A 72089-nucleotide genomic window follows, 5' to 3' on the forward strand; every position below is an offset into this window, starting at 1 on the left:
CAGAGGTCCCAGCGAGCTCTCCCAGAGCAACCCTGGGCCAGGCTGAGGAATCCTGTCTTCCGGCGGAGGGCGGTAAGCGGTGTAGCTAATATCCAGGTTTTCTTTGGCATAGCATCGGAGAGGACACAAAGGGAGCGTGATCCGCTTTGTCTCCTTGTCCTAAAGCCTAGCTTGGCTTAAGAGATGATGCACAACTCTGGTGGGAGACCCTCAAATAAAACCCTAATTTCTCAAGCAAAAAAAAAATTGTCCTACTTACTACTCACTGTCACCTCCTTACTTTTCCAGTCTTTAGGGTCATTTGCACTTGCTTTCTCCACCCACTCAGCTCCTCTCGTTCCTTCAAAACCATCTCAAGGGGCTTCTCCTCCATGAAACCTTCCTTTCACTTTGAAGTTTGATACAATTCACACACCATACTATTTACCATTTAGTGTACTTAAACCATTGAATTTAAGTAAAGTTCAGGTTTACTGTATACTCAGAGTTGTGCAACCATCCATCACCAAAATCACTTTTTGAACATTTTCTTTTTTTTTAATAAAGGGAAAGCAGTTTTTTTTTTTTAAGTTTATTTATTTATTTTGAAAGAGGCAGAGACAGCAGGAGTAGGGGAGGAGCAAAGAGAGAGGGAGAGAGAGAGAATCCCAAGCAAGCTTTGCACTGTCAGTGCGGAGCCTGAGGTGGGGCTCAACCTCACAAACCATGAGATCATGACCTGAGCCAAGGTCAAGAGTTGGATGACTGACTGACTGACCTGGGTGGTGCCCCTTCATTCTTTTTTAATGCTGAATAATATTCCATTGTGTGGGATATGCCGTATCTTATTTATCCACTCAACAGTGATGGATATTGAGTTATTTGCACTTCTTGGCTATTGTGGATAATGGTGCTATGGATATTCTTGCAGAAGTTTTTGTGTGGGCATATGTTTTTATTTCATTTCATCCCTTGGCTATATAGCTATAAGTGGAATTGATGGATGGTATGTTAATTCTATGTTTAGCCACTTGAGGAACTGCCAGCCTGTTTTCCACAGCAGCTGTGCTATTTCACATTCCTGCAAGTGGTGTATGAGGGTTCCAATTTCTCCACATCTTCATCAACACTTGCTATTTTCCATCTTTTGACTATAGCCACCCTGGTGGGCATGAAGTGGTATCTCATTGTGACTCAATTTGTATTTTCCTAATGACTAATGTTAAACATCTTTTCATGTGCTTACTGGCTGTTTGAGTATCTTCTTTGGCGGAATGTGTATCCAGAATTTCTATCCATTTTAAAATATGGTTACTTATCTTTTTATTGTTGAATTATAAACGTCTCTGTATATTCTAGGTACAAGTGCCTTCTCAAATATATGATTTGCAAATGTTTTCTCCCATTTTTCTGTAGGTTGTCCTTTCACCTTCTTGATGACGTCCTTTGAAGCACACAAGTTTTAAATTTTGATGATATCTCATTTATCTTTTTTTTCCTTTTGTTGCTTGTGCTTCTGGTGTCCTATCTAAGAAGCCATAGACTGATCCAAGGTTCTGAAGATTTAGTCATCTTTTCTTCTAAGAGTTTTATAGTTTTAGCTGTTATATTTAGGCTTAGATCTCTTTGAGTTAATTTTTGTATATGGTGGGAGGTAAGGGTTCAAGTTCGTTCTCTTGATGTAGATATCCAATTGTCTCAGCACCAGTTGTTGAAAAAATCATTTTGCCCTCATTTATGTCTCTGAGCCCTTGCCAAAAATGAAGAAATCAACTGACTGCTTGAAACCTTTTTGATCTTCCCAACTGAATAAGGACCCAGGCCGATGGGGTAGCTTCTAATTGGAACACTGCCAGTCCTGTGGCAGAGGGAAAATGGGACAGGATAAACTCTGGGATCGCTCTTAAAAGTTTTGCTCAGAAGTGACACATATCACTCCAATTCTCACTTTCTTGGCTAAAAAAAAGTCATAAGGTCAACCTGATGTCTTTGGAGGGAAGACAACTAGTCCTCCCATAGGATGGGGAACCTCAGGGAGGGAAAAGAGATTATTCTGGGGCACAGTAATACAATTTAATGCTTCCTCACCATCCCGGGTATGACCCGATATCTTGTCTTTTTGGTTTTCTTCTGACCTGTCCATCACTCCTTAGATTTCTTTGCCTGTTGGTGTTTCCCAGTGTTGTGACCTTGACTCTCTTCTCTTCATACTCTATAGACTTCCTAGGGGAATCTCATCCATCCCTCCCATCTACTACCTGCCAACTCTCATAGTTACCTTTCCAGCTTCTGACCCATGTAGCCAACTGTCTAGTGAACATTTCCCATAGACCCTCCAAACTCAGCATGCCGAGACCTGAATTTATCGCTGGCTTCATGCCACCCCAGTCTGCGCCTCCTCCTGAGCCCCCAGTTTCGGAAACAGCACACCGTTCTCCCAGTTGCCCCAGCCAGAACCTTGGCACCTTCTTCATATTCAACCACCAACCTGTATTGAGTCCACTTCCCGAGCATCACTTGAATTTGTTCCTTTTGGTCCATTCTCAATGGGTCTGCCCTAGATTGCCATTATCTCTCATTCGGATGATTACCAATCCATTCTTCATGTTGCAGACATAATGATTTTTATAAAATGCAAATCCAGACTGGCCACTCTCCAGCCCCCAAATCCCTCACTGGCTCTCCACTGCTCTGGGGATAATGATTAATAACACTAAGGGGCCTTCTAAGAACTTTTATGATCTGGCTTCTGTTATTTCTCCAGCCTCACTTTTGTACAGTATCTGCCTGGCATGTTATTCATCTTGAGCCAGATTTGGTTCCCTAAACACACTGTGATCTCTTCATTCCAGGCTTTTGAGTGAGCGCTTCCCTGTGTCCGGATATTCTTCCTTCTCCTCAGGGTAACTCCTACTTGTTCCTAAAGCAGTGGGCTGGACACCACTTAGTCCTTCTCTTCACACTGGGTGAATACTAAGTGACTGCAAGATAGTTTAGTGAAGAGATCAAGAGGCGGGGCTCTGCAAACTCATGGCCCAGTTTTGAATCCTGGCTGTCAGCTGCCAGCTTTGAAATGGCATGCAAGGCCTAACTCCTCTGTGCCTCTGTTTCCTCAGGCATAAATTAGGGAATAATAAGAGTCCCTATTATGCAAGGCTGTGATGGGGATTAAATGAATAAATCTACAGCAAGTGTTTAGAATAGCGCCTGACACTGTTCCAAGGACGCAGCCAGTATTCGCCATTACTTTTATGTCTCTCCATGGGACCCCATAGTTACCCCTATAATTAAGCCTTTATCGGATGAATAGAATTTCCGATTTACTTATGTGACTACTTCACTGCATTATAAGAGCCTTATTTGTCAAATGACTAAATGAATGAATGAATGAACTGGTCTTCATGCAATGATCGCTTCTCCTCTCGTGTTATGAGGATAAATTCTGTCCTCCCTACTTGATATACAGTAAGCTTAATAAGGGCATGATCACAAAGATGGTCAACTCATCATAATCCTTCTCCCTCCAACCCAATACTGCTTAGCAATGTTGAATTAATAGCAGCTGAGTTAAATTCTCCTCCCTGGGAGACTTGAGCCTTTTTCCTGCTTTTTCACTTGCCATAACCTTTGGCCTACGTCTACATAACCCACTGTAACCTGAAATCCCAGGGAAAGACTTCCCTGTATCTGCTGCCCAATTGTAAGAGTAGGCTGGTTACCCGAGCAGGGGTTGAAGACGATAAAACACAAGTGAATGGTGAGGAGTTACATTTAGGTGGGGTGTCCTGTAATTATTGAAAATAATATTGAGCTGAGAGATTTTGTTCCTCACGATCTTGTAAAAGCTACTGAAATCCAAGGCCTTGTTATAACTTGCCTACACGCTGGGTGGGTAGGACAGCAGGCTGAAGCGAAAGGGGAATTAAGTAGGCTGTAGAGATACAAGCTTTAGTCCAGGGTGTTGACAAATATGTGTGACCCTGGAAGTCACTGCCTCTCTGGGACTTACTTAACCCACCAGTAAAGTGAAAGTATAAATGGCCTCCAGATTTGCCATAGATTCTGACATATCATGCATCATCCCTCCAGAATCAGCTCATTCTAGGAAGGAATTTCCTATGTTCCACTTGATCTCTGAAGAAACATAATAGAAATGGTGTAAAAGAAATCATACCAGCCCTTTAGTTCCATGGCCAGTGATAACTGATAATAATCGTAGAAATCACCTGGACAAACCAGGAATTTCCCACATCTTACAGGCCAGGCCTTAAGTGGGATGTGATGCTGGAGAACAGTCTTTTGAGTGGGACGGACCTGAATTCAAGTCCCAGCTTAGCCATGACATGAGTTATGGGGCCGTGGACCAGTGGGCCTGTTACTTAACTTCTTTACCCTGGGCTTCCTTGGCTGTAAAACACTGGGGCTCATGTCTATGTTGTAGAAGGAGGGTAAGGATTAAATGAGGCAGTTCACATATCACACCTGGTGTTTCAGCCTTGAATAAATGTTAGCTCATTTTCGCTGTTCCATTCAATCCTTCGCTTGTTAAAACTCACCTGTGCCTCCCTCCTACACTGTTGGGAATGTAAACTGGTACAGCCCCTCTAGAAAACAGTGTGGAGGTTCCTCAGGAAAATAACAATAGAACTCCCCTATGACCCAGCAATAGCACTGCTAGGAATTTACCCAAGGGATACAGAAATGCTGAGGCATAGGAGCACATGTACCCCAATGTTCATAGCAGCACTCTCCACAATAGCTAAAACGTGGAAAGAGCCTAAGTGTCCATCAACGGACAAATGGATCAAGAAGATGTGGTTTATCTATACGATGGAATACTACATGGCAANTTCATATGCAATTAAAAAAAAAAACTCACCTGTGCCTGTAAAACTATTCATTTGCTCTTTACCACAAGTTGGGATTTAGAGGAGGGATGTTGCTGTGGGTTAGACTAGCTCAGTAAGTTTTTGGTAGGGCAGTGTCTATTATCTAATGCAGTGGTATCTGGTCATTAAGGTGACGGTCAGCTCCAGGGCAACAGAAGGGCAAGGCTCAGGAGGGACACAAGGGGCTCGAAGACGCATTGGCCACACGGTACCTGAAAGGAACCCATGATTCAGCTGCTGCCGCAATCCAAGACCCTGGCCGTAGAGACCCCTCCCGCTGGGAGCTACACAATTACCAAGGAGTTCTGTGACAAAGTATGAAGGGATGTCTCTGACCACGTGGATATTTTGACATAGGGGCCACTGGGGCACTGACATAGAAACTTGGGCCATGGCAGCCCATCAGTGTTGGGTACCGTTGTATTTATGGTCGTGGCCAACTACATTTTCTCCAGCCTCCCAAAGCCTTCTCACCTTGGAGTGAGGTGTGAACACTCAACCATCAGCTCCTTCAGAGGAGGCCCAATGTTACCTGGCTGATTTGTGGCACAGCCGACCTGGAATCTGATCATGAGCACTCTTTTGGGGATCAGGTCTTTCATCAGATGGCTGTAAATTCTGAAACAGTGTTTTAAAGAATTCTGGCCAGAAATCAGAGAAATTTCTTTATTTAAGCTTGATTTAGTTAGCTGGTTATTTTGGTAGGGGAGTGAGTAAAAGATTCTCCAAGAGACAGGTATCAGTCAAATGGAAACAATATCAACAATAACACTACCATTTACTGAGCATCTAATGTGTGCTCAGTTGCAGAATAGCACGGTGGTGAAGAGCACTGAGCTCGATTCAGATAATTCAAATATCTGGATCTGAAATCTTGGCTTCACCACTTAACTAGCAGTGTGACTTTGGGCCTATTACTTGACCTGAGCTTCCGTCTCATTTCCAGGCTGGAGAGCAGTGCCCACTGATAGTGTTGCTGTGAAGACCGGAGTAATGAGAATGGTCCTGCAGAGTGGTAAGTGCTATCAAATCCTCACTGACCCACATGTAAAACCCGGAGCCATGTTCCACAGTCAACGTTAATGAAAGACTAGAGTGATCCAAGAAGGACACACCTCCTTCAGGAATAAGGATTTGGGTCACCTCATCAGAAAAGGTCCAGGCGTCCACACCTTCCCTATGGCCCATGAGCTTGAGGGGCAGCTGGCTCTTAGGTTGGAGCAAGTGGTTCAGGCCTAAGCTTATCTTACTGGCTCAGGGATGAGCAAGTGACCCACTTAGGGCCCATGAAACCAGATGGAGGCCTTTCCTAAGAGGGAGTTGGAAAGGAACGCTCCCTGTTTTCCCAAACGCGAACGGGGAAGCATATAGCCCTTGAAGTTGTTGCCAGGGTCTCAGAGCTATGAGGGGGAGCCAGCCTTAGGATAACACCAATACCACAAAAAGCAGAGAGAAGAGTTGGACAGAAATGGTCCTGAGCGATCCTGTTAACCTGCTGGATCGAACCAACCCTGAAGCCCACCACACCTCCAACTTTTCAGTTCTTTGAGCTAATGTATTGTTTGTTGTTCAAGGCACTCTGCGGTGGGTTACCTGTTACTCCAACATTCCTGTTACAATAGGGAAGGCTCTGCAAGGGACAGTCACAGGCTTCACCCGCAAGTTGCTCTTGCCACACATCCTCTTGGAGAACAAAGGGAGACGTAAAAATCCTAGGTCCAGGAAAATGTTGACGTGACACTTGTGAGCTCTCAATGGAAAAAGTCAGGGGACGAGGAGACTTGAGAGACAGAGGTAGCCAAACTTCCCTGCTTGTAACCCGTGGGCTGCAAGTGCACAGCCGTGTGCATAGCTCCTCAGTCCACTGACTCTCCCGCGCCACGACGCAGACCGCAGCTGAAGCTCTTACCTGGGCAGGACCCAGATGGGTGTGTATGGAAAGAGGATTCTTCTCCTCTCTTGCTGAGTCTCAAAGGTATTTGGGTCCCCCCAGATACACGTCCAACACGTACACTCAAAATCAAATATTTTTTGGGTATCTTCAAATTCAAGCAGTGGGGCAAAGCGACAAACGCCGCTCTGTTGAAAAGGATCACTTTATTCAACCACACATAATGTATATATACAAGTGAGCAAAATCAGGATGTTTTCCTCAGCCATCCTTTCCACATTTTGTGTAGTTTTAGTGAACTATAAATCACTGTTTTCTTCATGCCTAAAAGACAAAAAGAAGAGACGGTGAGAAAGTTGGGGCTGGTGACCAGATCCGCTGCGAGAGCTTCCAGGATATTCTCACCAGAGGCCTGCCTTTGGAGGGCAGCCGTGATGGGCTCATTGGTGGGGCTCAGGAGACCCTGGGAGCCAAAGATGATTAAAGATTACCACGGCCAAAACGAGGGGAAGAGGTTCTGATTTAGGCATTATGGCCACAGTGACGTGGATGCCGTAGGTACCTGAGCTAACGGGATAAGTGAATCCTTCAAGTTACGAGTTTATCATCAGCCTTTGACTTCAGTGGCTCATTTAAAAATGAGAAAGGAAAACAGAGACAAAACTCTGTATGTAACTGGACATCCTCAGCCCCCTCCTGACTTGCAGCGCCCGCATCGCAGCCACCCCCAGGTCCCGGCTGCTGCGTACGCCACCCCCTGCCCAGAACGATATTGGTTCCATCACTTTCGGCCTGCTCGCTCCCCATCCCCTTTCAGGTTCCTCCTGCAAAAGTGCCTTCCTGGACGCTGCTCCTCCCGGCCCCAGGGCACCCGTGCGGGCCACTGGCTCGTACAGCACCCACCAGGCGGTGCAGTGCTTGGCAGTTTCCTGAGCTGTCCCTCTGCCTAGGCTGGGAGCTCCTTATGGACAGGGAGTGTGTCTCCCTTGTCTCTGTATCCCCAGCATCTAGTACGGAGCCTGGCACACAGCAGGCCTTCGGTAAGCGCTTCTGAAGTGATGGGACGGATGCACCTCGTCCAGCTACCCGGCCGTCCGGCACCCCGGCTTCGTAATCACAAGTACCTGATGAAACCAGAGGAGAGGCTCTCTGGGGGCTAACGGGACAGCAGTCAAATGGGATAGGATAATGGGATGCTATTTGTCTGTCAGATCTAATAGGATCCAATTTGCAGATGGTATTATGGGCTCCACTTCCTTTGTGCTGAGGATGAGATCATTTAGTCTGTGTTTCAGGGTGTGGCCCAAAGATCCCAACAGCCTTTGGCACCACGAGTACAAACTGTGGTGTGTGTTCCAAGTCTGAAACGCACACCCCTGGCAGTGCACTTGAAGCCTGTGGATGAGGTGACAGGATTAACTCTGGGGACCCGGTATGGTCTCTTGAAAATACCTGGGCCTATTGCCCATAAGCTGTCTGGTCTGCTCAGAACCTTTGAAGAAGCTACTGCAGGCAGAGGCAGGTAAAAAGGGCAGCAAACCAGGAAAATTGTTAGCAAATACTTCTAGAAACTCTGGCCCAGCGTGTCTACTGACTCCTTGCAAACTGACACAGCCTCATCAAGAAACTCAGAGCTCCTTTCCCTGCCTCCACCTCTTCTAATTTTCTCCCTGGAGCAACCACTTTGGTGAACCTCACCCAGTTGAGCATTGAGACTGGAAACTTATTACGTAAGGTGCTTTTTTAATATTCCAGCCAGAACCAATCGAGACACTAAGCAGAACACAGGTGGAGCTTACAATAAGGTTCGACACAGCAACCCCAGGGCATTGAGTCACAGCTAGAGGAAGATGTATCGACCGTGATAAGTCCCAGTGCAGCTTCACAAACCTTACCTACAGACTCCTTGGAGTGTAACATTTAAGGTAAATACTGAAAGTACTTGAGCGTCACCTTGTAGCCGTGTTTTGTTGCTACTGCGCAGAAACCTTTCTCCACTGAAAACAGTCTCGCCCTTTGATGGCTCTGACAAAGCGAGTCTCAGAATGACTTGCAGGGAATCGTGTTAGAAAGAGCACTAGAATAGGAGTCATGAGACCTGAAATCTAGTTGCAGCTGGACCACAAACCTATAGTCTGTGACTCACTCTCTGCGCCTTGACTTTCCCATCTGCAGAAAGACTGGCTGGACTAGTTCAGGGCTCTCTCACAACGGCAGTCTGTAGGGAAGTGAGGAGGTAACTGCGGGGAGGGTTGCTGTGTGTGTGCGCACGTGCGCACTAATGTGCAGACGGTGCAGTTTTTGTCGGATTTTCAGAGGGACCCAGGATTTGCAGAAGGTTAAGAACCAACACATGGGAACAAAGGATCCTTTCAGCCTTAATATTCTGACTGCAATGCAGGTGGAAGACTAAAAGTGCATGCGGTTGGGAGTGGGCGACATGTCCTAAATGGGGCACAAAAGCTGCTCCCATTAAGGGCAACAGTGTAAACTGGACTGAGTAAAATTAGGAACATCTTTTCATCAAAAGGTACCATCAAGTAAAAGATCTGTAGACTGAAAACTATAGAAAACTTATGAAAGAAATTGGAAGAGACACAAAGAAATGGAAAAACATTCCATGCTCATGGATTGGAAGGACAAATATTGTTAACATGTCAATACTACTCAAAGCAATCTACACATTCAACGTAGTCCCTATCAAAACAACACCAGCATTCATCAGAGATGCTAGAACAATTAATTCTAAAATCTGTATGGAACCAGAAAAGTCCCTGAATAGCCAAAGTAATGTTAAAAAAGAAAACCAAAGCTGGAGGCACCACAAGTCCAGACTTAAAGCTGTATTACGAAGCTGTAATCATCAAGACAGTATGGTCCTGGCACAAAAAGACACACCTATGCGTGTCAATGGAACAGAAGAGAGAACCCAGAAATGGACCCATAAATGTGTGGCCAAGTCATCTTTGAAAAGCAGGCAAGAATACCCAATGGAAAAAAGACAAATGGTGTTGTCTTCAGCAAACGGTGTTGGGAAAACTGGACAGCGACATGCAGCAGAATGAACAAGGACCACTTTCTTACACCATACATGAAAATAAACCCAAAATGGATGAAAGACCTAAATGTAAGACAAGAAACAATCAAAACCCTAGAGGAGAAAACAGGCAACAAGCTCTTTGACTTTGGCCACAGCAGCTTCTAACTAGACATGACTCTGGCGGCAAGGGAAACACAAGCAAACGTGAACAAGTGGGACCTCATCAAAATAAAAAGCTTCTGCACAGCGAAGAGAACAATCGACAAACTAAAAGACAATTGACAGAATGGGAGAAGATATTTGCAAATGACATACTGGATAAAAGGTTAGTATCCAAAATCCATAAAGAACTTATCAGTCTCAATACCTCAAAAAAACAAATAATCTGGTGAAGAAATGGGCAAAAGACATGAACAGACACTTTTCCAAAGAAGTCATTCAGATGGCTAACAGACACATGAAAGAAACAGTGCTCAACATCACCCATCATCAGGGAAATACAAATCAAAACCACAATGAAATACCACCTCACACCTGTCAGAATGGCTAAAATTAACAGCTCAACAAACCGCAGATGTTGGTCAGGATGTGGAGAAAGGGGATACTTTTGCACTGCTGATGTGAATGCAAACTGGTGCAGCCACTCTGGAAAACAGAGGGTTGTCAAAAAAATTAAAAATAGAGTTACCCTGTGGTCCAGTAATTGCACTAGTAGGTATTTATCCAAAGGATACTTGAATGTCAATTCGAAGGGGTACATGTACCCCAATGTTTATAGCAACACTATTAATAATAGCCAAAGTATGGAAAGACCCCAAATATTCATCGACTGATGAATGGATAAAGAAGATGTGGTATATATATACACCAGAATATTACTCAGCAATCAAAAAGAATGAAATTACCATATGCAACACTGTGGATGGAACTAGAGTGTATTAGGCTAAGCGACCTAAGTCGGAGAAAGATAAATATCATGTGATTTCACTCATGTGGAATTTAAGAAACAAAACAGAGGGGAAGGAAAAATAAGATAAAAAGAGTGAGAGAGGCAAACCATAAGAAACTCCTCAATACAGAGAACAAACTGAGGGTTGCTGGAGGTGTGTAGGGGGGCGCTAAATGGAAGATGGGCATTAAGGAGGGCACTTGTTGGGATGAGCATTGGGTGTTATATGTAAGTGATGAATTATTAAATTCTACTTCTGAATTATTACACTATATGTTAACTAACTTGGATTTAAATAAAAAATTTTTAAAAAGACACCATCAAGAGAGTGAAGTGACAGCCACCCAACTGGGAGAATTTTGCATTACACATATCAGACAAAAGACTTGTATCCAGACTTTATAGAGAATTCACTAAGAAAAGGTAGACAATTCAGGGACACCTGGGTGGCTCAGTTGGTTAAGCGTCTGACTTCAGCTCAAGTCATGATCTCGTGGCTCATGAGTTTGAGCCCTGCACCGGGTTCTGTGCTGACGGCTCAGAGCCTGGAGCCTGCTTCGGATTCTGTGTCTCCCTCTCTCTTTCTGCCCGTCCCCTGCTTGTACTCTGTCTCTCTCTCTCTCCCAAAAATAAATAAACATTAAAAAAATTTTTTAAAGAAAAAGTAGACAATTCAGTAGAAAAATAAGCGAAAGACTAGATTAGGCACTTACAAAAGAGGATATCCAAATAAATATGAACTAACACCCAACTTCATTAGTCATCAGAAAAATGGAAATTAAAGCTCCAATATGATACCACTACTCACCTATCAGCATACCTAAAATGAAAAAGACATAGAATATCAAGTAAGGAGGAGCTACTCCAGGGGCTCAGTTAGTGGGAGTGTAATTTGGACAACTGTGTGGCGGGATTACCAACGGTGAACATTCATATACTTTATGACCTTGTAATTCCACCGCCGAGCACGCACCTAAGAGAAATGCACACGTTCACCCACCACAAGACAGATACAGGAGCATTCACAGCAGCACCATCTGTAATGGCCCCAAACTGGAACCAACCCAAGAAACCATTAACATAGAGTGGGTAAACTGGGGTATAATCATACAATGGACTCGTTGCAGTGAGAATCAATGAACTATTGCTGCTCTCGACGCCATGTTGACATAATGAGGAGTGAAAGACACAGGAGACCACATATTTACTTAAAGTTCAAAATGGGCACAACAGAAGCATGGCACTGGAAGTCAGACAGTAGTTAGTCCTGGAGGAATAGGGACTTTGATGGGCCCACCATCCGGGGGATGGTTCTGTTCTATGTCTTCATTCGGGTCTAGGTTCATGAGTGTCCACTTTGTGAAAACTCACCCAACTTCTGATGCATACATTTTTCTGTATATATGGAGATTTTTTTTTTTTTTTTTGCTACTACCGGAAAACCCAGAATCTTTTATAATAAATCAAATAATGGTCACTGAAATACACTGAGCCAGTATTTATGGAGTATCTACATAATACTAGACACTGAGCTGGCTGTTGGGGATACTGGTATGAACAACACTTAGGGCTTCTGCTCTCTTTCCACAGAAAAGGGTGGTGATATAGGAAGTCTGCCTTTAGAATGTGTCCTGAGGGAGGACAGCCTGCTAAGAGAGAGACATTAAGAGCCACCATCATCGTCTTTGCTCCTTCCCCAAAGGATAAAGATGGAAGATCTCTTTGGATACCACATCTTTAGACAGATCCTTTCCTACCTAAACTGAGTCATTATGAATTTTGATCAGTGTCTAAAGTCAGGTCTGTTTTGGAAGCATACAGAAATCTACTTCAAATATAGGGCTTCTGAGGTTTTACTTCTGTTGATTTCCAGCTTTTTTCCCGTGACCCGCAGCAAAGTTACTCACATGTACGACCGTGACTCCCTATGTGACTTTAAGTAAGACCGGCCCAATGGCAGACACGGTTCTCCAGGAAACCATGTGAGGCAGAGACAGCAGTAGGTTGTGAGGGGTCTCTCCCTTCAGATAATTCTACTTGTCAGATATTTATGAGGGGAAATCAGTAAGCCCCCAAGCATTCCTCCAATTATTTTCTAAACATAGATATTATCTACAAAGAAAATCTCTTGAAGCAGAAATACTACTTGTTTTAAGGACTCACAGGTTAAATAATCACATCTCTGGAAAAAAGAATCCCGTAACTATTATATGTTCTTCTTATTTAATATGTAAGTAATAAAAACTGGAAGAAGTGTTTTTAGTAATGAGGAATCAGAAGCAGAGGATGATAATCAATGATCATTCTGTTGTGTTCCAGGAAAGGGCTGGGAAGGAACCCCTCAGGCGTGCCAGAGACTTTTCAGGGGCAAGACTAAACCTGACTTGTTAATTCAGCTGAACCCTTTGAAGCTGGAGAGGTAAACAGGTGTCTGTCCCCAGAGTCAATGATGACGGACAAGGAAGTGAGGTGGGGCAAAATAAAACAACACTTCAGAAATCAAACCCATCATCCTCCCCGGCCGCCCCCATCTCTGGGAATGGCACCACCATCCACGGCTCCCCGAGCCAGAAACCTGGGAGTTCTAGCTGACTCCTCTCTCTCTCCTTCACTTCCCATGTCCCTCCAGGCATCTGAAACAGGTAACTTGCCCTCTCACTATTGTGCACATCTCTTCTCTCTGCCTGCAGTGACCTGAGTTCAGGCCGCCTAACTCCTCCGCTGACGGGCTGTAACCACAGCTAACCGGCTTCCCGAGCCACGGCTGTATCTCCCTTCCCTCTGTTCTCAATTTCTGTAGCCGTCCAGGTCATGCTACGATCCTCCAGTGGCTTCCTTCCGCCCTCAAAATAAACTCTGAGTTCCTCCACGGGGCATTTCAGGCCCCCCTTCGCTGGCTCCTGCTTACTCCTCAGTCTCATGACTAGATTCCCCCATCAGAATACTCAGGCTGGCTGGCAACGGGAAGGCTGCTGCTGATCAGAATATGACAGACTGAGGGGGTGCCTGGGTGGTTCAGTTGGTTAAGTGTCTGAATTCGGCCGTGGTCATGATCTCGTGGTTTACCAGTTCAAGCCCCATGTCAGGCTCTGTGCTTACATCTCAGAGCCTGGAGCCTGCTTTGGATTCTGTGTCTCCCTCTCTCTCTGCCCCTCCCCCACTCACACTCTCTCTCAAAAAAAAAAAAGGAATATGACAGATTGCTTAGCTGGTCTTCTGTGACCTGTCTGAGATGTGACGCCATCTGCTGCCATCACGGAAAGAGGAAAGAGGAGCAGGTATGGAGTCTAAAAGGGCCTTTGGCTTCTTCTGCGCTGCTGGTGAGTTAGGCTACAAAACAGTGTTTGGCTTTGGGGTATTTCTGTATTCACCATTGAACCTGCTGCATCTGAAGGTGAGGGGATTTCAAGGAACTAGTAAAGACAGGGTCAGACCACACGAAAACAGGCAACCGTGCTATTCAACACAGCTCGTTAGGAAAGACCACCCTCTGGGCTGGCTATAGATGCCTGGCCTCTATCTTTTATAGGAATAGAATAATATTTAGATCTAGACTCACCCAAGTTTTTAAAGCACCTACTAGGTACTTACTGGACTCTCTCCGAACTTGTGGTGAGCTGGTATTAGTATCCCTTCCATTTCAAGGAAGAAGGGCTAATTAACACACCAAGGTTACAGGGGCAAGAAACGAATAACTACAACTCAAGTCCGGGTCTTCTGACCCCAGGCTAAGCTCCTTGGTTAGCTATATACCTCTGAAGTTAACTGTATTTCAATATAGAAGGTATTCACTAGCGAAGGGGGAAGACTGAACCTTCCTTTTCACCCCCATCGAGTGGGAGGCTGCGAAGTGGAGGCGTGAGAACGGCTAACAAGGAATACGAACTCCATCGCACGCGCCGGGTTGCTCACCTGCACACGACGCACCAGCTAGCTGAAAACCTGAACACAGGTAGGACGTGGAGGATTTGGCCTTAGCGCAGCAAGCAGAACAACCACAGCCACGAACACAGCAAAAGCACTTTTAAAGAACAACGTGCAGAAACACAGAGGTTCCGAACCTTGCTGTGGAGTGAGAGGGAAGAGAAACGGTAAACCAGGCACTCGGAGCCTTTTGTCTGTAGTTTACTCCCACTGGAAACCTGGTTAATGGGTGGGCTCATGTCATTTGGATATGACAGTGCAAAGAGGCGGATGCTAAGCAGGGGTCAGGAAACCTGTTAGGTGATAATACCCCAAAGGGAAAGACCAGGCACAGTGCTGGATGCATTTATGTATCTTAGGCTGTAACTGTCACAAACTGGTGAGGCAGGTATAATTACCCCTATGAAATTAAAACTCAGAAGAATTAGGTAACTTGCCCAAGGCACAGTAGTTAGGTCGGAATATGAACCCTAGTCTCTGGGGCTCGTGAATCCCTGTCATTGGCCTGGGCCGCCTTTATCACCTCCCACAGCCACCATAAAACCAGAGAAACCGGAGCTTAAGGTCGGGAAACCCACAGGCTTTGGAGGGATGCCCGACACTTTTCACAGTTTCTGCAGCCTCAGAGCAGGCTGTATACGTTCTGTTACTCTGGGCTTCTACGACCCAGTAAGGCATCTTTAGAAAGGAAAAGGAAGCAGGCAGTGAGCACTCTGGGAACCAGCACTAGGGACTAACTAGAGCAGCCACAGGAAAACACTGGGCTGTGGTTTCCGTTAGGTGTCACCCACTGCCCTCTGCTGGCCACTGGAAAGAATGAGTGGAAAGAAAACCGAAGATTCATTTCAGATTGATGCTCTAGAGATGATGATGATGGATTTTGACAAATGTTTTATTAGACAAAAATTCAAACTATAAAAGGACAGTATGGCATGTCTCATGTTTCTTCACCCAGCTTCAACGATATATCAACTCATGGCCAATCTGGTGTCATCTACCCCTCACCCACTTCCCTTCACCATGATTGATTTTGAAGCAAATCTCAGACATCCTGTCCTTCCATCTGTGGAAATTTTTTTTTTTTATTTTTTAAAAATATTTTTATTTATTTCTAGGAGAGAGAGAGAGAGAGAGAGACAGCGTGAGCAGGGGAGGGTCAGAGAGAGAGGGACATACAGACTCTGAAATAGGCTCCAGGCTGTGAGCTGGCAATCAGCACAGAGCCCGACGCGGGGCTCGAACCCACGAACCACGAGATCATGACCTAAGCGAAAGTCGGACGCTTAACTGACTAAGCCACCCAGGCGCCCCCTGTGGAAATTTTAATATGTACTTCTAAAAGAAATTTTTAAAAACATGATCACATGATCACAACAAAAAAATATCCATGAATCTAATAATTCCTTATAGCAAAGAAGCCCAAAATCAAAAAAACCAAAGCATTCAGCCTCACGCAAGAAGCTGCAATCATGCAAATCACAGATTAATAGCCTAAACCACCCAAGCAAACAAAAACACCTCATCTTCAGCCTTGCCAGGATAAACCAGCAGGAACATAGATTAAATAAATATCTTAATTGGAAATGCAAAGCTATATACACTCCTGAGTGGTAGCAAATCTTCAGCTGAGTAGATCTGGCCCATGTGCTATTAAATCTTTGTTAAATTTTTGGCTGAATCTTTCCGAAGACTTGGGAGGGCAACACCGTGTCCTCGGGGCCAAACACTGGGCCAGGTATCCAGGCAGCTGAGGTGAGAAGTTAGGAGGTGTGGCCACACCAGCTTCCTGGCAATCTCAGCCCAGGGATCAGAATCTGGCTGAAGGCTTACTCCCTGCTCCGGGTTACCTCCGTGCCATCTAGCCCCTGTTACTGCAAATTTCTATTTATGCATCTAGTTTCTGAACTCCTTGAAGGCAGGATGGTGTTATGTTCACTTTTGCATCCTGCGTGGCTAGCATATGAGGGAGGCTCAGCAGATGGTCGCATCACGAAAGGCTGAATGAGGAAAGTCCATCATCTGACAATATCAAGTACTGGAGAGAAAGGGGAGAAGCGTGAACTCTCCTTTACTGCATACAGTAGACTATAAATTGATACAATCACTCTGGATGGCAGTGTAGCAATGTCCAAAGCTATGTACAAATGCTTAAGCCCATAAAACAATAACGGGATGTTTAAGACAATGTTTTTAAATGTACATTCAGAGAACAACATCAACAACAAGAAAACAGAAAGAGCTCCTGGAAATTAAAAAATATAATAGCACAAAAAAAATCTCAATAGAATGGTTGCAAACTAAAGTTGAGAAAATCTCCCAGAAAGCAGAGCAAAAAGACAAAGAGATAAAAAACAGATGAAAGGAAATCAAAGGGCTCTTCAAAACCAAAGAAGGTTCAGTATCTGAAAAAAAAAAAAAAAAAAAAAGGAGTTCCAGAAAGAGAAGTAAGAAAGCAGATGAGAACTTAAAGCAACCATAAAAGAAAATTTTCTTACATTCTTTTTCTCTGAAAGGGTGATGAGTACCCAGTAAAATGGATAAAAACAGATTCACTGGCAAAGCTTACCCCTGAGAAATGTCAGAGCCCTGGGGCAAGCAAAGACCTAACCGGCTTCCAGAAAGAACACATGAAGGACTGAGAAGCAGAATGGCTGGGCTTCGACAGCAACCCTCAAGTGAGAAGACAATTGGAATAATGATATCGCAAGTCTTTACAAAATGATTTCTAATCTCTGTCCAGCCCAAGCGTCAATTCCACGGGAGGGTAAGCTCAAGACATTTCTGGTTACACACGGTCTCCAGATGTGCCTCCCTGCATCCCTGCGAGGAATGGCATGCTTCACCAAAATGGAAGCGTGCACTGCAAAAGCAACAGGGGATGGGATCCCTCCCACGAGACACAGAAGATCTCCGTGGGAAAAGGCAGTGGTGCAGGGCAGGCAAGGGGGATGATGTGCTCACCTGTGAATCACAGTAGCAGAGTCATAGGCTGTAAACTTGGACGACTGACTTCACCGAAGCTACGGAGCAACTACCTGAGGACTGAGGGGCGGGAGGGCTGAGCATGCAGGGCGGGCTGGCTGCGAGAGCCCAATTCTGGCCCCCCAGAGCGAGCACTCAGCAGATGATGCCTGGAACTGCAAAGGAGGGAGGCAGCGGGATGCGCCAGCTACCGAGAAAACGGGCAGTGCGGACAAATAACCCGCCACTGGTCTCTGGAGAGGGGAAGTGGGGGGAAGGGCAAGGGGCGGCTGCTTTTGCAACAAAATGCACACGCGACTTTCAGAAATCCCAAATCCAGGGACAAGCTGCACGTGAGGAGCTGTTCAGAGAACTGAGAGGGGAGTAAGGCTTCCGCCACCACCTCACACGGTTTGACTTTTCTAGACTAGCTGACGGTGCTGTTTGGCCTGTGTGTACACCATGGCTATGTCCCCGTTGACGCCCATCAAAACCGAGCACTTCAGAAGCACTTGCGGATACAGATAAAGCTTTACGCTCTGATCAGGAGTGCTGAGGCCACTCAGTCCAGCAGCACCTCAAGCGTGAGTTTTCCCACGTTCTTACCGGCAGTGAAAATGCCTTTGGTGCTCTGTTTCATGCTAGAAGGTCTCACAATTGCTGAAAGTCCTGTGAGAAAAAACCAACAAGGATGCCCAAATGCCAGATGTTAGTCATCTTAACACTTTTAAAGCCTAAAACTAAATATTCTCTCCAGTTATCCAGTAAAGCTAGCCAATCCTCCTCTGCCCTGGTGCTGTAGAATGACAGCGGAGAGGGAATCAGGATTGAGGGCCAGCCTGGAGCTGCCAGCCGTGTCCCCGACTGGCTCTGTGAGCACAGGCAAATGCCTGGCCCTCGCTGGGCCTGGGCCTCCCCACCTTAGTTAAAATTGGGGATGGATTAAGTCACCCTCAAAGGTCATTTTATGACTTGAAACCTGCTTCAGGCTGCTGGTTCTCAACCCCAAGATTTGAAATGATTTTTAAAAAATCCCAAAGTTTCTGCCCAGGAGAAAAGCTTTCCTTCTGAAAACACAGGTAGGACTCCTGTGACCAGAATCGTGTTACGTGAAAAAGAACAAACAAACAACAGGCCTCCTCACTTATCTTCCGAATAGGTACGTGGTAGCCTGAACGCATGCTCTGAAGGCCTGGGGCAGGTCCCTGAGAGGGGACGTGGGTCTGCCCGCCGGCTCGGTACCGTCGCTGTGAAGCGCACCTAGCGCAGGAGCCTGAATCCTTGAGGAGCTCACGAAACAGGAAAACGTGCTATCTGGGGGAGGGGGTTGTTTTCAGTCATAACTCTTTCTTTACCGACTGCCCTTCTAAATTATCTTTAACACCTCAAAGGGAAGTGGGTCTCTGAAGATAAGATTTCTGTGTAAACATGAGGAAGGCCTTGGGGATAATATGTGGAACATACTACGGGTCACGTCCGAGGGAGCCCTGGTGAACACACTGAGAGATACATCGAAGGGGAGTTGGCTGGTGAAAGCTGTGTTCCTGATGTTACAAAAGCACTAAAAATGTCACCAGGCTCCTTCCTTCTCAGACCACCATGAAGAACAGAGTCGTCTTTGGAATAACTTCTAGAAGTTACGCTGTTGGAACCAAAACAAACATTGTTTCCCCCTTTGACGGTGATTTAGGACCCAGGAAGCTTAAAACAGAAGGACTTACGCCGCCCTACTTCAAACAAATGACAATTTAGATTTGGAAACCCCCCAGACTGTTAGTGCTGTCTTCTTCCCTGAGATAATCTGTCTCTTGATCTCAACTAAGCAAGAAAGAATAAAGAATATGTCTCTGTCACAAAGTTTGCTTTTTGCCCACGGCCAGCACTTCCTCAATGTCAAATTCATAAACATACCTTGTCGCACCACCTCTCCACAGTCCGGGTCATGAGCAACTTGTAATAAAGTTTCTTCCACGTCTCTATTTTTTCCAGGAGGGTCCATAATATGATTTATTTGTTGCTGTAAAGTTTTGGGCAATGTCATTAGCTGAGTGAATTGTCCTTCTGGGCTTTTATCTATCTAAGAAAAAAAAAAGATAACATCTGTGGAAAGTTCTTTGAATTCACACAAACATACATGGACCCACATCCTGGCCACCATGCTAAGGAGACTTATTCCTTTTCTGAAACTGAATGCATGCGAGTTCAGATTCTGTGTTCCTTCAAAAAAGCTAATTCTTTTCCTATCATTTTTACATGAGAAAAGAAAGAACAGAAGCCTCTTTCAAGGATCAATTTCTCACTCTCAGTTTTAAAATTTCTATTTGTCTTAAATCCAGCAGTTAAAGGAAGTGAGGCTATAGTTAACATTCACTGAGGTTCAGGAAATCCAGGCACTCATGCTCTCTCCATTTTAAACACAGGGGCAGGGCACTGAGTGACACACCCAGGGTTGTACAGCCACTAGGGGAGAGTGGCACTCTAACCTCGCGTCCCCTGCCTTCTGGGCCTTTGACTTACCATGCTGGGTTCATCAACTGTAGGAATACATTGATGACAAAGAGTAAGTTATTCACTTTGAATCTGTTGGCACCCAGTAGGCAGTCAAAAAACATTGGTTGAATAAGGGAATGCATAACTGCGTCAATAAAACTTAGTTGTCACTATTTCTTAAGTAGGATTAAATGACACCAGTGGTTTCTATTCCCAAGTATTCTACATACATCAAGTTGAAAGATAAATACAGAAACAAAACATATAAAACTATGCATCAGACTTTACTTTGAATCAAAAGTTAGCCACAGAGCTGAGGCCACACCCTGCTTCCCTAACTACAGTTTCAAATACTTCGCTCCATGGAACTAAGTTTTTATAAAACCATGTGAACGCTGCCTGCCTGCCAAGCTGAGACCAGTAACCCCGCCCTCAACAGCTCATCCAGTATCTTCCAGGGAAGAATCTGGCTTGTACTCTTTCAACGAATGTTTAGGTTTTCACTTTGACTAAAAGAACAGTGAGAAAAAAACTAGACAAATGTATTCAATTTTTGATTCAGATTTTCCAGATATGACTAACTTTCTTAATTAGAATTCACTCATTCTCTCACTTTTTCATTCAGCAAGTATTTATTGAGTATTAATGCCTGGATTTTCTAGCTTTCTATGAAATTAATGCAAAGAAGAAGAAAATGCTATCATTTCATGGCTCCAGTAAAAATATTCAGGTTTACTTAAACTGAATATTTCATATTCATCATTAAGATGGTTCTAAATTCACAGGATTTGACCTCTATTTAGTTTTGCTTAAAGGACAAAAAAATGTGGATATTTCTGTAAACTTGCTAGAAATATTTAGAGACTCACATTTTGGGGCTAAGAATTGAGATTACTCAAAAGGACCTTATATTTCTGTAAGGCTTTATCTATGAAGCTTTCAGCAACTTTAGAGATGCCTAAATGGCTTGAGTAATATGAGCAATTAAAAACTAGCATTTGCCACAGCTTTCTCTTGAGGAAAAGAATGCACTGGAATTTCTGCTTACACACATGTGTTTGTTGAAAGACAAAATATTAGGTGACATGTTCAAATAAATTGCTAAATTCTGTGTAATTAACCTTACTCTTAGAGTCTCATTAAAACATGGAAGTGAAAGCACTGAGTTAAACTGTGGGAGTCAAACTGCATTGTAAACTGAGAACAGATACTACACGTGATCTTAGCCAAAAGGCCGAGAAGCGATCAAACTGCATTCTAAAGGCAGATATGGAAAAGACCACATACTGTATGATTCCATTTATGCGAAGTGTCCAGCACAAATCCATAGACCTGGAAAACAGATTAGGGGCTGCCTGAGGGGAGGAGGAGCTAGGGACTGCTAATGGGTATGCTTTCGGACTGATGGAAATGTTGTAAAATTAGATTGTAGCAACTGTTGCACAACTCTGTAAATACACTAAAAACCACTGAATTTATGGTATATGAATTATATCTCAATAAAACTGACATCTTAAGAAAGCAAATGAGGTCATATGATACTGGATGTTGGCTTAAGGGCCGAGGTACTCAGTCCCCCAGCTGCTGGGAAAGCTGGCTGGATCCTTCTCTTAGAGTCCCTCCCAGACTTGTCTTCAGCCAAAGGGAGCTGGTGGATCCCAATACGGGAAGGTGAAGGAGTACAAAGGCCTGGCTTCTCTTCCCCAGGCCGTGATAACCAGGGTCAGCGAGCTTCGACAACGCCACCACAGGATCAGATGAGGGCTTGTCTCAGACCCACTCAATCCCCATCCTACCAATAGGTACCAGGAACAGTCCTAAGAAGCATACTCCATGATGGCATTCGGGAGCTGTCGCAGTATGGAAGGCAAGTGGAAGCCTCTGAAGCTGCCATTTTCATCTCTTATCCAAAAGAGTAATTTAAAAAACCCAACAAATCTCGGGAGGAAAGGCTGAGATTAGTGCTATGTGTAAACCTAAAAGATGCAAGGGTGTGATGTTTAATTTTGTGTCACTTGGGCTTGGCTATAGTGCTCAGTTGCTTGGTCCAACTTGGTCTAGAAGTTATTATAAATATTTTTTAAGATGTAGTTAACATTGAAGTCAGCAGACTTAGTAAAGCAGACTACCCTCTAGAATGCAGGTGGGCCTCATCTAATCAGCCAAAGGCCTTATGAAAAAAGACTAAAGTCTCCTGAGGAAGAAGGAATTCTGTCTCCAGACTGCCCTCAGATTTTAAACTACTTTTCACTGAAAATTTCAAACTTGACAGCCTCCACAATTTAATTTCTTAAAATCTCCCTCCCTCCTCCCCTCCTTCTCTCTCTCCCTTTCTCTCTTTCTCCCTCTCTCTCTCTCTCTCCCCCATGCTGGCTCTCTCTCTCTCCCATACTGGCTCTGTTTTGTTGGAGAACCCTAATACAAAGGCTAATGGTCTCCATCATATTTCCATTAAGTCTGGCCCTCACAGAAGCCAAATGGGTTCTGGAAGATTACAGCAGACTACCAACCAAGCAGAGCCCCTGTCACTCTCCTGTGCTGGATGTGGGGAGTCGGCTAGGGCAAGTCAACAGAACTGCAGGCATCTGGATGGGGCCAAGACCTGGGGAATGCATTCTTTTCCATTCTTATTGGGAAGTTGGATCAGAAGCAGCTCAATTCATGAGACAGACAACAGTATCTCTTATGGTTTGCCTCAGGGCTATGGTAACTCGCCCATCCTCTGTCATAAGACAGCCCAAGAAACCCAGACTAGCTGGCCATTCTGTATAATCTCATGCTGGTCCACTCCATCAATGGTATGTTGCTACTGTTACCTGGTAAACAACAAGAGGCAAGTACATGAAGTCCTTGGTAGATACACAGACTCCAGAGGGTAGAAGTCTCGGGAGCCTAACACATCAGTGAAGTGTTCAGGGGTTAAGCGGTCTGAAGCATGCTGGGACATTCTCTCCAAAGTTAAGATCAACTTCTCATGTCTCGCACCTCTCACTGCTGAGAATGAAGCATGCTGCCTGGTAGGCCCTTCAGGTCTTGCAGGCAGCATATTCCACACTTAGGTGTAATGTTCAGACCCGTTTCCCAAGTGATATAAAAGGATTCCAGGTTTGTGAGGCTCAGAGCAGAAAAGACCTCTATAGCAGATCCAGGCAGCAGTGCGAGCAGCCCAGCCCTTGGACCATACAACCCTGTAAAGTCTATTATATGAAGGGCATCATCAATACAAAAAGAAGCCACAGGAAGCTTGTGGTGGGCTCCCATAGGAGAATCACGAGGTAGACTGCTAGGGTTCTGGGGCAAGGCCGTACCACCCGCAGCGAGGAACCACACACCATTTGAAATCGGCTCTTACATACAAGACGGAGAGATGGAGAGATGGGGCTTCTAACCTTGGGTCATCAAGTCACAATGCATCAAGAACTGCCCACTGCGAGCTGGAATCTCCCATATCCATCAAGTCTTATGGTCAGGCAGGCTCAACAGTAATGCCCTGGAGATGGAAGAGGTACACAAGCACTGGACAGGAAGGCCAGAGGCAGTAAGCTGCACAAAACAGGGCACCTAAGCCCCCATAATATCTACTACGCACTGGTACAATCGTGTACAGCTGTACTGGGTATAGTACAGCACAGCTGTACCAGTGCATTCCATGCTATTTCCCCACTGGTCCATGCCTATGGCTAAATGGAGGGCCCTTGTGACTGGCTCTTGGAGGAAGATAAAGGATGAGCTTGCTTCATGGATGATTTGGCTTGGTACGGACAAGCTATGATGATGCACGACAGCCCCACTCAGGGATGGCCCTGGAAGACATTAATGGGGGAAAATCTTCCCACATGGCTATGCTTCAGGGAGTGTAGCTGGTCATCTAGTTAACATGGGAAAGCAGCCGCAGGTGACATATACAAAGACTCGTGGGGAGTGAAGCATGGTTCGCTGGTTGCACCTGGAAGGAAAAAGACTGGAAGACCTAAGACAAAAAACTGGGGAGAAGAGGCCTGTGGATGGACCAACTGGAGGTGGGCACAAGGTGTGAAGATCTCTGTATTGTATGTTAATGTCCACCTGAGCATCCTTCGCAAAAGAATTAACAATAACCAAAAGAACAATTCAGCCAGTTGATTCAATAGCCTCTGTCATCCCAGGGCTGGCATCTGGCTCCTTGAAGGAGTAGCCATGGTGACAGGGACAGAGGCTCTGCCTAGGTCCAGGGCCGACTTAGCTACTGCTGCTGTTCAAACTCCATCCTGACAGTGACAGAAGCCAACACTGAGATCCTGTTAATAGGACCGTCTCTTGAGAATAACCAGCCACTTGGAGGAAGCTGACTACATTGAACCCCTTCCGCCTGGGAAGGGGCAGCAGTTCATCTCAACTGGAAGTAACACATATATTCTGAGTATGAGTTTGCCCTTCCTGCATGCAGGGCCTAGCCAGGACCACTCCAGGGCTTACAGAATGCTTGCTTCCCCAGCACGGTTGTACTGTGTAGCATCAGAGCACAAGAGGTACAAAGATACAGCAGTGCCACAGGACCCTGTCTCCCTCTTCCTACCATACACCGCACCAAAGCTGCCAGCCTGACAGAACAGTTCTAAGTTCTAATAAGGGGAAATCTGGGGCCCACATAGCAAAGGATCATCCAGCCTAAAATGCCAGTGGTGCCACTGTTAAGGAATTCCACGACAGAACAATGAAGAACAGCTGAGGCAGCCGCTTGGCGATGATACTCTGTGAGAATGAGGGGTGCAGTAGGCGTCCTAAATTAATGCCCCCTCTATAGTGCTCTGTTCCCATCTGGCGGAACACACAGGCCTGGGAACCAAAGGGTGTAAGAGATAGCCTTGCTTACCATCATTCCCAGCGGCCCACTAGGGAAATATGTGCTTCCCATCTCCACAACTTTAGGGCTTTAAAATTAAAGCTAGGACCGCCACCTACTGCCTTCAGATCCCATGCCAAAGTCCAGCAGACACAGAAAGGAGTCACCGTACTGGCAGAAGTAACTGGTGCTGATCATCAGGGGTAGGGCTGCTGGTACAATCTCTCAGCATCGCTTGCCCAATTTGGGGGGTGGATGCAAAGGGCAGCAACCATAGCCAGAGATGGGCGTGGTAACTGGGTCTCGGGCCCCTCGAGGATGACAGTCTGGGCCACCAAGTCTAGCCCAGCACAAATGCTAGATGAGGGTGAGGGGAGTTTGGAATGGGTAGTAACTGAAGGAGCAGGTGGGTGTCAGTTACAGCCTCACACCAGGTGCAGCCTGGGAATTGTAATTCATCTTACCCTCGTAAGTTTCTCCAGGCTAAGAGAACAATGAGAGCTTACATGACGCAGACTTTCAGAGGCCATAGGGAGGAATTTGGAAACGTTTATCTTCATAGTTACAGAAAATTCCCAGCCCTTTCCCCCCGCTCAGTTTCCCAAAAGTTTCCCGAGAGTTGTCAGGTAGGCATGCTATCCTTCCTGATCCTGAACCAGGGAGTAGATGATGTCCCTTTGGAGAAATCCTACAGATACTGACACTTGGGGTCCTTCAGTGAAACAGGGAGGTCCTTGCCCCACGACCCAACAGTGAAGCCCATAGCTGACGAGCCCTGTCCATCACAAAGAACTTCCAGCCTGCATTTTTGAAAAGTGCCTCGCTTTTTAAAAACAGTCCACAAAGGATACCCAAACATTTGAGGAAAGCTAACACCAGACAAGAGTGAATCAAAAGAAAAACGTATCTAAGAGAAATAGAGACAACATAGGAAGAAAGAGAAAACTTCAAAAATTATAATGAAGACCACTAAAGGGCCGAGGAAGGCTAATGCATTTGTAAAACAAGAACAGGATGCTATAAGGAAGAAAGAACATTCAGAGGAAATGAAAAATTCAGTAGGAGTGCTAGAAGACCAATTTGAAAATTCCTTCTGGAAAGCAGAACAAAACCTCCAAAGAAATAGGAAGGAGAAAAGAGAAATAAAAAAAGATCAAACCAGGAGGTCTGACATCCAGCCAACAGGAATTCCAGAAAGAGCAAAGTAAGAAAATGGGTAGGAAGAAAATTATAGAAATAATAAAGTTTCCTAGAACTGGAGCTCATGAATTTCCAGACTGAAAAGGCTCATGAAGTACCAGAATAGTGGTGAAAAACCTGTATATAAAGACAAACCACCATGAAATTTAAGAATATCAGAAAAAAGGAAAAGATCTTAAACACTGTCCAAGAGCTAAAAAGGTCACATCTAAAGGATAGGCAAACTGAATGTCACTGGACTATTTTTTTTTTTTTTTTAAGTTTATTGATTTATTTTTGAGAGGGAGAGGGGAGAGAGCACACACACATGAGCAGGGCAAGGGTAGAAAGAGAGGGAGAGAATCCCATGATGTGCGGCTTGATCCCACAAACCATGAGATCATGACCTAAACTGAAATCAGAGTTGGACGTTAACTGAGCCACCAAGGCACCCCTGTCACTGAACTTTTTAATACAACACTTAGAAACTAGAAGAAGTGAAGCTACGACTTAAAAAGTCTGAGGGAAAATTATTTCCAACCTAGAATGTGATAGGTAGCCCATCAGTCAGTGCACAGGTAGAATTTTCAGATGTACATGATCTCAAAAAATCTACCTTCCTCGCAACTGACATTAGAACTAAAAGGTATACTTCACCAAAATTAAAGTGTTACCATGAAAGAGGAAGATAAAAGATGCAGAAAATAAAAAAAATTACCCAAGAAGAGAGGCAGGAAAACTCCCCAGGGAAATAACAAAAAGAAGGTCCAGGAGAAGAGCTGTGCAGCAAGCCTAGAAAACAACCAGTACAGAAAAAAACAGGGCACACGGGGCTCCAGGAAGAAGTGTCCCCAAGAAAAAAAAGAAACAGAAAATATCCAATGTTTGCCTGTAAGGGGAAAGACTAAAAGATTTGTAAGACGGTATGGATTAGTGATAGGTACAAAGAAAACCAAGCAAATGAAGAAAATGAGACAATTATTAACTCCGAGAAAAACAAATTTGTTCAGGAAAGGAAGTTTCATAGTTTATACCTCAGCAATGAAGAAAAGTAAGTTGTCATACTAGAGTAAATATTGAATATTAACCTAACCAAAAATTATGAAATAACTATACGTGAAGCAAGAGGAAGTGAGGCAGGAAGGGAAGTGTGTGTGTGGGGGGGTGTGTGCACACACATGCGTGAATGCACGTTGATGGGAGAGGCATAAGAGAGTAAAAAAATCCTTTTGTCTCATAGACGGGTGACAAAAATCAAGTATAAAAGAGAAAAAAAATCAAGAAATAACAGTCAGATCATATTGTTTAGAGACACGGAGGGAAACACGGGCCTCCTAGCCGGATGGAAGCTCACCTCTGGGAAGCAGCACTGAAGAGTAGGAAGGTACACAGTAGGGAGCCTCTACTTTCTGTTATAAACTGTGAGGTGCCACTTGGTTTTTAAACCACGTGCATGTTGGGGCACTTGGGTGGCTCAGTTGCTTAATTGTCCACTCTTGGTTTCAGCTCAGGTCATAATCTCACAGTTTGTGAGCTTGACCCCTGCATCAGGCTCTGCGCTGCCAGTGCACAGCCAGCTTGGGATTCTTTCTCTCCCTTTCTCACTGCTCCTCCTGCCCTCTCTCTCTCTCAAAATAAATAGGCTTTTAAAAAACCCACATGCATGCATTACTTTGAGAAAAGTAAAAATTAAAAAAAAAACTTTATTAGGTGCTCCTTTTATTTGGAAGAGGAAGAGCATTTAAAAAAGTAAAATACAGGGGCACCTGGGTGGCTCAGTAGGTTGAACCTCCGACTTTGGCTCAGGTCATGATCTCACTTCTGTGGGTTTGAGCCCCGCATCAGGCTCTGTGCTGATAGCTCAGAGCCTGGACCCTGCTTGGGATTCCNTTAAAAAAATCAAATCCAAATTACTCTCGTCAAAGGAAAAGCTCTTTAATAATTATTTTCAAATATTTACTAATATAATTTTTAAAGATACGCTAAAAGAAAGTTTTATGTGATACATTAAGAGGGAAGTTCCAGACATAATAAACATAACAAGTGGGGAAAAATAAGCATCAGAATAATATGTGTAAGAGTCCATTTATATAAAACAAAACCAAAGACCAAACTTCCTCATACATGTGTATACGTACAAATAAATAAAAAAATAAATAAAAGATCTGGGAGAATATATGCCAAACTGTCAGTAAGGTTACATCCTGGGACACAAATGGGATTGGAGACGAAAAGAAAGCAAATCCGAGAGTTTATTTTCACTCATTTTTGATTGGTAATTAGTATGCATACTAAGAATTTCAAACGGCAAAAAAGATACACCTGGTGAAGACAGTCCTTCTACCAAGTCGGTTCCGGTTCCCTTCCCCAAAGGTGGCCTCTCACTACTGGTCTCTTGGGTTACTTTTTAGCATTATTCCAAGTACACTGAAGAGTATGTTTACATATGAAACTTTTTTAAACTGCAAATGTTATCACAGGAGTCATACTGTTCTAACCCTTATTTCTTCCCCTTAAAATAGCTCTTGCCTTAGAAGCCATGTAAATTATCGCGGGGGTGGGTTTACCTCCAGTCGGCCTTGCTGGACTTTATACACCACCTGGGGGTTCTCCTGCAGCGTGCTGTCGTAGAGCTCGCGGAAGTGGGCTATGTTGGGCTTCACGATATTCAACACTTTTGTCTTATCCTCTCCAACCACCATCCGAAAGTCGCCTGGTTAAAACAAATGGAGAAACAGATTTCCTTGAGGCGACCCACGACTACGGCGCCAACATTCACCTTGCGCTAGCTCGAGAGAGCAGCATCCCACATTCAATACACTTGCCGTTCCTCCTTCGCGCCGCCAACACCTTCCCCGAGGAATGCGGACACTTGTTCTCGGGGAAAAGGGGGCCTCCAAATCGTAAAGCCCTTTATGCCGGTGAAAGTACAGTTACCTAAGTGCAAAAGGTAATCGTCACTGAGGAGCGGACTTTGGTTTCTGTTTTCCTAGTGCAGAAGGCCCGTACTTATGATGGCCCATCCTGTGAACAGACCTGCCCGGGACCAACCATGGAGCTCAGGGTCCCGTCACCTTAGATGCGTCCTTGCTACTCGCTATCGCTCACTCAGCTTGAACCTCTTTGCTGTGTTTGCGTTGAGTGCCTTTGAGAGACCTGATGAATATAAAAGAACCTTATATTTGATAAGGGGCAAGAGCAGTGGGTGTTAAAAGTCCTAGTAAGAAGAGGTTTACATTTAAGATGAACTTCTTGAAAGCAGGTATCTATCATTTTTTTTAAGTTGTGAGTGGTGAGGAATGAGGAATGTCCCTTACATTTGCTGATGGGAATTGAGCTGCAGAATATACAGTTCTGAAGGACAAAGAGCCACTTTTGACACAAATTTAAGTGCCCTTGCCTGCCTATGCCATTGACAATTATCAGCAAGATACAGGGAGGGGGAAAAAGATGATACAATGTGAGAACTTGAGGGAATGCCTACTGGGCTAGCTTGCATTCAAAACAGGCTGGGCACATGTGAGGGCCTCCCAGGTGAAGCTTGGCGAAAGCACTGGGGCCGAAACTTCTGTTGGAGAGGGGGAGAAAGTCGTCCGTGCAAATGAGGTAGCAAGTGTAGGGAGATGCCCCAGCGGCTGAGGAATTAATTCCCAGGGGAGACGTGACAATGTAATTCATCATCCAAATGAGGTCGCTTCTGAGAGTGAAGGGGGCATGATGAATAATTATACTAGGATAAGTAAAAACTGGGCAAACCCAGACATACGGTTAACCTTGCTAGTCCGTTTCCTCTGGGCGGACAGGAGAGGAGGGATCACTGAAATTCTCATGGACCACAACAGGTATTACTAGAGCAAACTTTTGCTTTGTTTTGGGAAAAAAAATAAAGATGCCCAATAGTAGGTACTTCAGTAAGGAGTAAAATGTATGGGTTTTGAAGCTTCCGAGGACCAATTTATGCTATGATTTTACAGAAAGCCGCAGGGGACTGCCAGCTTCATGAAAACAGACTGAGAAACAGCCTCTGGACCCCAATCTTTGTGAATGAGGTCTGTTCAAGGCAGTGAGCAGAAGTGAGTTCCGGCCATAACGGGCTGCCCAAATATGAACAAACTTATTTTTTTCCACTATTGTTTTAAAGGGAAAGAGAGTTACATAGTTAAATCTTGGGATGACTGGCAGAGATTGTGTAGAGAAATCGAACCTTTCATATATTGTCGACTTCATTAACTGGTAAAGTCCTTCGGAAAGCAGGGAATGAACAGCCCCATCTCTGGAGAGCGAGCCTGAAGAAACAGACCCAGACAGCGGTGAGGTGGTAATGTTCGCTGAGCATCTGGTACGTGCCAGGCCCTGTTGCAAGTGCTTTGCTGTATTACCACGTCAATCTGTCCACCCCTACCCTATCAGGTAGATTCTATTCTGTCCCCAGTCAGCATCAGGGCAACACAGACAGAGCTGGAGTCACCTGCCTGAGATTTCCCAGTAAGTGAAAATGCTACATATATACAACTGTGCACCGAGGTGCTATTTATAATACCAAAACGCTGGGAGCAGCCCAAACGTCTAACAGCAGGGAAATGGATAAATTACAGCGGCACACCCACACGCTACCACACAAGTGTGCGGCCATTAAAAAATTACAGTAATCACACACAGCGACATGGAAAATGATCATATAATAATAAGCAAGAAACTAAGACACAAAAGTACAAGAAAACTTTGTGTAAAAAAACAAACAGGAAAAGCAAGACGAAAAGATTACAGAAAACTGTTCTTTTTGCTCTAATAAGTACACATTTATTGTGGGCTTTTTGTGGTATGTGTGTGCATTGTACTGTTAACTTTGTTTAGTCCTGGCAAAGCCTCCTGAAGAAGCTACTAAGTATTCCCAAATTTACGGATGAGGAGACTGAGGTGCAAAGGTCCAGCCACCCCTCAGTATCAGCGTGGTGACATTTTAGGTGACATTTCAGGGGACTAGTGGTACTCTACTTTGAAATTTTCCTCCATTTCCCTCACTTCTATAATGCTGGCACACTACTTCTAGCATTTTTAAATAGATGCATGGGATGCGGACGTGCGGACTTGGCAAATGTGAATGGAGGGGCAGCTGGGTCATCTTTCCTTTGTGTGAGTCCTCCTGCTTGTATTTAGAGTCTATAAATGGATTCTGTCAATCTTTGAAGGGATAAAAGGTCCTCCAACTCTGAATCCAACCTGGCTGGCTCTGAAGTGAAAGATCAGTGTGCACCACTGTTGAGTTCTAAACATCTGAGTCATTTCTTCTCTTTTTGTACATTCAATGAAGTGTTCTTGTATTTTAGACAGTAATTTTCTTAGAGAGTGGCTGTATTTTACTAAAATGTAAAAGCCGACTAATCCAAATCCTCCCCCCAAAGAACAACGGCGTGTCATGATTAAAGGAAAGACCTGGAAGATACGAGGGGCTCTCAGAGAACGAGGGCTGGGCCTCATCCCCCCGCACCGCCAGCTTCTTGTGTGCCGCCGGGCACAGGGAAGGCACGTCGGTAAGTGTCCGCTGAACTGGATTTCTCTGGCTGCCGGGCCGCACAACTAGGTTGTCTGCAGGGCAGAGGAAGCAAATGGGCTTACGACCCGCTTCTTCAGAGCAACAGGAATGGAGTTGTGGGCATGGCATGAACTGGCACTTTGATCCTAAGAATCATGTTTTCTTACCTCCAGAGATGTTTGCAACAAAACCCAGGGATTGAGAAAAACCGACTGCTGACTTTTATTTATTTTACACCTTGACTGCTAAGTTTAAATCTTGACCGCTCCAGCCAGAGAAATGCCAGGCTCACAACCACGGGTAACCAAAAGGGTCATTTCTCTTCGACTTTGAAATGAAACAAACCCAGAGACCGGTGAACCGTGTGTAGTCGGCCTGCTTTGTGATTCTAGCATGCTCCCAGGGGTCAGGGGCCTCATTATGAATGTAGGGATGTGAGGGGCTGCACCGAGCAGTCTGGCAGGGTCTGGGGGCGGGGGGGAGGGGGGAGACTGGGAATGAANACCTTTTTGAGTCGGTTTCTTCTCTGTAAAGTGGCTGTGACAATCATACTGACCTCACAAGGTTGTTCTTATTATTATTTTTTTTAATCTGAGAGAGAGTAGGAGAGAGAGGAGACAGAGAGAAAGAGAATGTGCAAGTGGGGGGAGAGAGAAAGAGAATCCCAAGCAGGATCCATGCTCACCACAGAGCCTGACACGGGGTTCGATCTCACAGCCCTGGGATCAGGACCTGAGCTGAAATCAAGAGGCGGACCCTCAACCTACTGAGCCACCCAGGCACCCCACAAAGTTGTTTTGAGATTTAAATGAGCTAAGGCAGTAGAGGATGCTTTGTAAATGGGAAAGCAGACAGTTACTGTTGCTATGATATGCACACAGGACGGGAAAGGAGAGAGGGCAGAGGAGGCCCTGAGTCCTTGAAGATAATAACTGGCTAATTTTTCCCTCTTAAACTAACTGCAACACTGCCATTTTTTCAGTTCAATAACTATTTGGGTGGCTAGTAAGTACCAGGAGCTGGGCCAGACATCAGAGCTATAAACATATACGTACTATTTGAGGCAGGAAGTGCTATGGAAACAGATCATTTCAGTGAGGGTTACACAAGTAGAATTTCTTATGTGGTGGTGTTTAAGAACAGTAGCCCAAACTGGATGCTGATATGGCAGAATAATATTTTTTGAACAGCTTTTTTGAGATGTAATTCACATACCATACAATTCGCACATGTAAAACATACAATTCCATGTTTTAAGTATTTTTAGGATATATGAGAGGGTTATGTAGCCAATGAATTTTAGAACATTTTGGCCTCCCTAAAAGAAACCCCGTATCCATTTTCAGCCACTCTCTGTCTCCCTCCACCCTTCCATCCCCAGCCCCAGATAAACACTAATCTACTTTTTCTATGTACACATTTGCCCATTCTGGACATTTTATGTAAATGGGATTGTACAATAAATGATCTTTTATGATGTACTGTTATGCTTTCAAAGTTTATCATGTTGTAGCATGTAACTCATTCCTGTTCATGGCTAAATGATGGTCTACTAGATGGATGCACCACATTTTTTTATCCACTCCTCACCTGAGGGACATTTGGGTTGTTTCTACTTTTGGGCTATTTATTTTGAATAATGCTGCTATGAACATTTGTGTACAAGTTTTCGTGAGGATATGTGTTCTCATTTCTCTTGGGTGGATACTTAAGAGTGGAATTTCTGGGCTATATGGTAACTATGTTTAATTTTCAGGAACTGCCAAACTGTTTTTCCAAAGCAGCTGCACCATTTTATAATCCCACCAACAATGCATGAGAGTTTCAATTTCTCCACATCCTCATCAACACTTACTCTTTTTTATTCTAGCCATTGTAGGAAGCACTGTGTCTGTGGTGTTAACTGCATTTCTCTAACGACTAATGATGCTGAACATCTTTTCATGCGCTTACTTGTTATTTGTATACTTTCTGGTACTACTCTTATCAGATGTATGATTTGTAAATCTCTTCTCCCATTTTGTTGCCTGCCTTTGTACTTTCTTGAGGGTACTGTTTGCAGCATGAAAGTTTAATTTTCATAAAGTTTTACCATTTTATCTATTTTTTCTTTGTTGTTGGTGCTTTTGGTGTATATCTAAGAAACCACTGCCTAACCCAAAGCCACTCTGCTAAGACCTTTATAGTTTTAGCTCTTACATTTAGCTCTTATTTCCATGATCCATTTTGAACTAATTTTGTGCATAGTATGAGTTAGGGGTCCAACTTCATTCTTTTGCGTGTATACAAAACAATACCTATTTGAACACAGATGACTAAGGCAGCATTACTAGAAAGCGGTCTAGCACACCACTCAAAACGCAACTCCCCAAATATCTCCATGGTTGCAGAAAAGACATCATATCGCACTAACGCATAATGTGGAAGAGAAGGAGATAAGAATAAACAGCTGATGCACTTGGTGACAAATATTTGAATCACCCTTCTTTTCCATGCTTTAGAGAACACAAAATGGACGAGTATAGTAAGGGACAGGAGGAATGGGGTTTACGATATTGATCCAGGAAGGGACCAATATGACAGCCACTCATCTGTTCATTCACCCAGTACGTGTCAGGCACCACCGTAAGCATGGGGTAGAGTGAGCAAAAAAAGACAAACATTTCTGCCCTGTACATTCTAATAGTGGAACACAGACCAAAGACAAACCAACAAATGAATAAAATAACCAATATTTCAGACAATAGGAAGTGCTATGAAGAGAACACAAGCAGAGGAAGATGACAAAGTGTTGGGGGGGGGGGATGGAGGGAGGGGAGGTACACTCAGGGCCCTGAGGCCTGGGGGAAGGCTGTCCCAGCTATGAACCAGGAATCACACCCGCCACCACAGACCCTTTGTAGAAGAGCAAAGGTTCTAGAACCAGACGACCTTTGTTTAAACCCAAGCTTACAAGCTACTTAGCTTCTCTGGGCTTCAGTATCCTCAAATGTAAGATGGAAGCAATGATAGTAGCTAGTTTATAAGATTCGGGGATTAAATGAGTTAATACATGTAAAACACTTAGACTAATATCTGACACACAGTAAGTAATCCATAAACATAAGGCATTATTGACAATTAATATTCCTTCTGGAGAACTGCACTTTGAGAAATTAACAAGTGACTAAGCACAAAGTTCCAACTGAGGCTTCAGCAAAAACTCAAGCTTGGCAAGTAGAGAAAAATATGCTTCCAAATTACTGAAATAGTCAATCTCCCATATGCAAGCTATCCAGTGACACTGCTTGCAAGGTTTCAGATGGTGCGACTCTCATAGCATAAATCTTAATAGCTATCACTCCAGAGAAAGTTTCTTCATTGGCTTTAACCAGGGTCCAGAAATAAGGATGTTTACTCACACTTTAGAGGGCTGGCACCCATTACTGATTTTTCTTCCTCCAAGAATCACTCAGCTGGTAAATTCCTCGCTTTGTCTTATTCCTAGAAGTAGCTGAGCCTGAGTTCAGACAATCTAACGTTGAAAGGAACCCATTCTCTTTCTTACACAAGTGTGCTTAATTGTGTTTTTCACTCTTAAGGACAGGAACGGGCCAAATAATTCACCAGACCTAAGTGAACTCTAATGCCTCCAAATTTTGACAGGCATTATTTGTCAACATGTAAGAAGTTTTGTAACTCTTATAACTAACAATATTACTCCATTTTGGAGGACATCTCCAAGGAAGTTCATGGCCCTCTCTGCCCCCTTCCCCTACAAAGTAATTTCTCCAAAGTGATTCACAGCAGTGTCATTAATAAAACGATAAATGTGGCCAACCTGAGTGTCCATCTATCACTGATCTGTCACTGAATGAGCAAATAATGGTGTCTCAGCTTAAGAAAAACTTATGTGGCCAGCAATGATACATGATAACAGTAATAAATAATAATAGTAATCATTTTCTGAGCACCAACTATCAATAGGTATGATGTTGGGGGCTTTTATATATATTATCTCATTGAAAACCTTATTAGAAAACAGTTATTTTTGTTTTACAGATAAGAACATGGGCTCAGAAAGGTTCAAGCACTTCTACAAAGCTAGTCTTCAAACTCACGGCTGACTGCCGTCTTTCTCTTTCCTTTGTCTACAACCTCAAGTGGCCGTGTTAGAGTAAACATACACACATCTAAGATAATAATACCTGAGCATTTTCTGTGTGCCAGCCACTTGTTAAGCACTTTTGCATGTATGATTTAATTTAATCCATATATAACCCTTCTTTAGAAATGAAGAAACTGAGTCACAAGGAGCTAAGAAACTTGCCCAAAGACAAAAAGTTCAGAGGGCAGCTGAGATTTGAATCCAGGCATCTGACTCTAGAGCCCCAGCTTTTAAATTTTTTTGTTTTAACATTTATTTATTTTTGAAAGACAGAGAGACAGAGAAAGAGCAGGGGAGGGGCAGAGAGAGTGAGGGAGACACAGAATCCGAAGCAGGCTCACAGAGCCTGATGCTGGGCTCAAACTCACGAACTGCAAGATCATGACCTGAGCCCAAATCCGTCGCTTAGCCAACTGAGCCACCCAGGCACCCAAGCCCCAGCTTTTAAATAGTTCACTAATTCTGACTTCCGTGAAGTAATACAATGTTGAAGAAAAGAAAAAAACAAGATACAAAATAAGACACAAAATAAGACACTCGATGTAAGAGGTTAAGGACGTGACTTGAATTTGTGTACTTGGCGGAGGTGCTGCTCTAGTTCGAGCCCTCATCACCATCAGGCTCATCCGTCCACCCAACAGAGACGTGCTGAGCACCCACTGTGTGCGCCAGCATCGTCCCAGAGGCTGAGGATGCACGGCCAGCCGAAGGCAGACACAGTCCTAACTATCCTCACGTCTGCCTGCACGGCTCTCATGGGGTGGGGGTGAGGGGGTCTCCTCATGGGTCCTCAGCCGTGGTCCTCAGTTCAGATGTCCCTCCCCCAGGCCTCCCCTGGTTACACTAACGTAACACGTATACATTCGCCTCCATGCCGGGCTCTGGTGCTGCCACGTGTTTGCTGACTGACTTTTCAACTAGAATGAAAGCCCCACAGTGGCAGGGACAATGCCTGCCTTCATTACTTCTTTCATCCCCAGAGCTTAAAGAGTGCTTGGCATAGGAGACTCTGGGCATTATTTGTTGAGTGAGTAAGACTTTTTCCTGTTTTAGTCTCTCTGCCTCCTGCACGGTGCTGGCAAAATGAGCTTTCCACGGCAACGCACCTCCCACCTCTTGCAAAGCCCAAAACCTCCCGTGGCTCCTAGGGGTGCACACGGTGTCAAATTCCAGTTTCATTGGCCTTTGTGTCCAGTGCCTGGCCTGGCCTGCCCAGGGAAGAACCTCTTCTCCAAAATACCCGAGAGGCTGTGAAGTTCAATGGTGAAGAGGGTGGGCTAAAATTCTAGCTCCAGGGGCGCCTGGGTGGCTCAGTCAGTTAAGCATCTGACCCACGNAGGGGCAGAGAGAGAGAGAGAGAGGGAGACACAGAATCTGAAACAGGCTCCAGGCTCTGAGCTGTCAGCACAGAGCTCGAAGCGGGGCTCAAACTCACGAACTGTGAGATTATGACCTGAGTTGAAGTCAGATTCTTAACTGACCCAGCCACCCAGGCGCCCCTAAGCATCTAATTCTTGATTTTGGCTCAGGTCATGATCTCAGGGTATGTGAGTTCAAGCCCCATGTTGGGCTCTGCACTGACAGTGTGGAGCCTGCTTGGGATTCTCTCTCTCTCTCTCTCTCTCTCTCTGGCCCTCCCCTGTTTGGTCTCTCTCTCAAGATATACACATCAAAAAAATTAAAAATACAATAAACTTATAGCTCCACTACCTACTAACCTACCAGACAAATGACCTTAGACAGATTTGGGTCTCAGTTTTCTCATCTTAAAATGGGGCAATAAATCAGCACACAATCAAAGGAATGGGTTACTGTGAAGGTTAAACTAGTTATTCAATCAAAAATATTGAGAGTTCTTCCTGGCACATAATAATGAGTGCTGTTTTCTTTTGCTATGAGCCATGGACTTCAGTCACAGCAATCTATTCCTTCTTCCCTGCACTTGCCGTGTTCTTTCACACTCCCTGCCTTTTCTACGTGTTGTTTTTAAGTCTATCACTGACTCACCGTGACTGCGTGTTTATTAATGTGAAGTTCCTTAGAGCAGAAATTATAGCTTTAATTCTTCATGAGGTATGGGACGCTGATTCATTTGATAAATGTTAAACTGGGATCATTATGTAAAATTAGTCACTTTAATAGTTTGTACTTACATGAGAAAGGTCAAGGTGACCCTTTAAAGCTCATTTGGTTTTCCTTTTCTGTTTACTTAAATGCTGACTTCTAAGAATAACTGAAGGATTAGAAAGCTTTCCCCTTCCCAATTTTGCAGCCTCTCATCTTCCACCTACTCCTTTCTCACCATCATTTACAACAATCATGCCATCAATACCGACCCGCAAGGCAAAGTGATCCTTAAATACTATATAAAACGTAAGAGGTTATTATTACTACTAGTAATACAGACAGACCTTGTCTCTGCTCGTAATTACTGGCAGGAGCTTGCCCAGTAACTCACAGAGACACGTTTCCTGTCTCCCCATCCCCGCCCCCTTCCAGGAGGAATGCCCACCTGGGCAGGTTAGGAACAACATACTATCTCTCACGTGGAAATGGTGCAAAATAAATGTCAACGTTGTAAATCAAAGTGAGGTTGGTGGATAATTTGAAGTTTGGAATATTCTGGGGGCTTGGGAGAGTTACATGGTTTGCAGAGGTTAGAATCCAATCAGTTCAGGGCGACTGGATGGTTCAGTCGGTTCAGCGTCTGACTTCGGCTCAGGTCATGATCTCACGGTTCATGGGTTCGAGCCCCGCATCGGGCTCTGTGCTGACAGCTCAGAGCCTGGAGCTCCTTCGGATTCTGTATCTCCCTCTTTGCCCCTCCCCTGCTCACGCTCTCTCTCTCACACACACACAAATAGATAAAAACATTAAAAAAAAAAAAAAAGAATCCAATCAGTTCAAGGATAGGTTCCCAGAAGTCTAGGAAAGGCCAGGGGAAAAGCTTGCCTTTCAGCACATGGCCTGAAGCAGGTCTCATACCTGAGAAAGGTTCTACCTGCAGGGCCTAGATCCTTCCCTACCCTCACAATTTCATGCTAATTCCATTATATTATGGAGGAGGTGACCATTGAGTGTACTGTGTCCAGGCTTAGGAACAACCATCACGTAATGTCCTGCTGGAAAAATATGCCCCCAGCTCCACACAACCGAATAAAGTGCTCTTCGCGGAGCGTCTCACTCCTAAGCCAGGGACCGCACCGAGCTGGATTCAGTTCCCTCTGGAGAAGAGGCACCAAGGTTGTGTCCTACATTTTACGGTAAAAAGAAGCCAACCTCAGTGAAATGAGTAATGTGGGATCCTTGGGCAGACTCTCAGACCCAAATCTGGGCTAAACAATAAATAACATAATGGTTAGAGAGCAAGAGGAGACCAGGTAAGAGATGGGAGAAAGCGGAAGCTGAGAAAGCCGAGTCAGGCACACCAAGGTGAGGAGCTGCTTGGTAGGAAGCAGCTCTCTCTCTGTCTCTCGGCCCTTCTCCCAGGAGTCCAGGGCAAGCTCCCTGCCACTATGAGACCTGAGCGCAGACATCACTACCTCAGAGGGTCCTCCCTGACCATCCAAGGTAATGGCGGCCCTCGTCCTGATTTATTTTCTTCTCTTCATTGCACTTACCGTTCTCTGAAATGACCATACTGCTTCTTTACTGTCTGGCTATACCTAAGAGAACAGCAACTCCCTGAGGAGTCTCACTCATGTCATGCTCACCAGGGTACAGCCAGGACCCAGGGCAGTGTGTGGCACGTGGAAGGCACACTAGAAATAGCTGTTGAACAGGGTTGTTGTGTGAGGTTTCAATGATGGAATAAATGACCGACTTTTCTGCATATCTAACTTCCCCCGACCCACCTACTGCTCACCTACCTACACGCACTCACCTATCTGAGTCTGGTATGGCACTGCCATCCAGCAGCCCTTCATAATCATTATGAAAGAAGCAAAAGCAGAGAATGACACTGTTGTGAGTCAGCAAGTACTCACTGAACACCCCGTACCTGTGTCACAGTATACAGGAGTATACATCACGGCCCCTCCAGGAGACAAAGCAGAAGTCGGCTGACGCCTGGTCCTTGAACGCTAACGTACAGTCTGCTCACAGGTGCAGGCAGTTATGTCGTTCGATAAACTTCGTTAGTCAATGCTCACAGTGTATGGGAGCTCCTAGGCTCCAGCTACTGCTATGCTGCTGTCGATCAGGGGGAGGGAATGGGAGAGGGGCGGCGGTGTGGGCAAAGTAGAAATCGGCTCTGCATCGTTCTCCCACAAAGTTAGCTCTTCATAAAACGTTCTGGTCCAACCTTCTTCACAGGGGAGCATGGGGAGGGCCTCACCCTAATAAGGTGGCCCCCTCTGCCCACACGTTGTATGCAGGCCCATTCATGCCGCTACTGCCCCTGCACCGCCTCTGCCCCTCCGCTTTCTGCTGAAAGGCAGGGCCACTGCCACGTGGAGCTGGAAGCTACCAAGACTGAGCTTACGTCACTTCCTTTCTGTCCAGTATTGCAGGCGTAGCTGTAGTCCTGCTAGCGGCCTTTCGGGGAAAAAAAAAGACTGAAGGACAGACCTTAATGGTCTCTTTCAGCCTCAAATTTCCATGAAATCTTATCTGTATAGGGATTCAGTAAATGTGTAAACTGCTTCTGCAGTGTTTTGAGCATAGTTTCTTGACTCACACTTAAAAGCTGGGAAAGAAGATATTTATTTAAGACAGTGGTTTTGAAACTATTTTAAAAGTAGCAGAGTACTTTCTGATAAATGAAGTTTTACGTGGATCCTTACTACATTAAACAGGAAGGGGGCTCCCCTCTGGTTGCAGCTAGGGTCAGGGGCCCGGGGCTTCATCTTCGCAGCTCTCCCCTTCCCCTCTGAAGGGGCCCTTGACATCTCTGAGGAACACAACTGGTTTAAGGAGAAAGGGAAGGACATTAAGATTTATAAATAAAGTAATGAATGGGGAAGAAGGGAAAGCTCTTCCTTAATGGGGTGAGGAGAGGTGGGGCTGGAAAGTCACCACTTTGTAACCATCATAGTAAAGACTGGTTCGAGCAAGAACCATCAATGAATGCTCAGTCTGGGAGGGAAAGTGTGATAGGAAGCAGAATATACACATGATCTCCAGATGCCTCTCCATGGATGGCCTGGAAGACAGAAAGCTCTGCTTACAGGGCACACACATCACTGGCCTGAGACTTCAAAATGTGAACGTCATGTAAGACAAGCGAAGACTAAGTGTTTCAGATTAAAAGATAAAAGAGAGAAGCCATCTTGATAAATACGATCCTTGATTGGATCGTGTACTTGAGGCAGTGGGGGGAGTGGGGGACACTAAAAAGGACATCATTGTGACCAGCAATAACACAGGGACTATGGATCGTCATCTGCTATAAGTGCTGTACCGGTGATAAACCTCCTGAATCTGGTGACCGTACTGTGGTTATGTATGAGAACGTCCTTGTTCTTGGGAAACATATATTGAAGTATTTGGCCTGATGGGGACAGGATATGAATAACCTACCCTCAAATAGTTGGAAAAAAAGAATACAGAACACAGTATTTGCAGGTACAGAGAGAGCAGTGGTTTTCCAAGTGGGAACCGCGGAGGTGCGATGGCATCATCCACTTTCTAGAAATACAAATCCTTAGGCTCCACCCCCAGACCTACCAAAGCCGCTGTGTGCGAGGAAGCCCAGGAGTCTGTTTTCACAAGCCTTCCAGGGGCTTCTGAGGCACACCAGAGTCAGAAAACCCCTGGTACAAAGAGAATGAGAACACAAATGTGGTGAAACATTAAAACTGGCAAATCTGGGGTAAGGGTAGATGGGAGTTTTTTGTGTTATCACTGAAACTCTCCTGTCAGTTTGAAACTGTTTCAAAATGAAATGAACAGTAATAGCAGCAGCAAGATGACCCTGGGGTGATCTATATGCAGATGTGGAGGAGGAGAGACCTAGGAGGCACATCGTGGGGGGTTCCTGCGGTAAGTAACCTGCACAGGAAGCCACAGGGCCCAGGACGAAGGGGGCCGCGGAGTGTGAGGAGTGCGAGGCTAGTCTGCGCAACAAATCTTCCTGCAGAAAACGTGAGCAGCAGATCCACTAACCTGAGTAAGAGAGTCCGGCAATCTCTATAAAGAGGTCTTCTTCAGAAAAGCTTTCAGGGAGCATCAGGAAAGCCGTGGTCACAGCGCTCTTCAGATTTTTATCGAGGGCTGACCTAAGAGCAACATTCTCATTCATTGCGATGATTTTCACCTGTAAAAAAGCAGAACATTTGGAAGAAAAATTGCAGGAGTAGCGTATTGCTCAAGCTACGGGTTTACACATGCACTGGACGGGGCCCAAACCCTTAGCCCTAAAGATCTTGGAAGATTAGGCCAGTCGAGGCTAAATAATTGTTATTCTAATAAGCAGTCCCAGAGGCTTGCATTTTATGCTAAACCAAAGATATCATGACACAAGAAAGAAAAGAAATATTTCTCTTAAATGAATAAACTCTATGGGTTTTGAAACAGAAGTCAGTATAAAAGGAATGACTGTCCTTCGGGAAATTTTGTATTTACAATTTTATACTCTCAGTGTTCTTTACTTAATTTCATGGTAGACAAAGGCATTTTACTCCTTTGTTTAGAACTCACCTTTGTTCTTATCCATGTATAACCTAAGCACTTCATGCTTTATTTTGAACTGATTTTGAACTTCACTAAGGAAAAAGGAAAGAAAATTAGCATGGGTTTGGGGGATAGGTACTGGCTCGGGTCTAAGGATTTACTAGCTGTGTGAATTTGGGCAAATTACTTAACTTCTCTGAACTTAAGTCCTCATCTATAAAATGAAGATAAATGTGCATCGAAGAATTGTTTCAAAGACTGAATGAAGGGACAAATGTAAACTATCACATGTACTAGTGAATGAGTGAGTGCCTTGATCAATAAAAAGGATTTTTCTCCTAAATACACACCAGAAGCTACTCTCTGACTTCCCCTAAGTCCATGAAACTACAAATTGGTCCAGTCTGCTCTGAGATTCTCTGTTTTGAAGACTGCGCTGTAGTCAAGAAAATGTGTTCAAGACCCAGCTCCACCTCTTACTGGCTCTGTGACTATGGCTCTAATCCCTTATCAGTAAAATGGGGTTAATAACAATCAAATTGATCAAGTTGTTGGTTAGATTAATAAGAGACTGCATATGGACCCGTAGCTTCCTTCTGTCTCTTTCTTGGGGTGCAATGCAAGAGCTTCTCTGAGCCACAGGTTCTCACGGTTAGCAAGCACCAGGATCACTTGGGAGAGCTTGTTAAAATGCATATTACTAGGTCCATCCCCAGAGTTTCTGATTCAGTGGGCCTGCGTCAGGCCTGAAAATGTCCATTTCTAACAAGTTCCCAGGAACGTTAATGCTGCTGGTCCAGGAGCCACATTTGGAGAACCACTGCTCTCCAGTACATACTCAGAAGCACAAGTGCCAACTGGCTCCCTGGAGTGGCTGTGCCTATTTGCCCTCCAGGCATGATCCATAAGCCATCAGGCTGCTTCTGACTGGTTTCCGAAACAAGGAAGGGGTCTAAAAGCCCCTAATAAAGACTCTCATGTATGTGAAACGTATTCACTTTCTGCACACCATGTAATGCTGTCACCAAGTCTTCCCCCATTCTAGAAAACAGGGCTTAAGTCACCTTTTATTTGTCAAAGAAAGATGACTTCTGAGAAAAATTAAGACGGCACGTAAAAGACATACACTGTGAGAAACTCTGAAATTTTACTGGACGGCAAGGAAAAAGGACGTCTATCTCAAAAGAGAGTTTCTTTTTTTAAGTGTGAAAAACAATATTATAAAACATAACTATTTTATAAACTTAAGACCCTCACTTCTATCTTTCACCTTTTGTCTCTACCTTTGTCTCTAAGGGAATATTTATAACATCCAAACCCCTCAAACGGTAGGTAAGCCACTTTATTCCCTACTACCAACTCCTCCCTTGTAATTACAGCACTTAATGGCCCTTAATTAAGCCTTGGGGCACTTGGGTGAGTTTAGCATTATTGCAATCGTCTGCAGAAAGTAAAACCAAGGTGCAGCCCAGGAGCATGACTTGCCCAAGGTTGCATCATGAGTCGATGGCAAAAATCAGGGTAACACCCTTACAGCTGGCAAATCCAGCTCTGAATATTTTGAATTATTCTCATGCATTCAGTTAGGGATCTGTTCTGGCTAACTTTTTTTTTTTTTTTTGGGTATTTGTTAATTTCTTATCTTGAAAGATGATTAAAAGAAATGTCAGGGTGCTATAATAACGCCCATGTTTATTCCTGAATAACTTTCACAAACTTTGTATTCCGTATAGGGTCATGGATCTAGAAGGAGAACCTCCTCATCTTACTAATGGGGAGACTGAGGCCCAGACGGTTAAAAGACTTCCCCTTGAGAAGCACCCCAAGAGAGGACGTAGGTCCCAATTTATCCAGAGCTCTTTCTACAACCCTGTGACACAGGCTTACTTCCAAAGCCCTGCTCTTCATTCTCATTCACCAGGTCCTGCTCAGTAACTCTTCATCCTCTCTTTCTGGCGGCTTTTACAGAAACTCAGTGAAAACAGAGGTTATTCTGAGATGCTCACCAATCACAGATGCAAAGAGTAACTTTGGGGAAAATGTTCTTAGTCAAAGCAATACACTTGTTCTCTAAGAGAGCTGTTCTACTTAGGTTGTAGAAAAGCAGCCTGCTTGCTATTTAAGGTTAAGAGAGTAAAAATAAAGGCATCCTTCCTCAAAGGAAAACTGTCCATCCAGGAGACCGCTCCTGTGCTGGTCGGGCTCTGCAGTGTAAGGTGACCCAGGGACTTGGCTCGGCAGCACTGTTATTTGTGGTTCAGCGCGAAAAGCCAGTGAACTTTTGGGACACTGCCAGAGAGGCCTGGGAAAAAAAGAAAGCCCTTAGATTTGTGAATAGCTGTTTGTATCTTACTGGGAATGCCCCGACCTGAACTGCACAGATAGCATTAGCTCCACTGCCAAGGAGAAAGTCTTTACTGGACAGAGGAAGGGGCAACGCTTGAAGGGACTTTCTAAAGCCCAACTCCGGAGAGATTTGTGAGTACCTTTCAAAAGAGGAAAAAAAAAAAGAGTCACATGCTGCTCTATAATACGGTCACAGGGAGACAGTCCTTGAATTGTAAAAAGTGAAGTTATAGTCACAAAGAACACAGCTCTACCTAGTGCTCAGATACTCAACCAAATGACACTTTCCACAGAAGTTTTCCAGCCCAAGTGACCAGAAAGGCGAATTTTTCTAAATGGTTACTGCTTGAGGACTAAGAAGAAACACTGAACATTGGAACTAGTTGAAACCTTATTATATACCTGTTGAACTGTGGGCTTTTCCAGGGTCAAAAATATGGTGTTATTTTTTTTTTTTATTCCTTTAGCAACCACAGGGAAAAAACTTAGTTGTCTCTTGAATAAGTAAATGAATGGCTCAAATTTTGCATTTCAAAGGCTAGGGACGCAAACATTCGCTCACAGCTGGGCAGAGCCAAAACCAGTAAGTCTGGTTTTCCAACTCTCTTTCAGGGATCTTTAATACCACTGGGATTTTTCTATCCGCAAAAAACAAATCAACAAATTTACAATATGATGATAATTGTACAACTATGAATATACTAAAAACCACTGAACTATATACACTTTAAATGGATGAACTGTATGATGTGTGAATTATAGCTCAATAATTCATTATAAAAAGCTCTGTTACTAGCAAATAAGAGACAAATATTGCAACGAATACATTAAAATAAATTAAAATCCTCTTAGCAAGGTAGCAAAATACCATTGTACGTCAATGTGAATGATTTAAAACAAGCCAAATTATCTATACATAGATACCCAAAAATCCAGACTTACGGTAAATAAATTAGGGAAATTACTTAATTTTACTTTAAACTTCTTTTGACTTAAAATAGGACTGGCCAGAAGATTCTGTTAAATACTTTAAATTTCATATTTCATAGAAACAGGACTTGGGAAATGACTCAGAAACTTAAAGCTGCACTAGAAATAAAAACAGCTCACCTTCTCAATTACGAGGTAAGTTAATGGTAAAGTATGATAGAAATTTAATTCACATTAAATTTTTTCCAGAAATGTCCATCTTTTTATATTTCATATATTTCTTTATTTATGTATTTATTTAGAGAACAAGCAAGCAGGAGCACACAAGCCAGGGAGAGGGAGCCAGAAGGAGGAGACAGAGTGAGAGGGAGGGAGGGAGGGAGGGAGAGACAGAGAGAGAGAGAGAGAGAGAGAGAGAGAGAATCTTAAGCAGGCTCCATGCTCAACATAGACCCTGCTGTGGGACTCAATCCCACAACTCTGAGATCATGACCTGAGCCAAAATCAAGAGCCAGACACTCAACTGACTCAGCCACTCAGGTGCTCCTATATTTCTTTTTTTATTATTATTAATAAAGTTTATTTTTTAGAGCAGTTTTAGAGTCATAGCAAAACTGACTGGTAAGTATAGTGAATTCCCACACACCCTCTGTATATTCCTTTTAAACACTTGAGTTGAGAAATTCTGTTCTATTTGCAATATGGAAGATAACTTTAGAGCTTTAGACAATGTAACTCCTTCTTTGAAAATACATAAAAGCAAAGAATTCGCACTCATATTCTCACAATTCTAAGAGCTTCAATTATTTTTTTGTCCACAATACTAGCAACCCTTTCTCTTTAGCAGATTTGTTCAAGTCTGATTACCATTTGCTGCCACCTACTGGTACAAATCATTGGTTTAAAGATAGTTCTCACCAAGAATTCTCCGGTTAGCAGTGATTTCTATGTGATAGGGAAGCTGTTAATGGGTGTAAGTTAATTTGCCCGTTTATAATTTATGCTTTTATTTTTTGCCAAGTGTTATGTACAACACTTTCAAATGATTCCCAAGATAGCCTAATTTTCTTGAGTTAGAAACTTAATAAGCCTGAAGAACAGTCATCGTTCTCGATAACATTTTTTTTTCAAGTTAGATGAGAAATGCCATCTTTATCAAGATGAGTGTAGCAGCTACTACTTGTCTTGAGTTGTTGGTTTTATTTTACCAGGATATGTGACATTTAGATGAAATCTGAGGTCATCTCCAGTGCCTAAATTCTGAGATTTCATGGCGTTTCATTTTCTAAAGCTTATTTTTTTTTAATGGAAATATTCTAAGCACAAAGCATTGTACAGAGCACAATACAACATTTTCTCATTCAATATCTCACTGTATCTCAAAATAACTGAGACCGGCAAGGACAAAGAAAAAGGAAAGACCACTTCCTCAGTATCTACTAAGTGCCGGGCATTTTAGATCTAGGCATTTCTCGAATGCCTTTTAAGGATGGTGTCTGTCAGCCTCATCCACAGATGAGGATGTCCCAAGGCTCAGGGAAATTAAGTCACTGGTGCAGGGTCACATAGCTGGGGAGTGTCAGAGCTGGGATCCAAGCCCTAGACCTGAGTCTAAAATACTCCTGGCTCTTTCCAGCACTTCCATTCTGCTTCCACTTGTCAAAGCCTTTGTGAGGTAGACAGGGAAAGTACTGTATTGTTATTCCGTCCTACGGGTAAATCACCGGAGGTTCAAAAAAATCAAACAAGTGTCCCAAGTCCACATCAACAGCTAGTAAGGGGCAGGAATGAATAAGGCCCAAGGCGTCTAATTCCACTTTCATTACTCTTTCCATCAGGCTATATATTTTGAAAATTAAAAAAAAAAAAAAAAAAAAAAAACTTGGAAAAAAAAAAAACATTNAAAAAAAAAAACTTGGAAAGAAAACAAACATTTACAAATTTTCAACTACACCTATCTGTTCAATTATTTTACTGATTACCCAGCTTTACTGGATTATCCTTACTAATTGTCCAGCTTAGAAATGAGAAATTCATCAACATAAATATGAAGTTATTTCAGGAAGCCTATTGCTTCTGGACTTAAAAAGAATGTTTTTAGTGAAATGCGTGAGTCTAAAGGGAACAGCTTGGCAAATGTTTATATATGGACATACCCATGTAACTTTTGCCCTGATAAAGGGTTTCTGGATGTTCCAATGAGCTACACCATTAAACTCCAAGCTCAGAAGCAAAAGGCAAGGGAATTGTGACTGCCTGTGTAGATCAAGACTCTTACGATACAACCAAGTGAGCTGAGGTTGTGTAAATCTTTAATTTTTGCCATAACTGACAAAAAGGGGAGCAGCAGAGTCACTCTTATGGGAGACATGTGAGAACAATCTATGTACCCTGTTGTGGAGCCTGAGACCCTCTAGCAGCACAAAAATTGTTCCTGGCTGTGACATTAGCAACTGTGACTATTTCGCACGGTTCTTAAACTACGAGAAGACTCCTTCATAGAAAATAGGCTACATATCTGCAAAAAAGAAGAAATGTAATATGTAAACACATGTCAGTAGTTCAAGTCCTTTCCATTTTTTTCCTGTGCCCAGGGGGAAGCCTACTCCCCATTGCCTCCTTTAGCAGAATCCCAAATGTGGGAAGGACTGGACGACAGGATCTCACCACTGGCCTGAGGAGAGTAAGAAAGGGGACTGGACTCTACTCCCCTCGGAAAGACTACCTGGTTTCTTCGACAAATGGCTGCTGAATGCTTACTGTGTGTGCCAGGCACCGCTGGGACACATCAGTGGACAAACACTGTGGCACTTACGTCCCGGACTGGTGATCTGGGTCCTGCTGACAGAGGCTCCGCTGAGGCACGGAGCACCTCTTCTGCCTCTAGAGGTCCTGCCATCTACAGCTACTGCCTCTGAGGCTGATGCATTCGGACAACTGGAGTCTCTTTAGAAGGTGGGCAGGAGCGGTGTGGGTGATACCTGGATATTGTGTGGCACTGAATTCTATAGTGAGTAAAAGGGGTCTGAAACTCATTTCTGTTTCTTGGAGCTCCATCTCAATGCAATCACAAGGACGAAAGCAGGGTCAGGTTCAGAGGGGAGAGACATCGCTCACTGTGGCAACCAATAAGACACTTGCTCACCGGTTTCTGGAGTCGTCCAGCAATGTATAAGTTATTCCAGTTGAGGAGATCTTCAATCAAAATACTAGTGCTAATGACCCCATATTTGATAAGCTAGAAAAGAAAAGAAATGGGCATGAAGGAGAGCAAAACGCCATACCATTGCTTTTGCAAATGCAAAACACAAGGTAATCTATTTCTGACCAGAGTAGCACCTAGATTTCCAAAGCCATTTAAAATCTACCTGGTGAATAACACAAAATCTGTCACAAAGGATTGGTTTCCAAGACTGATCTGGCCCCTCAGGGATGGGAGGTAAAGTGACCACTATCTTTACTCAGGGTCTTGTGACGTTAAAGGCACAATGGGTCTTACGGGGAATCTAGCACACATTGGTCCTGCCTGGATTGGAAATAAAAGCTGAGTCTGTATCACAGTTTGAGAAGCGAAGATATAGTTCCTATTTCTCATCTGAGAAATAAGAAACCTAATAAATGGCGTAACCATGGCAGCAGTGTAAAAACTAGGTCCCTGAATTTCAGTGTGGGCTTCCGACGTTCATTTCATCGCAAAATCCAAGACATTTTCTTTAGAAGTTTTCACGAACATCCTCTACATGGTGAATTTCTCTTTTACTACTGACAATGTCAGACACATTTGGGATTACAAAGCCACATCTCCAAAAATGAAACCTCTTTATCAGGGCTGAACACGTGGAATTACGGCCCAGCTCATTTCAAAAGCAATCTGTAGAAACCCTAAATGTAGTTGTTGCAGGTCACAAAATCCTATTGGCTTCAACGAATCACTTCAGACTCACTTTGCTGAACTTCAGTATCCAAACAGCCTTCTCCAGCTACAAATATCTAAAAAGTAGCTGAGGCATTTCAATTAAAAAGTACAATCTCTTTGGCATATAATTATGCCCCAACGTTTGGTTACTGGAGCTTGTCATGTTGTTTGGAACCGCTAATTAGAGATGGGCTCAGCATAATGCTAATTATGGAGGAAGAACGAAGCTCTGTGTTTGGCACGACTAAAGCGGATGTGGAAAGCTGCGCTGGGCAACCATCTTCCCTCCGATCCGGCCGCAGCACTGCAGAAAAAGCCCTTCTTGCTGCAGCACCTCACTGCTGAGGTCATGGAAACACCCAGCTGGAAGTCACTAACTGTCACTAACGAGTTGCATGACCTTAGGAAAGCCATGTCCACTCTCTGAACCTTCAGCTTCTCAACTGCAGACTGCAGGCGGGGCAGGATGAACCCTCAACCAGAGAAGTAAACACCCCGAAGGCTGTGCAGACATCCCCGGTCCTCGTACCCGCCCCTGCCCAGCTCACACAGGTCTTCAAAACCCTTCTGAGGTCAGTACTCCAACCTCCTGCCCTTCAGCGTGTGGTCCACTGACCAGCAGCAGCAGCACCTGGGAGCTTGTCAGAAAATGCAGAATCCCGGGCTCCGTTCCAGGAAACTGATTCATAATCTGCACTTCGACGCGGTCCTTCGAGATGATGCAGCGGCACGTGGAAGCAGGCCGGGCGCCGGCGGAAGCTGCATGTCAGCAGCAGCGCAGCTCATCTTTCGGACGGATGTGATGCAGCGCCGCACTGGTCCTCTCCGGCTGCGGTCCTGCTCGTCAGGCCGCTCTCCTCCAGACCGGACCCCTTCGCCCCTTCACGTGAAAGCCCGTTCGGCAGGGCTCCCACTGTCAGACAACACTCTGCTGGGATCTGGGCGTCGCATCTGCTCTGTGACAGGGAGCCGGGCGCCTCCTCAGTTCCACCCGCCTGCCGGCACCAGGAGGTCCTGTCACATGGCACCACAGTCTCCCAACTTCCCTGTCACTTCCAACCTCTTCCTGGGAGTACGTGCCCCTGCACATACAGAAGACTAATCTTCACGCTCATCCTTAATGGGCCTGCCTTCTCCTCCCACGGACCAAACCCGTGCTTCTCAAAGTGTTTTCCAGACCAGCAGCAGCAACGTCATTTGGAAGCTTGTTAGAAATGCAAATCCTTGTTACTTTGAGAGTAATCTTAACAGTTCTCATCCTAAGAAAAAATATTGTAACTGTGTCGTGATGAACCTTAGCTCAACTTACCGTGGCCATCATCTTGCAATACACACACACACATCAAATTATCACACTGTACGCCTAAAACTAACACAATGCTGTATCATTATATCTCAATAGAAAAAACACAGGGACACCTGGGGGGGCTCAGCCAGTTAAGCATCAGACTTTGGCTCAGGTCGTGGTCTTGCAGTTTGTGAGTTAGAGCCCCTCGTCAGGATCTGTGCTGACAGCCCAGAGCCTGGAGCCTTCTTTGGATTCTGTGTCTCCCTCTCTCTCTGACCCTCCCCGCTCACTCTCTGTCTGTCTCTCTCTCAAAAATGAACATTAAAAAATTAAAAAGAAAAAATACAAATCCTCAAACCTCACCCCAGACCTACTGAATCAGAAACTCTGGAGATGGGGAACCCTAATCTGTGTGTCTGAGAGGCACCCTAGGGGGTCTGAGGCTCACTAAAATTTGAGAGCCACTGGCCGAAGGTAAAAATTAAAGACAGTCACCCTCAACCACCTTTACCCAGCAGGAATGTGACCCGTTCCCGATTGCAACAACATGTATATTCAGCTGGTAGCCTAATATTTAATTTAATAACCACCCAACTTACAACGAAGGTCCGAAGTCACTTACCCTACCATCACACGTGATCAGCGTATTATAGTAGACGCCAGCACCATAGTTATTCTGGACAGCGGTGATCAACTTGGGCCCCAAAACTTTCAGGAACGAGTAATGGTTCCAATTTTTTTTCAGGTTCTTTGAATGCCAGGCAATGGGGTCATCGACTGCGAACACAAAGTCCAGCATGGCATTCTGGGAAGGAAGAGAATGGTTTTAGTTTTAATTCCTAGAAAGGCAGCTAGATAGAGTGGAAAGCTCTAAAATTCAATGGCATTGTGATTAATAAATAGAAGATCTGAGGCTGTCAGGGAAAACGTAAGCAAGTCTCCAGAACCCCTCTGAGCTTGTTTTCATCAATATGCATAGTAACAGCAGTGTTTCCTCATGTACTTTCCTGCCAGCACTTTTCCAAATCCTTTATATTATATGTAGTACCGTAATTCATTCTATCCTCAAAACAATCTTACAAAATAGATGCTGTTATTGCCCCAACTTCAGAAAAAAAGAAACCAAGGCACGGAGTAAGCTCTGTGCCCCGGACACAAAGCCAGCTAGTGGAAGACACAGTCGGGTACAAATTCTAGGTAGTGAACCTTATGCCACATGGCCTTTCATCTAAATGTGTTCTGCTCTTCTTCCAGATCAAATAACAGAGTATGGAAAAGCTCTGTAAAATATTATAGGAAGGGAAATACGCTATTTTAATTCTTACCCATTTGCCAACCACTCACTGAGCACCTACAAGGAGCTCTGATAGATCTTGGGGTGGAGATTTTAAAAAGTCTATTGGGGGAGAAAAGACAAATGATCACTAAATGAACTTGACAGAGGAATGCAAAGTGTACTAATTTCACTCAGAATGGGGTCAGAACAGGGAGGAGAAATCTTGCTATAAAATTACATTCTTCAAGACTCTGATAAATTGGAGCCTTGAAGAATGTGCATGGTGGAAGTATTAGAAGGATGGGGAAGGGAAGGGAGTCCTGTTAAAGGAAAACATTCTTGTAGATATGAGAGCTGGACAGGCTTTCTCGATGCTGCATCGAGTCTGATGTGGCTGGAAGAGAACACGAGCTGAGACCAGAGCGGGAGGCTGGTTGCCAGGGAAAAGAATTTTCCTACAGAAGAGCTCACCGGAGGGAAGAAAGACTACAGGCCGGGAAACCACACAGGAGGCTAGCTGCAAAATTCCCGGTGAGAAATGAAAAAGATACAAAGTCAGACACGGAGGGGAAGGACTGATCTGAGACTTCCTATTGGAATCTATAAGACTTGTTATCTTGTAGGCAATGAGGGTGAGGGAAAGGAAAAAAAGGGCCTGTTCTTGGAGGAAATTCCAGGTCTACTCAAAGGAAAATCATGGAAAAATGAAGAGGTATGTGGCAAATCAGGAGGCCAAGACCTGCTCTAGGTTTCTCAAAACGTAATCCACAAACCACTGGTGAAAGATTTGGGGTGGACATGTTTTAAAAAAATGTATAATTATATTAATGCGGGTTAGAAAAAATAACCATTCTATAAGTCTATAGAATTTCTTACATACCTACCATCTATAAATTTTTTTTTTAACGTATTGTCAATTTAAAGCAAAGTATTACTTAAATACAGTATAGGTGGGAAAAAGGAAGTCCAAGCGACAGTATCGACGGCTCCACCAGGAAGTGAACAGGCAAACTTTAACCTAAGGATAGATTACAGTCGGGGGTCCAAATCCAAGAGGGGCCCTGCCACAATCTGCACACTTTTTTCCTTAGTTTATGAAAGACGACAATGAATTATTAGCCTGTGCATGAACTACAGCAGGTAAAACTCCAAGTTCACGGGAGAATATCTCTATTTAGACTCTAGCTCCTTTTACGTTAATTCAGCAAAAGCTCTAAAGCCTTAGCAGAAGTCATTAATGGCCTCGTTTAAATGAAAACATTTGCCTGCCACTCCTCTGCTAGGTCTTGAATCTCCTCTCCATCTAGGAAGCAAACTGTTTTCACTTTGTTTACAGGAAAAAAAATCGGCGACACAAGGAACACTGTATCCTCACGGCTGCTGCGCTCAGCCAACTTTGAAGTGTAACAACTCCTAGTCCTAAACTGACTCTTGTTACATATTCTGAGCATCGGAAATATACTGGTCACTCACTAACTTTTCCTGATAACTTCCCCGCGTCTGCCCTGACCCTTCAGCTTCCTGAAGTCAGGAGGATCTTTCTGCATTTTTTTTTCCCCACTGCAAAAGATGTGACTCTCAAATTTGGCTGCGTATCAGAATCAGCAGGGCAGTTTTTAAATTTTCTGGAGCCCAGGTCTCAGCCCTCGACCAAGTAACTCAGAATCTCTGCAAGCGGAACCCAGGCATCAGCATTTTACATGTCTCAGAAAACTCCCAATGTTCAGCAGAGGCCGAGTACACTGAATTAGCACCAGGTAAATATTTCCTTCCTTCCATCTTGCCTCTGCATCAGCTTTTCCCTCCGCATAATTGCATCTCCTGCTCTAGACCGGAGATAAGTGGGCTTCTACTTATCCTTCAGAATTGAGCTCATGAGGTCATTAAACCAGGAACACTTTCCCGCGGTTTGTACTCTGCTGCCTGATATGTGAGGGCTCTGGAGGGGTCCCAGGCGAAAAGGACCTCATGAGAAGAGGCCGAACCCGGCGTGGGGCCTGCCCCGGGGCCAGGCTCACCTTCTGGTCTGAACTGGGCCCCACCTGGCGGTACACCCCGGAGCCGTAGGCGAAAGCCAGGCTCAGCTCCTCGGGGAAGTGAGACAGGATCTTGCGGAAGGCCACCCCCGAGCTCTGCAGCGCCTGCAGCGCCATGGGGTCGGGGCTCAGGGACAGGGCCCCCGGCGGGGCGGGCGCGGCAGAGGACAGCGGGTCGGGGGCAGATCCCGGGGCAGGCAGTTAACGTGGGAGGTGGAAGTCGGGGACCGGCCGAGACAGCAGAGCGCTGCAGCCAGGGGTGGGGAGTGGACGGACAGGCGAGGACTCGGGACTACGGGCCAGCCCCAGCCCTGGTCGGAGCAGCGCAGGGCAGAGGTCCAGGCGGTCGGCGGGCTTGCGGGCCGAGCTGCCAATCCCGACCACGCCTCTCGCCGGCACACGCGCTTCAAAGGCGCAAGAGAAGACGCTCCTCCGCGGGTGGGGACGCGAGGGCTCCGCGGAGGCCCCTGGTGGTCGGAGGAGCGCGCTGCAGGCCGGCCGCCTAGACGAGTGACTCGGAAATACGGGTGCGGGAGAGTGTCAGCCGCTTGAACTGCTTTTGAGCTTTAAGAATCCGTTTTTGTTCTCGCCTCAAACACATTTCAACAAATGGCTATAAAATCGTGCGTGTGTATCGCAGAATATTTTTAATGAGGTGCAATTCACCCAACGGACATAAAAGTGTACACTTTATGTGCGATTCAGTGGCAGTACATTCACAATGTTGTGTTACCATCATCTCTACCCAGCTCCAAAACTGAAGATTTTGAAGGCTTAGGAAAACATACGTCAAATTAAAATCATGTCCATTTCCACCATCCAGCGATGATCACTGTTAAGATCTGGCTGTGATTCCTCCCCCCCCGCCCCCCATTAAAGCTCTTTTCAAATCCAGTGATGGGTATGAAAGTGTTCATGAATGGAAGGACTACACCGATGTGCTCTCAGGTTTGTATTTCATTCTAAGGGTGATGAAGAGCCTTCGCCCCTTTGCCTTGGAGATTAACCTCACAGAAGACACATCAAATGCGATTTCTGGAGGAAATAGGACCCCAGGTGAGAGCTCGCCCGTTTATGTATAACTAAAGAAACTTAATAAAAATCACAGGACTATTCAGGATGTACTTTAACTCCCAGGACACAGATTTTCAGATTCTCTTTTCTTCTGCCCTGACGTACACTGCCTTTTTCAAAAAGCAGAAGTAGCAATAGGTAAATTCAGGTAATGTGGATGCCTTTCACGTGCAGTTTTCAGTGAGTTCCTTCTACTACCTGATGGGAGGAAGTTACTGTCTCTGCTTTACAGATGAGAAAGCTAACTCTTAGAGAGAAAGCAATGTGCTTAGGATCACATTAGCCTGTGGCAAAAGGGAGCTGAAACCCAGGGCTGAATGTCAGTTTAGATTGGAATCGGGTAAGAAGGAGGAGGGAGAGCAGTGAGGATGCTGTTACCATAGTTTCACCGGGAACTAAAGATGCCTGGCCTGGGATGATAGAGGCAGGGATGGGATTGATTTAATTTGAAAGGTAATTATGTGAACTCAAACTCTGGGCACAGCACTGAGGTAAGTGCTGAGGATCTGAGATGATTTGAACAGGGTTGATGCCTTGCAGGGCTGATGCCTCGGGGTCCATAAAGGGGAGGGATGAGCAAACCCAGAATGTAACCGGCAGTAATGAAGCCTGGGCACCCAGCACCCTGCAGGACCTCTGATGAGGGAGTGCTAATCAGTTCTGGGTCTGTGGGGGAGAGAGCAGAGGAGTGGTGAGCATCTGACCCGGGGCTTGAAGAATGGGTAGGAGTTTATTAGGCAGAAGACCGATGAGAAGACATTTTACAAAGAGATTGATAGGCCATGGTGACAATAATTACAGGTAATGTTTGTTTATGTATTTACCATTCCCAAGCGCTTCTTAGAAAAATTTAAATTTTTTAATTTTAACTTTTGGAAAATTTAATTTCATGTTAGTTCCTATTCAGTGTTACATTTGATTCAGGCATTCATTATAGTGACATAACAGGTCCAAATATTACTCATCAAGATAAACTCCCAAGCGCTTTCTCTACTCATCTCTTTTCATCATTCCAAAGACCCCATCAGGCAGGTTCTCTAAACTCATTTTTCACATGAGGAAACAGACAGCCTGAAAGGAGAAACAAATTTCTCAAAGTCACATACTTAGGAGAGTGGCGAAGTTGGGATTTGAACCCAACGCTCTGGAACTCCAAAGGCCAACCTGTTTACCACCATATTTTAGTACCTTCTAAAACAGCCAAACTTGGGGCACCTGGGTGGCTCAGTCAGTTGAACGTCGGGCTTCAGCTCAGGTCATGATATCACAGTTCGTGGGTTCAAACCCCGCGTGGGGCTCTGAGCTGACAGCTCAGCGCTTGGACCCTGTCTTTGGATTCTGTGTCTTCTTCTTTCTCTGACTCTCTCTCTCTCTCAAAAATAAATAAAACATTTAAAAAATTTATAATTAAAAAAAAATGGCCAACCTGTGAGGCAAGAGAAGGAAAAGGGAAGTGTGTCAGCCAAGGTTCTGAGCAGCAGCAAGAGCCAGAGGTACAACCTAGAGACCAGAATAAGGGCAGGGGAAGGGAGACACAGCGCGACTCAGGCTCCCAGTGTGAGCACAGTCATTTTGGTTCATTTGGACTAAATAGCACCGTTGCCCAGATTGGCAGAACCTGAGAGGTACTCACTGCAGAATCACACTAATACCTTTCACCCAAATACAGTGAATAAATATCCACCAGCTGTGTTTCTTTCAATCTTCCCTTGAGGAAATAATTCAACTTTGTTTTGTATTCCCCCCCCACCCTTGCAAAAGCAATCTATGCTCATAAAAATGTAAACATTACAAATATATGTATGCCATCCCTCAGAAATAGCCACTGATAGTCTTTGGTACATATTCCTCTAGATATTTTTCTACACACATGTTAACATTAAAAACGTTTAAAATTTTTTCATATTTATTTTATTTCTGAGGGAGAGAGAGAGAGACAGCATGAGTGGGGGAGGGGTAGAGAGGGAGACACAGAATCCAAAGCAGGCTTCAGGCTCTGAGCTGTCGGCACAGAGCCCGACGTGGGGCTGAACTCACGAACTGTGAGATCATAACCTGATCTGAAGTTGGACACTCAACCGACTGAGTCACCCAGGTGCCCCAAATTAAAAACATTTTTAAATGGAATCATATGACAGATACTACTTTGCAATGTGCTCTTTTCACTTAATATATTGGGGACGTCTTCTGTGTCACATACATAGGTCTATGTCATCCCATTCACTGGTAGCAAATTTTTTAAAACTATGGATATGCCATCGTTTGTTGAAACATTTTCATACCGACAGATACAGCTTATTTCCATTTTTCAAACATGCAGACAATGCTACGGTGAACATCCTCAAACACAGACCTTTGTGTACGTGTGCAAATATTACTATAAAGTAGATTCTTGGAAGTGGAATTGCTGGGTCAAAGTGTCAGCGCTTTGCTACAGTCCTCTCCGAAGTGTTGTACCAATACTCACTGCCGCCCATGAGGGTCAGCCCTTGATATAAAGCAAGATGCTGCACTGTTCTCCATTCTCCTCCCATGCAGGCATTCACAGCTAATTATCAGTAATTTTCATTTTCACAAACACTTTCCTTCCTGATAATGCAAAACCACCAGCTGGAAAGTTCCATCACATTCCCGTGTGCATTTTGCCTTTCCCCAGGAACAGGCTGAAGCAATAGCCCAGAACACATTTGTATTCTTCACCAGAAAGCTCCTTGCTTCTAGCAGTTCATCCGTTCCCTTTAAATTACCATGGCTTGCTAAGTTAGAACCTCTTCAAAAGCCTCGATGTTCTATATAATCGCTTTAGGGTTCTGTTGGAACGCTCACACCAATGAAATGCAAACGTTAGGGAGCCCTTTAAACTACAGATAAATGCCGCTTGATTTGAGTGAATGTTGGGCCTCATTTTTCTGATTTATCATCCAGCTGTTGGTTTTGTATCATTAACAATGACCTTGTCAGGTTGGCTTTCACTAGGACAAGGCTCACCTATCCCACTTTTTTAAAAGGCTGTGTGAAATCTCTGTAATTTTTGTGCCTTAGTTTTTCATCTAATCAGTGTTTAGTGAAGGACAGAGAATATTTTGGGGGAGAAAAATCCAAGCTCTGTGTTTCTTATGATTAGTCACATGTTCAACTTACCTGGTGATGGGAGTGAAGAAGAGGGGTCTTGATCTCTGCCGGTCAAAGGAGGGTCACCTTGTCATACCCGTCCAATCTCAGCTGATGTTTTTGTATAGAATAACTGGGCCAGGCCGAGGACATCTTTTACTATCTTTAGTCTCTCGCATCAGGTGCCCTCAGGTACCACCTGAGTTTGAATCTGGCCCTGAGATTTGATAGCTGTAAAATGGTCAGCAAGACCACGGAAAAGCATTCTGTACCTTCTTTTCCACATTTACGGAATGGCCATAGTAACGACACCGACATTATAGGGCTGTTGGGACAGTAAATGGTTGAATCGTACCCAGAAAGTACCTAGAATAATGCGTGCCACAGAGTACGCTCTAAATATTCTTCATCTCATTCAATTCTTAAGGTACACTGGACAATTAAGGAGTTAGGAAGCATCATTAAACCTAACATCTTTACGACATTTAGCATTTTACACAAAGCACTTTTCCGGACATGGTTTTATTTAATTCTTAAAACAAATCCTGGGAAATGAATGGTTATTATTCCAATTTTACAGATGGATAAACCGAAGTATAGAAAGTGAAGTGATTTGCCTGAAGACACAGGGCTAACGGCAGCCCCTGCCAGTACAGTCTCCACGTCCAATCCTTTTCCTCTTGCACCATAAAAACAACAGAAACTGTTCATTTTCCTGAGGGATTCATCCATTTATTTATTCATTCTCTCACTGTAATCTTCCTTATCTCTTAGTCTTAGCTCAAATATCACCTCCTTCTAACTGGGAGTAATTGTTCTGCCCTCTGTATCCACATAACCTTTGCTTATAGCTCTCCAGCTCTTGTCTTAAAATATCAGATGTGTCCATTAAGAACAAGTATAAAGGGCCTGGGGACTCTCTGAAGCCAGGGACCACTTCCTGTTTATCTTTCTACCCTTTGGTGCCTAGTACAGTATCTGCAACAAAGTTTCTGCGATTGAGAATGTCATAGGCTGGTGACAAAAAATAAACATGTATACAAAGCAATGATCGTGAGGTCTATGCCACAACTGTGGGGAGATAAGAACTTTAAGGGTCTCTGGGAAACTTCTTATGGGTGAAGGTGATCAGCAGCTCACCAGACGGGAAGGAGTAGTGAAAACATTCTAGGGAGAAACAGCAGCCTCGACACTAGGTCTGGGAATTCTCACTTAGGGAGGACACCGTGTTTTCCAGTGGAGTTCTGGAAGATCACAGACCCTTACAGTACCAAAGAAATTAATGAATAATGGTAGAATTTTAAGAAACAGAGCAGGTGTCTCATCTGAGAGGCAGCATGATATAGTGGCCAAGAGAGAGGACTCCAGATCCAGACTGCCTGGTTCGAATCCTGGCTCAGCCACTTATTATCTGTGTGACCCTGGGCAAGTGGTTCTGTGCCTCAGTTTCCACATGTTTAATTGAGGATAATGATAGTGCTCACCTCGCAGGGTTGTCATAACAGCTAAAGTGGTTAACATACACGAAGTGCTTAGGAAAATACCTGATACGAGTAGGTATTGTGTATGTGTTGCCATTATTATTATTATTATTGTTATTAATTCTTATCACCTATCGTCCCTTAAATTTAAGCAAGTCAGAAACTGTCTACTTTATCTCTTTGTAAAACTCCGCCTAAATTTTGGGAGAAACTTAGTCGGCGAAGACCCCAGTTGGAGGAGAAATAATTAATTACTGTATACCACGTCTGTCTGTAGCCACCAAAGTCTGTAATCTGGATTTGGTGTAGAGCATCATATCCTAAAGTGGGTTTTCATTGCATTATTATTATTCAGACTTATTTGGGGAAACAATTCATGGTCAGCTGAGTTTGGGAAACTGGATTAAATAGAAGCATAGAGATTTCTTTGCTGTGGGGTTTCCCAGAGCACTAATAGATCAACGTACATTGTGAATCTCTAAGAGGAACACAGAGCACGTAGCACTTTCGAGTTTCCCAGACTACGTTTCCTCCTTCCCTCTCTCCTCTCTCAATATCTTTTGGGACTAATATTTCATGGCATCAATTTGGGAAACATTGGTGCCAAGCACTCCCTTGCTGTCAGAGAACCATATCATGGTCCCAAACCAGTCAAGACTTATTTACACAGACTCCTCTTGCCTGAAGGATGCCATAACCTAAGAGAGAAATTAAGGAGAAACATGACTTACAGGTGTAATTTGTGGTTGGAAAAACCCGAGAATGTCTATGCCTTTGATTCTGAGGATGTCTTTGTGTAGACTCCAAACTGACAAAATTCTATGAACGATCTTCTTGTTTAGGAAGCCACTCTCCAAATCTCCAGGGTTTGAGCATGTGACCCTTTGCCTGGCATATTACTACGTTGGGCAGCACCTGGGTCATGGATGGAAATGGTTGAAGAAGAAGTACGTCAGCCAGGGCCCACACTCCTCTTTATTAGAACTTCCGTGGGTGAGACACCAAAGCCCTACAGGTAAAGTCCTCTTAGCATGATGTTATTTTTTCTTTTACTTTTATTTTTAAAAAGTTATCATGGCTTTTTGACTTTTTGTTGATGCATAGCTCCGTGAATTTTAACACATTTATAGATTTTAACTACAATCATCATATAGAACAGTTCCCTCACCCCCAAAACATCTTTTTGTGTGATTATTCACCACCATTTCTATATCCATCTTGGTGAGGTGTCTATTCAGATCTTTTGCTTATCTTATTATTGTTGAATTGTTTGTTTTCTTCCTGTTGACTTCTTAAAGTTCTTTATTTATTCTGGTTACAAGTTCTTTGTCAGGTATGTGGTTTGCAAATACTTTCTCCTACTTTGTAGCTAATCTTGTTGTTCTCTTGAGAAGTTTTCCTTTTCATTGAGTCTGATTTATCAATAGGGGATAATTTTTCCTTTTAAAGATCATATTTTTGGTGTCACATCTAAGAACTCTGCTTAATCCTAGAACAAAAAGCTTTTTCTCCTATGCTGTGTTCTCAGCACTTTATAATTTTAGGTTTTACAATTTGATCTTATACATTGTGGATTAATTTCTCTATAAATTGTGCAGTTTATTTTTTAAAAATTTTTTAATGTTTTATTTATTTTTGAGAGAGAGAGATAGAGACAGCGTGAGCAGGGGAGGGTCACAGAGAGAGGGAGACACAGAATCCGAAACAGGCTCCAGGCTCTGAGCTGTCAGCACAGAGCCCGATGTGGGGCTCAAACCCATGAACCGCGAGATCATGACCTGAGCCAAAGTCGGACGCTCAACCAACTGAGCCACCCAGGTGCCCCTAAATTGTGCAGTTTAACTCAAGGTTTATTTTCTTACATAAGTATGTATAATTTTTGCAGCAGTAGTTGTTGTTGTTGTTTTTATTTTTGAAGGACTGCCATTCTTAAAAAATTTTTTTTAATGTTTTATTTATTTTTGAGAGAGAGAGATAGAGACAGCGTGAGCAGGGGAGGGTCACAGAGAGAGGGAGACACAGAATCCGAAACAGGCTCCAGGCTCTGAGCTGTCAGCACAGAGCCCGACACGGGGCTTGACCTGAGCATAAGTCAGACGCTTAACCGACTGAGCCACCCAGGCGGCCCAGGACTGCCATTTAAGATTTTTTTAATTTAATTTATTTTTTAAATTTACATCCAAGTTAGTTAGCATATGGCGCAACAATGATTTCAGGAGTAGATTCCTTAATGCCCCTCACCCATTTGGCCCATCCCCCCTCCCATAACCCCTCTAGTAACCCTCTGTTCTCCATTTATAAGAGTTTCTTATGTTTTGTCCCTTCCCTGTTTTTATATTATTTTTGTTTCCCTTCTCCTATGTTCATCTATTCTGTATCTTAAAGTCCTCATATGAGTGAAGTCATGTGATATTTGTCTTTCTCTGACTAATTTCGCTTAACATAATACCCTCTAGTTCCACCAATGTAGTTGCAAATGGCAAGATTTCATTCTTTTTGATTGCCAAGTAATACTCCAATGTATCTATATACCACACCTTCTTTATCCATTCACCCGTCGATGGACATCTGGGCTCTTTCCATACTTTTGCTATTGTTGATAGTGATGCTGTAAACATTGGGGTGCATGTGCCCCTTTGATTGCTTCCTTTGCTCCCAGCAGCAATTTAAAAAAGACTGTTCTTTCTCTGTTGAATTGCCTTTGCATTTTTGTGAAAAATCAATTGGTTATGTTTTATGTGGTGTATCTCTGGACTCTCCATCCTGTTCCATTAATCTATATGTCTGTTCCTCCTCTAGTACCACATTGTCTTGATTAGTGGAGATTTAGAGTGTCTTAAAATTGGGTAGTGTGACTCCTTCAATTTTATTCTTGTTTTTAAAAAATTATTTTGTATTCTAGTTCTTTTGTCTTTCCCTCTATTTTAGAATCAGCTTGTCTATATTTGCAAAAATATCACTGGAATTTGTACTGGAATTATGTTATATCTATAGATAAATATGGAAAGAATTGACTTCTTTACTATGTTGTGTCTTCCAATCCATGAACATAGTATGTCAGTCTCTCCATTTATTCATGTTTCTTTAGTAGTTTCTTTCTTTTATCACTTTATTTTCTGGCACTATTCGGCTGCTCACTTCCAATGAGTACACCCACATCAGGGGTCAAGAAAGGGAAAAATAAGCAGATTTGCCCTACCTCTCTTAGGACCACATCTCTTCTGATTAGAAAGGAAGTCTCCCACATCTCTTCCAGTTTCAGGTTCCTGTGAGCCCCTGTTGCTGCTGCTGTCACTACCAACACTGCACAACTGCTTGGGGACTAGTGCAAAGAAGCTGAGAAAAGAAAAAAAGAAAAAGAAAAAACTTCAGGTGACACCTTTATTCTGCTCCTAGAGCCATAACTAAAGGACTTCTCTCTGTCCTTGTAAATGTCTTCTTCCAGGTTGGGGCTGTGTTGAGTCCAGGCTGGGAGACAATGGAGTTTTTAAAAAAATGGCAAACTCTCTTTCAGTTTAATTGAAATTCTAGTCTTCTTTCCTAATTTGCTTTTATTTATTTTTCAGAGACCTCAAATATTTGCTTCAAGCATCATGTTTAGGTTTACAGCTTCATGCAGTGAGTGAGAGACTGTAGACTGTGCTTACTCCATTTTAACTGGAACAAAAACTCCTTTGATATTATTTAGATGAAGAAACTTAGGCCCTCAGAGATTAAGGAAATATCTTTAAGGTTACACAGAAAGTGATGAAGCCAGAATTTGAAACTGAATCTGTAGGAGTACAATCTACATAAACGTCTACATGTTACATTCTTTTAAAAAGCCAAGTTTATTGAGGTACAATTCAATTACAGTAAAAGTCACCTTTAAAAAAGTATACTGTTCAATGAGTTTTGACAAATACATAGTTGTGTAACTACCGCAACAACCAGTGTATCAAACATTTTCATCACTCCAAAAAGCTCCACCATGATCCTTTCTAGTTAATTTCTCACCTGTATTGCCAGCTATTGTCAACCACTGATATGATTTCTGTCTTTCTAGTGTTGCCTTTTTAAAAATATTATATAATGTCATATAATGAAATCATATAGAATATAGGTTTTTCTCTCTGGCTTCTTTCATTTAACATTAATGCTTTTGAGATTCATCCATGGTGTGTGTGTGTGTGTGTGTGTGTAAGAGAGAGACAGAATTTTGTTCCTTTTTATTGCCAAGTGGTACTCTGCTTTATGGTTATACCACAATTCATTTATCCATTCACCTATTGATGGAATTTGGATTGTGTTGTTCTAATTTTAGAAAATTGTGAATAAAGTCTATATTCTTTTTTTTTTTTTCCTGTAAGTAGACTTCACACTCAGTACAGAGCCCAATGCAGGGCTTGAACTCACAACCCTGAGGTCAAGACCTGAGCTGAGATTAAGTCAGGCATTAAACCAACTGAGCCACCCAGGTCCCCTTAAAATCTATATTCTTTAATCACTGTACTGTGTGTCCTCGAACAATGTAGTTAGATTTGAAAGGAAACTTCAAGACAGAATGGCTTAGGTAAGTCCAGTAATGTAAATGACAATTTCCATTTATTAACTAGATGCCAGACCCTGTGCTAGGCATTTTACACACACTGTTACTTAATTCAAACCTCAGTTTGTGTCTGTGTTTACAATGCTTCGATAATTTCCCAACCTTCTCACCACCAAGGACCCATTTTTATGAGTTTCTGATGATGTATTCATTCAACACAGATTTTATGAACGTGCATGTGTACGTATGCGTGTGTGTGTACACCACGTACTGTCTGGACCGTAAGTCTATAAAAGGGAAAAAAAGAGACCTAGTCTCTGCCTCCTTAAAGTTTACAATCTGCTGTAGCTATACCCTGTGGGCTCTACCTTTTGAAATAATTTCTATCACACAAAATGCACTTATTAAGTGTAACCCATTTCTTCATCTGTAGGACCCATGGGGTAAGAGTAAGGTCACAAGATTAGCAAACAGAACGTTTCTGTTCCCACTCTTATGTGTAGAGAGGTGTATTCATTTGGCTACTTTGTGCTACATGCAATAGGTCTGGCTTCAAAGTAGCTTAAAATAAATTCAGAGGTAAAGTAGGTTTCAGGTATAGTACAGGGTTCTGGCTCAATTTTTCTCCTCTTTTTTTAGATTCTATTTCTTAGCTTGGCTTCTTGGTTTCAAGATGGTTGCTGGTGTCAGCTGAAGCAGCATGCTTCCTCAACTCCAAGTCTCTCTCTATCCTCCTTATTCCTTTTAGCCTGATTGGGTCACATGCAATTGTGACAGTTAACTGTTTGGCACTGATTCGCTTGAGTCTGGGTACCTGAATTAATCATGAGCAAGGCGGATTGTCTTAGTCTAATAGACAATCTCCTAGGGCTGAGGGAGCTTTCCCCCTCCTGGAGGAGTCAATTCCTTGCATAGAAATAAAGTCTGCTAGTATGGATCCAGCAACTCCGCTTCTAGGTATATTTCATTAAAGGAAATGAAAGCAGAATACTGAAGAGATAAATGCACTCCTGTGTTTACTGCAGCATTATTCACAACAGCCAAAATATGGAAGCAACCTCAGTGCCTGTTAACAGGTGAGTGGATAAAGAAGATGTGGTGTATACATATAATGGAACATTATTCATTCATGAGAAAGGTCCATTCATTCATGGATGGACCTTGAGGACATTACATTAAGTGATGTAAGTCAGACAGAGAAAGACAAATACTGTATGATATCACTTATATGTGGAATATACAAAGCCAAACTTGTAAAAACAGAGAGTAAAATGGTGGTAACCGGGGCAGGGGTGGGGAGATAGGAGAGTAAGAAAGATGTTATTTAAGGGTACAAATTGCAGCTAGTGGTAAATAAGTACAAGAGATTTAATGCACAATACAGTGAATAAAGACAAAAATATTGTATTATAATCATCAAACGTGCTAAGAAACTAGATATTAATTATTCCAATCACAGAGAAGAAATGATAATTATGTGATATGATAGAGGTGCTATCACTATAGTGGTAATCATAGTACAATACATAAATGTATCCTTACATTTACACCTTAAATGTAAACAATGTTATATATGAGGGCGCCTGGGTGGCTGAGTTCATTAAGTGTCCAACTTCAGCTCAGGTCATGATCTTACAGTTGTGAATTCAATTCCTGTTTTGGGCTCTGCGCTGACAGCTCGGAGCCTGGAGCCTGCTGCCTATTCTGTGTCTCCCTCTCTCTCTGACCCTCCCCCACTTGTGCTCTGTCTCTCCCTCAAAAGTAAATAAACTGGGTGTTACATGGAAACCAACTTGACAATAAACTATTTGTAAAAAACAAAAACAAAAACTGGACTCAATAACAAAAACATAGCTGGGACATCCCGAAATATTTGTAGATAGTATGTTATAATTTAACACATGGAAGGAAGAAGATGACTCAAGAGGAATTTAAAATATATTGTGAACTAAATGAAAATAAAATACTATTTATCAAAATTTGAAAAAAGTAAATAAACATTTAAAAACTAAACAATGTTATACGTTAAATATGTTTCTATTAAAACATAATGTGCTCCTAAGAAGGAGGGGAGGGACAGTGGGAATAGGCAGTGGGTTGGTGCAGCAGAAATGATACTGTGTGTTTACTACACTTGTTCCTTCCTTCTGGGCACCCGGGAAGATTACATTTCTCGGTTAGGTTGGAGTCCTGTGATTGCGATCCGACCAGTCACAGAAGGAGTCAGAAGAAGTGATGTGAACCTCTTCCAGGCATCACCCTTTGAAAGCATCTCATGCACTTCCCCGTCGGTAAGATGGCGAAGGTAAGATAGGGGAGAAGCCTGTCCAAGGCACATTGGACTGAGACGCGAGAGCAAGAACTAAACTTTCACGGTGGTAAACTCCTGAGATTTGGGGGTTATTCAGGGCCATCACATAGCATAACGAATCCCGACGGATACAGTGGGGCAGTACTTCTCAAAGTGTGGTCCTCAAACCAGCCGCTTCCGCATTCCCTGAGGCCCTGTTGGGTGCTAATTCTCTGGTCCTCACCCAGGCCTGTTGTAACAAAGTACCTGGGGGGCAAGACCTGGCACCTTGTGGTTTAACAAGCCCTCCAGGCGCTTCCGTGGCGCTACAGTTTGGGAACCGCTAATTTAGGGAGTCCGGAGCGTCGGGAGTGGCTCTCTGGTCTTCTCAGCTGCCATGTCCTCTCCTCCCCCAGCCGCTGAGCCTGGCCCCGGTTGTCACAGGACCTGAAGGCACAGTCCTTCAACTGTGAGGTTTCTGTCCACCAGAGGCACCTGTGTCCACTCAGGCGTGACGTCCTTCCCGCCCCCCCCCGGGCCGTAGGTGGTGTGGCCCACGCTCGAACCGCTGTGCCCTTTGCTGGCTCTGAAACACCTCTCCAGGTAGCTTCCGTGGTGACGGTCCCCACCCCTGCGGCAGGGACACCATTACATAAGCAGCTTAAATCCGTCCCTCCCTCCTCTGTAAAAACGATAACTAATAACCTGTGAAGCCTGGTGTTTTTCATTGCTCTGGGCAGGCTTTCGGAAGGTAAAAGAATAATTTTATTAGGTTTTATTTGGAAATATTGAAAGTAACCAGAGGATCTTTTAAATTACATTTGGAGTCCACAGGGGTCCTGAGACTCGAAGCTCGGGGGTAGGGCTGATCTGATCCTACCCACCTCATTTAAAAAAACATTTTTTTTTACTGTTATAATTTTTTATTTTTGAGAGAGAGCGAGAGTGAGAGAGAGAGAAATAGAACGTGATCCGGGGAGGCGCAGAGAGAGAAGGAGACACAGAATCCAAAACGAGCTCCAGGCTCTGAGCTGTCGGAGCTCACAGAGCCCGACACGGAGCTCAAACTCGGGAACTGCAAGATCGAGACCTGAGTGCACGTCCGATGCTCAGCCCGCCGGACCACCCAGGTTCACACGCACCTCATGTTTGAGTGAAGCCATGACGTTCAGGGAGGTGCACAGCCCCCCGAGTGCCTCCAAATTTAGTAATATGTCTTTAATAGGGTTTTCATCTTTAATGATCAACATGCTATCTTTTTAAAAACACAATGGTAAGTGTAGGCAAACTACAGACGTTCTTTTTCCTTATTGTGATAAAATACACCTGACATACATTTTAGCATTTTAACCACTTCTAAGTGCACAGTTCAGTGGCATCACATACATTCACGTTGTGCAGCCATCTCCTGAAAGTTTTCATCATTCCAAACTGAAACTCTCTACCCATTAGACACTAACCCTCCATTCCTTCCCCCTCGAACCCCATCTTATTTTCCGTCTCTATGAACTGGACTACTCTAGGTACCTCACATTAGTGGAATCATACAGCATTTGTCTTTCGTGACTGACTTATTTCGCTTAGCATCACGTCCAAGGTTCATCCATGTTGTATGTGTCAGAATGTCCTTCCTTTTTAAGGCTGAAAAGTATCCCATTGTCTGTATGGACCACATTTGTTTATCCATTCATCTGTCAAGGGACTCTGGGTTGCTTCCTCTCATTGTTTGGCTATTGAGAATATTGCTGCTGTGAACACGGGTGTACAAATATGTTTGGGTCCCTCCTTTCAATGCTGTTGGGTATGTACCCCGAAGTGGAGGTGCAAAGTCCTGTGGTTATTCTATTTAGTTTGGAGAGGAAGTGCCACACTTATGATATCCTTTTGGTTCCAGGCATCCTAGCAGGCGTGAGGTGCTATCTCAATGTTGGCTTTGATTTGCATTTCCCTGAGGGGAAGGGGTTTCAGATTTTATCCAAGGTTTCTTTCGTAGGAGTTTTACAGCTTCAGCTCCTGTATTTACACCTTTGATCCATTTTGCATTAATTTTTGTATGGGACGAGGTAGGGTTTCAACTCGATTCTTTTGCATGTGGATATCAGGCTGTTCTAGAACCATTTGTTGAATAGATTCTTCATTCTTCGCGGAATTACCGTAGCACTCTGGTCAAAACCCAATTGACCATAGATGTAAGGGTTTATTTCTGGACAGTCACTTCTGTTCCATTGAGCTACATGTCTACCCTTAGGCTAGTACCCCGCCATCTTTCTATACTTACTTACTGTAGCATTGTCTGTTCTGGATCCCTTGAATTTCTACATGAATTTTAGGATCAACTCTTCAGTTTCTGCCAAGAAACCAGCTTAGATTTTGATAAGGATTGCACTGAATATGCAGGTCAAGGTGGGGAGTCCTAATTATTTCAGAGTCTAGTTTATATTGTGATTGAGGAAAGCACAGAGAGGATAAGGAAGTCCGCTTCCCTGAGTCTCAGAGGTGATCCTTGAAAAGAGTTTGAAGCACAAAGAGAAGTTAGCAAGAAGAAAGGGAGGGGGAGAGGGGAGCACTCGACACTGGTGAATAAGCGTGTACAGAGCCTGGTGTGTATGTGTGTGTGTTTGTGTGTGTGTGAGAGAGAGACAGAGACAGAGACAGACTGATTGATGAGGGACATAAAAAAGAGATGAAGGACAAAGAAATAGACAAGGACAGGAGAGATTTAAGGGGGTTGCGGGAGAGAGAGAGGAGAGATGAGACAGAGACAGAGGCTGAAAGGGATGCGGGGATAGAAGATGAAATATTAAGGAAGTGCGAGTAGCTAAGTTCTGCGGAGTAACTAGAATGAGTGCTGAGTGATAAGTCTGGGGAGAGAGCAGGAACCAGATCATGAAGGACTCCTGAAAGCAGACTGAATCCTTTTCCTGGTTTCTGGGGACAGGACTCTATTGTCTTGTCCCCCTCTGCCCCCACTTGAACGGGGAGAATGCCGCTTCCGGGCTACAGTTCACCATGTCTGCTCAGGCGCCAGAGAACAGTTACCAGAGTAAATGGCTGCTGATCCTTTCTGAAAAGACTGGGAATCATCCTTTCGGCCTGCACTGGGTATACAGGCCGTGGTGTTGCAAGGGTCCTTCCTCCATTTGGTTAGTGAATTCTAGGTCCCAAAACTGGCTCAGGCCTGGAACTGGGCAAAGGATCAAGCTTTTTCTGAAGACAACTGTCCTAAGCTTCCAGATCTTTCCTCCTTGATCTCTGACTGTACAAACTGCCCAAGGATGCTGCGCACTATTAACCAGCTCTGCGGGTCAGGCCCCTCGGCGGCCACTCTGACCCTGCTGTTCACCATGATAATTGCATCCACCTGGCTTCTGGCAATTAAATGCTACCACCTGGCCTCTATTTTGGGGCCCTATCACCTCCCCTGCTATCAATGAGCCTAGTTCTTACCCCTCCTTCCTACTGCCAGGCCTGCTTTATGGAAGAGAGTCATTTGTCACTGAATTTTCGGTGATGCCAGTGTCCCCCCTCACCACCCCATCCTCAAAGTCTCAGTAAGCGATGTAACCTCTGGGCCTTCCTATGGAACACAATCATCTGGCGAGTCTTTGGTCTCTCATAGTATATCCATTTCCAGGAGCATTTTAACGTTCTCTTCCACGGTCAGCCACAGCAATCGCAACCTCACTTAGCACGGGCCATCACTTTTCCCATGCTTTTAGGAACCATCATAAGTGCGAATTTGTACCATCTCCTGGAGTTCACTGCCAGGGTGTTAGTTTCTGTATCTGGGGAGAGTGCTGGGCAATCAGTAAATACTCTGGAACCCAATCTTATGTTCTTGATCATGAGCTCCCTTGATCACACATTCTTAGAATCCAATCCTGTATGTGTTTCCCTAGCTCTTGCAAATACAAGCTTGCTAGGTGTTTACAGCTCTTTGGACGTGTAGCCCCTTTCCTTCCCTACCTGGCCCACCGTGTCACCTAGCTATAGACCTGGTGGCCTGGATGGGAAGTGGGGACAGATCCTCAATGGAGGTACTTGTTGTCTGGTTATAGAGAGGTGTGTCCGTGGCTTCCAAGCAAGAGGCAAGGGGAGTGCTCTTACTGAGAAGGGGTGGACCACTTATGCTGGCTCAGGGCTTCTAGAGGAGGTCTAGACCAGATACCCTTTCCTGAGTATCAGGGGCCCATGTTTTCCAAACCTGGGCCCTGACCTTGGCTTGACAGATCTGCCTTGATCGAGCAGTTAATCTTCCCTGGAACTTGAGCCTCTATTAGGTCTCGGGCCTGGTGCTTGGCTCCCCTGTAAGCTATCAGGAGGTCCCTTGGCTTTCACAGGTGGATTTCAGGCGCCTATTGCTCTAGCAGCTTTTCATGATCTCTGTCAAAGGCATTAATGGTGTTATGCAATAACCATTTGTAGTAGGTTGAAGTGTGCCTCCCAAAAGATGTGTACCCCAAACCTCAGAATGTGGCCTTACTTGGAAGTAGGGTCTTTACAGATGTAATTAAGTTAATGATCTTGAGGTGAGATCATCCTGGATGTAGGGTATGCCCTACATCTAACAGCTCATTTTAAGAGAAAGGAGAGGGATATTTGAGACTCATAGGCACAGAGGGAAGAAGGGAAGCCCCCAAGAGTTGCCAGCAGCCTTGAGGAGAGAGGCATGGAACGGATTCTCCCTCAGAGCCTCCAGAAGGAACCAACCCCGCTGACCCTTTGATTTTGGGCATTTGGCCTCCAGAACCGTGAAGGAATGTATTTCTGTTGTTTTAAGCTGCCACGGGTGTGGTAATTCACTACTACCCCGTCCAATCCCATTGTCCTCAGAGCTACTACGTGCCCATACTTCTAAACACCTGATAGATCACACCAGCTCGTGCTTGCCACCAGTACACGCCATCCCGATTCACTCCAGGTGAGTGTTTTAACAATTGGACCATTATCACCTTGTGCCAGGGGTTGTCCCTATCGCACCTACGATGTGTGACAGAGGTCTTCATCGATGAGTGATTTAGGTCTAAACCCCTCCTCTAGTGCTTGCTTTCTGAGACTCCTCTGATACTGTCACAGTTTGGATTCTCTGTAAGCATTTGCTGAGATAAGACTTGGCATGCAGGACATTTAACAGGGATCACTAGCTGTGGCAGGGAAAGGGAGGAGGGGGATTGGGCAGAGGGAGAAGTCGAACTGTGATGCAGACACGAGAGAGCCTGGGCAGCCCTATCAGGACGCGCTGCAGCAGGCTAAGAGGAGCACACCCTTCAGTCCCCACTGTAATCGGTCTCTGGATGAGGCCACCCCTTGAGACCACCCCTACAGAAGCTGACAGCTGGTACAAGTTCTTCTTTTAAGGGGCATTGGGGCAGCTCACATCTGTGTTCACTGCTTCAG

General features: G+C 44.1%; 1 protein-coding gene and 1 pseudogene across 5 annotated transcripts; both read right to left on the minus strand.

The window, feature by feature from the left end:
- Window positions 1-6946: 6946 nt before the first annotated feature.
- Window positions 6947-54580, minus strand: TAMM41 (TAM41 mitochondrial translocator assembly and maintenance homolog). Of its 5 annotated transcripts, none has more exons than XM_077751600.1 (8): window positions 54191-54580; window positions 51519-51701; window positions 48838-48930; window positions 41910-42060; window positions 28692-28837; window positions 19545-19650; window positions 18240-18302; window positions 6947-7083 (listed from the first exon to the last, which is right to left on the minus strand). In XM_077751600.1, the coding sequence occupies exons 1-8, from the start codon at window positions 54323-54325 to the stop codon at window positions 7007-7009; spliced, it is 954 nt and encodes a 317-aa protein (XP_077607726.1). In that variant the 5' UTR covers window positions 54326-54580; the 3' UTR covers window positions 6947-7006. The 5 variants fall into 5 exon arrangements, with proteins under 5 accessions (XP_077607726.1, XP_077607724.1, XP_077607727.1 ...); XM_077751598.1 differs by having other exon boundaries at window positions 19545-19710; XM_077751601.1 differs by lacking the exon at window positions 18240-18302 and having other exon boundaries at window positions 19545-19710.
- Window positions 21160-21369, minus strand: LOC144221192 (U2 spliceosomal RNA; annotated as a pseudogene).
- Window positions 54581-72089: the final 17509 nt, after the last annotated feature.

Source organism: Crocuta crocuta, unplaced genomic scaffold (assembly GCF_008692635.1).
Source record: "Crocuta crocuta isolate KB4526 unplaced genomic scaffold, BGI_CrCroc_1.0 scaffold69-1, whole genome shotgun sequence".
NCBI classification, from domain to species: domain Eukaryota; kingdom Metazoa; phylum Chordata; class Mammalia; order Carnivora; family Hyaenidae; genus Crocuta; species Crocuta crocuta.

Bases quoted from the DNA above. Each gene is read 5' to 3' on its own strand.
- TAMM41 (XM_077751598.1), bottom strand. From the start codon at position 54,325: ATGGCGCTGCAGGCGCTGCAGAGCTCGGGGGTGGCCTTCCGCAAGATC. The intron at 19,711-28,691 runs GTAAACCCACCC...TTTTTTTCTTAG, and splicing joins TCCAGCAAGGCCGACTGGAG to ATAGATAAAAGCCCAGAAGG. The intron at 18,303-19,544 runs GTATGTTTATGA...TTTTTCTCACAG, and splicing joins TGGAGAGGTGGTGCGACAAG to GACTTTCAGCAATTGTGAGA.